Source organism: Apus apus, chromosome 2 (genome assembly GCF_020740795.1).
Source record: "Apus apus isolate bApuApu2 chromosome 2, bApuApu2.pri.cur, whole genome shotgun sequence".
Taxonomy (NCBI): domain Eukaryota; kingdom Metazoa; phylum Chordata; class Aves; order Apodiformes; family Apodidae; genus Apus; species Apus apus.
The window spans coordinates 43693732-43753441 of record NC_067283.1 but is presented as its reverse complement, the minus strand read 5'-3'; the positions used below and the strand labels follow the sequence as shown (position 1 = coordinate 43753441).

Below are 59710 nucleotides of genomic sequence, written 5' to 3'. Positions count from 1 at the left end.
AACATCAACTCTTTGTTATCTTTTCCTGTGGAGCATATTCCTCAATTCTGTTATCACTGAACTGCTGTCAGACAGAAATTTCAGTGAGCCTCAAAACCATAGAACACTTGGATCATTTTTTATTTTTTAGAGAAGATTTTGGTCTTGTTGATATTTGAACAGTTAGGGTGTGGGATCAGAGAAATTGCAGGTTTGTATACTTTTACTGCTTCTCTATGGAATGATAGTATTACTCACGATTACTAAGCCAGTCAGGCATGAGAGAATGGATGTTGCAAGCACAGCATGATGCTCCTCTCAAAATTATAAAAAAAGGCATAAAAATTAAAAGGCATCAGGCAGTTGATCTACCTTCTAAAAGTCCCACTGAACCTGTCCATGCAAAATGAGGGCAAAACTGGGGCCTTTCTTCCCCCTTTTAATTAATTCCTATTTGATTAGTACTTTTGAGAGAGCCTGAGGTGAGAGGAATAACCCACAGTGTGCACAGTGTGGGCCTTAGCCAACCCATGGAAATAAATTGGAAAATATCTTAGGAAGTGGACTGAGCATGGTATTAATCAGAAGCTGCCAAACCTTAAGTAGTTGTCTCCGTGCTAATGTGACCTTGTCTCCCATCAAAGTGCCTGTTCTGATTTAAATCTTTTTCTTCCTGGAAAGGGTAGGCTTGTTTTGTAAAGTGCCAGTGGAATGAGGTTAGCAGAGACTCCCAAGAGTTTGTGAGAAAATGTTTGGGGATGCTTTTTGTCTCTGAATACTGTTTGGTGCTAAGAGAAGGTCACAGCATCTATATGAGTACACAAATACAGTTCTGTATGGATGAGAAGTTGTAAAAATAAACAAGCAAAGATCTACAGAACATTGAGTATGTGTTAGTATTACTGTAATTGCATTAACAATATGTCTAGTCAGTATATATATTTTTTGTTTGTTTGCTGGAACTGAACACTGCTGCTGTGCTATGACAGTTGATCAGGCAGTGGGGAGCTCTCCTGAGGTCCCAGGAGCACACAAGGTTCTAGGTGGAACACATGGCTGATGCAAGGGAGAACTGCCTCTTTCCTGGAGGGGTGCAGGATTTCTCAAAATAAACCTGTGATCCATCTGGGGACAGTTCCTGTGCTGGTCTGAAGTAGCTGAGAGCTCTGCTGCTTATCAACTGAGAATTTTGTCTAAAACTCTAATGAAAAATGTCTTTCAAGGAGGAATTGCTAGGAACTCCATGATAGCTAATAGCTGCCATTCTCTATTAAGCCCTCCCACTGCAAGGAGAGTTACTTCTTTTTTTTCTTCATTCTGTTTTCCAGTTGTGTTTTCTGATTTTTACTCTTTGCCTTCTGTAGCTTCCTTTGCCCTGCTTTTCTTGCAGGTTAAAAAAAAAAGGGATCTTTAAATAGGATCAGTTCTTCTGTTGTGCTAGTTGTAGTTCGAGCTTTTGCATATATTATTCCCAGTACCTGCTGGTATATATACTGGGCAGTGCTCAGTGCTCCCTCAGTTTGTTTTTCCTGACTGCAGTTAGGATGCAAGTTAAATCCCCATAAATGAACTGGCACGCTGGAGTCCCCCCTTCCCTGCCAAGTGCCAGGTAGATGGATGTGGAGGTCAGTTATGGCAACTGGGATCTAAAAAGCACAGAGAGGAAGAACTAGAGTAGAGGAAAAAGAGCATGGGATACTTATCTTTTCCCATGGCCTGCAAGTAAGGATGCAGATAAAGCAGGACTGGTCGTATCCTTCCTCAAATTTTGCTCAGAAGCGAATGACAGTTTCCCTGTCATTCCCTGGGCAGTTTCTCAGTGCATCTGAGAGCATGTTTCACCAGGGGAATTAGAGCCCACCTGTGGTTCAGTGCACAACATGGAAGATCTTTAATGTGGGGAACATATCAAGGAATTATTTTTTAATATTTCCCAAACACCTTAATCTAAATAGCATTAAAAAAAAAAAAAAAAAAAAAGGCAAAAAGCAAGGAAACTACTTGGGAAGAAGCAGAATCTTTATGTTTGTTAGCTGGGCTCACTGTCCTATCTATGTTTGGGTCTTCCTACCTCTTGCCTTGAATGTAGTAACCTTTTTTTCTCTCCTCTCAATCCCCAGCCTGGCAATTCACAATGTAGGCAGTGTTGTGGATAGCTTGGCTGTATTTTAAGCACAGGAGGAGCTGGGGCTACCATTTTAAAACTTTTCATCTGCTTTCCTAATACTATGAAATAAACTAGTCTCCTGGGTGTTCATAGCTGTGTCCTCACTGCATATATTCTTCTACTGAAGATCTAGGTATACAAACAAATGCATTCACAAATAATTTCTGGGAATAAATACTTGTAGTGCAAGTATTTGTTAAAAGATAGAATCTTGTTCACTTATTTAAAAGGAGGTGTTTCTTCCTCTGTGCTCAGAGACCGTGTTATCTTGCTTTCCAAGGTGGGACTGGCTGGCAAAACCAGTCTAACCCAGGAGCCTAGACCAAAAGCCCTGGGAAGCAATTGAGGTTTTGCCATAGCTATTTTCTTACCACCTGTATCCAGAGAGAACATATCATGATGTCAGGCTTTACTGTCCTTGCTCAGTCAGCAGGTAGGGGTAGAAGTCCATACACAGCAGAGAATATAGATATCTGCCACTCATTTGTCTCCTGGTAAATTGCACAGCCATCAGTTAGGCCCATGGCTCTCTAGATTGTGCATGGAGGCAGAGAAGTGCCTTCAAACAGGATTCATTACATCCTCCTCTGAAATGTCAGCCACAGATAATGAAGGAGAAAATATTGGGGAGTGAGTCTTAATTCCAGATTGTTTCTGTAAGGGAAGAGCCTTACTTGGTTTCAAGGAGAAGCACCTTGTTCCACTGAGGATGAGTGGGTTGTCCTTCTTTACTGCAAGTGGGTGTCAAAGTCCTTTTTGGGACCTAGCAGAGGAAAATTATCCTTTTAAGTTAAGCAGATGGCAGGTGTTTTGTCGTTTTTGCCAATTATAAGGTATGTTAAAAGCTCTCTTCCGTGACAGCAGAGACCCAGATCCAGTTCATGACTCCTCCAGTGGGGATTTGCAGACACTTTCCATTTCCCACAACAATGAGGGGACCAACAGGCCATAAACTGTTGTGAAGGCAGGGCTGGGGGAATATGTTCCATCTCTCCTGTTCAGCTCAGCCCATTTTTGCATTTTCATCATTGTGGCTGTGGACTGATTTAACATCATTTGGTGCTGAAATAAGCTAAAATGGAATTTATTTTTTTTAATGAAAATTTGGATGAAAAATACCCATTCCATTGCCAAATTTCATCTTCTAGCAGCAGGCTGATTTTTAAAAACACTTCTAGGTAGGGAGGCTTTTAAAAGTCTCTGCAGAAAGCAGAGTCCTAGTCAATAACTAAATTTTCAAGATATGGAGAGTCTCAACATGCTATTTGTGTTATGAGGGAAGTGAAGAATACATGAGACTCTTCCTTCGTGTCTCATTTCCAGCCTTAGAATGAGATAATGTATCTTGAAGCAACCTTAACTATTATTAAAGAAAAACAGTTGCATGAATTTGTTGCGTGAACTGATCAGTTCACATTGTTAGCTTCGATGTATGAAGAAATTCTGCAAAGAAAGAGTGACTTTTAATTTTGTCCGTGAAGTTTAGCTTTGTAAAATTTATGACTGCAGAATTCAATTGAAGTTAGTGGAGTTGAGCCAATAGAGAATTTGACCTCACAAGAATAAATAACTCTCGTGGTCTCAATAGACCAGTTTGTTAGTGGGCTGTCAGTTCTTAGAATTCAACTGTATATGCTCTGGGGAACAGGAGTAACTGTAAACTACTCTAGCAGAAGCTTTAAAAAAAAATGCTTTCTTTCATGCCTGGATTTTCTGCTTCATTGTGGGGCAAATGTACCCAGTTCTGAATTAGGCAAAATTGCTCTTCTGATTTGGAAAGTGTATTGGAATGTCTCCAGGTAAGAGGGATGAGATGGGTATTACTTGGCAAAAGAGGGGAAAGGGATGAAATAACTGAGTGCAGCAAATTTCTTGTGCGTTTTCTGTCATTTTTATCTTAGAAATATGAGGTCCTTAATGAAAGCTGCTTCACATAATACCATGTTTCCTTGCCTTTGGCAGCAATGCAGACGTCATGTGTTCACACAGAACAATTCTTTCATGACCCCTCTGATGTGCTGAGCACAAACATGCTTTTCTTTGCCCTGGGCACACTGTATTTCTTCTATTCCCACTTGTTTCTTCAATAAACATACATATTGTGTCAGCTATAGATAACTGGCCTTGTTTCTGGAAGCTGCCTCTCTGTCTCAGTATATCTCACTGAGGAGCCTGGCAATTCAGGAGAATACTTTTCATTTGCACAGTCCCTTAATTTCCAGTCTATCACCTTTGGTGACTAGTGGCAGGAATGTGGACAACCTCTGCAGGCAGACATGACCACTGTAGGTCTAATGTTTGTTGATTTTTGACCCTTCCCAGGTGACAGCAGCAAGCCCCTTTTTGAAAGAGACCAGAATGGAATCACTGTGGTTTTGCTTGAATGCTTAAATTTTCTTTAATTTTTTGGTTTGTAATGAGGATAAAGTGGCACTAACAGTTACTTCTCCTGCTAGATTTTTCTTATGACTCTATGCAGGAATGGATGCAATTTCCTCATAAGGTCAAGTTGTTCTAAAAGTTTGTGCAGAGTCATGCACATGTATATAAACTAGTGCAAATGTGAGTTTCCTGTTTCTCAGAATATATAGGCTGGTCTTTAATTCTTCTTGGTTGTTAAATTCTGACCCTGAAAGCCCCTGATTGTTTTCTCATGTATTTGATTGTCCAAAAGCCTTGGAAAGTTATACCTAGTGTGCATTAAAGGTCTGCTAGAAAAATGAAGGAGTGGCCAGAAGAACCTGCAGGAGGTGGCCTGTGGGTCACAGATCAGATCCAAGGCAAGAACTGACATTCAGACTCCTAAAAAAAATATGAAGTTTCAAATTCATGTCTTGGTCAGAAATCTCTGCCAAGGTCTGGCTGTAAAAGGGATACACGTAAACAAGCTGATTAAGAGACAGTTTGGTAGTGGTGAAATTCAGCTTGTGCAGGGAGCCAGTAAAAAGCCTCTGTACCCCATCACACCCCCATTAAGCTCTTCTTGAGACTGCTGTATGCACCCCATGCAAAGACATTGCAACCACAGCAAAAACCATATATACACACTGACATTTTGTCTGTGACGCTGTCAGAGTCCAGTGTTCTCTGATCAGGCTCCTTCGGGTATTCCACAAGGAGGAGCTCATGTTTAATACCAAACTGACTTCTTTGACCTCTTTGGCCTTCCACATGATTTTAATTTAGAAGGGTGATAGTAATGGTCTGCAGGGACAGTATCACACTAGCAATATATAGTGGAATTGCAATACAAAGGGGATTCCTGGCCTCTGGATGCTCCGCTGTCACCATGCTGGGTGTCCCCCCGTCACCCAGCCCGTTTGGTGCTGCACTTCCTGCACCCACAGCTTCGTGCTGCACAGATCTTTTGTGGATAAACTTTGCAGGTGGTTTCTAGGGGAGGAGCCTGCAGGCTATTCCCTCTCGGCATGGGTCCTTAGGTCTCCTGAGCGTCCATGCTGATATCTAGGCATGCAGCAGCAAGTTCTCCTTTGAACATCCTTTCTGTTCGGCAACGGAAATCACGAACAGACTCGTTTCTTGTAAAAAATCCTACAGTATCTCCAATGACCAAAATGAGGGAATACCTCCTCTACAGAATGTGTCTGCCCAACTTGCTGTGCATGGGTCAGAGGCCCTTTTGATGCTACATGACCTGTGATTTCCACCAGTTAATGGGACATGAGATTATCTATACTATGTTCTCCTTATAGAGTTAGCTATAATAGCCAGTATTTTAAATTATACCTTACAGTATGTGTGTGTCTTTTTTACTGTTATCAAGAGGGACCTTCCCCTCCTGGTGCAAAGCAGGATGAAAGGCTGGGTGCCTGCAAAATTAGTAATTGTATTATTACCATTATTACTGCCCAGGCTTTTCTAGTCCTGTTTGGGCTTACACATGGAAACTAAGACATTTGAAGCAGTAACATTAGACCATGTCATGTTTTCAATTTTAATAATTATACTAAAACAACCTAATCATAAGCAATAGTCAAGCATAAATACACCCTTAAAAATCCCTTAACAGTTATAACATAGGATAAATATACCTCAGTTTATAAAAGGCTTAAGCATGTCTCAGATAATTAAAAATATACTTTTTTGGACAAGGTTTCTCCCTGCAAGTCTGGAACTTACTGAGAGAGCCAAGCCAATTAAACCAGACCACTTCTGGCACTCAGGCTGCTGTTTGAATTTTTAACAAACAGATGGGCACCTTGTGGATTTGCCTGCTGCACATGCATGTGCTCAAAAAGCCATCAAATACGTTCAGGGGCAGAGAAGGTCCATCAGGGGCTATTAGAGAGGATATGACATCTGGCTCAAGAAGTCTCTAAGGCCTGAGATGGCAGCAACTAAGAGGGTATTTCAGAGGAATTACCCATGTGTGGTAGCCCAGTCCCAACAGCCTTCTCATAGACATCTGCTCCTACTGCTGTCTAGGGAGGAGACACATTCACCTTCTGCCTGATCCAGTGCATCTGTTAGCTCTTTCCTATTACTCTTGGGAAAGCAGGGCTGAATTACTGTAGTGAAGAAAGAGTAGCAAACTGAAAAATACTGCATTGAAGTATGCATAAACATGCTCCCAAAATACAGTTAGCCTTGCTCAGCACATAGAAAGTCAAAATGAAAATGCCCATCTGGCAGCCTCTCACATGTAAAACTTTGCATACACAGTTTTATGTAAAAAGCTGTATAGATACCGTACAAGATGAAGCCAAATAGGTCTCAGCAAATAGCTTAGAAACCATAGAGAAGTGATGTCTTTTCCTATGGGTGATACTTGTTTGCACTCATGTGAAGCAACCCCAGGGAGGTCAGCTTTTGTGCACGTGGATCTTTAATCAAAGTCAGCTGGACTTCGAGCATGTGCAGCTTCATTGAGCCCCATCTCAGGTTTATGATGATAATTTATTTGGTTTTTTTGGTCACAGTTCTGTCCTGTACCCTGGCCAATGAAAGGCTTCAGAGATAATCCCTTCCTCAGAGAGCTCACACGACAGACCTTGACTGGGGAGAGATCAGAGGACAGTGCCCTGTCTCTTGTCACAGAGTATTCAATGCACACACGTGCTTTTTTAAGGAAAGGGTTTTTTTGTCCTGAATTTATTTAAAGGAAACTGCCACCACTGTAGATGGAAACATTTTGGAGACGTCTTTTATGTGTGAGTCATTTGAGGAGGAAAACCATTTCACCAGAACAGCACAACAAGTGGGAAGGGATGAAGAAGAGTGAGGAGCAAAGCAAGCCAGGTAGGAAGGTGCAGAATGACTCTAATGCTGCAGAGCCAAAAGGTGGATTTGGCTTTGGAGGAGGAACTGTGGGACAGGATACCATTCGGATAACTGACTTGGAGAGACAGAGAAAGAAACTAATACTTGGGCAGGCTGACACCAGCTTTCAAAGTGTTCATATAAAATTAACCCCTCTCTTATTTTGTGCTTATACTGCTGATAACGGCCAAGCAAGTAACTGCAGTGTTTGAAAGAGGCAGAAGTCTTGGGTGTGGCTGGTCCATATATCAGCTGTCTCTAATGTGTCTGGCTTTACTGTGCATGTACAAAAAATGGAGACAAGAGGAATTAACAAAAGGAAAAATCAGTTATACCAAAACATTTTTCACACCAGATGAATTATTTACGATTATCATCATGAACTGGAGAAATGACACTGTGCTTGTGACTGCAAAGGTGAACGAAGATAATGAAACAGCGAAGAGTGTAGAAACATTCCAATGAATATGCATCTCACACCCTCCACCAGACCCAGATTTGCACTGCAGTTAGCAAGAAGTTCTCTTTCCCCATACTGGATAAGAAAAAGCTTTTCAATCTTAGAAGCAAATCCGTAATTTTATTATTTAGTTGGTATTTATTTAGTAAGTATTCAGTTGGTGAACAAAAAAGCTGTTTTGTGCTGTCTGTTTTCAAGCAGGCACTACAGAGGGGTGAGTCTGCAAATTAGATATGGTTGTTATAATCACTATTGCAGGGATCATTCTACTCCTTAGTGTGCTGATTGTTTTCTCCCACAGGCTTCTTGTTCTGTACAATTGACTTCAATGGCTATAATTGCACTTCTGAGGCAATGAACGACCCCAAACAATTGCAAGTTTAATGTCAGCTCATAAAAAGCAACAAGAAGAACTTGTTATATTGACTCAGAGTTAGTGGAGCAAAGCAACAATAACAATACAGGTGGACTTGGAAAGATTTGTAATAGAGCTTTTTTCATCCACAGATCATGTACTCAAGGAGTGTCCTGGTTTGAGGGGCACAATGGTTGGAACATAAGTACGGGGAGACCTGACAAACTGACTGTGTCACACTTTCTCAAACCCACCAGGGTGAGTGCTTCATGCTCTCTTCGTCCATGGCCAGTGTCCTGGGAGAACTCCATCAGTTCTTCTGCCTCTGATCCTGATCTGCTCGTTCTCAAAACTTTGTGTTCCTGAATCCAGTTTCAGTCTACTGCTGACTCTAGGAGCCCAGTCTGAGACCTTCCCAGATCCTGCCCTGCAGCCCCAGTGGTGTGTGAGCACGATGGGGGGGGAGGGTCATAGCGGTTTTGCATATATGTGCACATATTTCATTATTTTATTTTTCATCATTACTGTTTAGTTAAAGCAGCATAGTTTAGTTTCCAACCTGTAAGTCTCTCTTCCTTATTATCTCTCCTTTCCCTTTCTGGGAAGAGAGAGGGGTTAATAAAGAAATCTGTCATTTGTTTAATCACCAGCCCAGTGCTAAACCTTGACAAGGAGATAACCTGACCTGCATGGAATCACAATGGAAAGGATTTTTTTCTAGGAATGTTAGAGTTACTCAGCTAATTTGGTCCATTCCTGGAAGAACACAAAAAGATGACAGGAATGTTGTTACACGGACTACTTCATATTTCTTTGAAAAGGTGGGGGATTAATCTCTTCTCCTGAACTAGCAATTTGTCAGCAATTACTTCCAAACCGTTAAAACTGAAACACTATTTGTTTAGACTTGTCAGCCTCACAGAAATATTCCATGTTGAGCAATTTTTAAAGGATGAAGTCCTAAGGAGTAGTTTCTGGAACTGATCCTCATTCACTGGAGACGATGCATTTCATTGAGCCCAACAGTGAATTCCTTGTAAGAGAATGGTATTTCTTTATCAGATTCCTGTGGTCAGTTTTACAACAACGAAATACATATGTCAGGAAATAAAATATGTTTCTAGGCAGGGCTAAAAAAATGGGAATGAGTTTGCTGTAAGCTCTGTGAGCTTGGCTTGCAGCTTAAGGGCAGGGAGCAAGAGGGATGGGAGCAGTCACTGCTACTTCTGGAGACCTCCTCTCCCTCCAGTGGCAAAGCATGGCTGGCCCTCACCCTCTCCTGCCACAGCAGCTAGTTTGGCTTTCTAAAACTTGGCCATAGCAAAATAGACAAAGGACTCCCTTTTTCTGCTGTCCCAGCAATCTGCTGCCCTAATTACGTGCTTATTTTGCCCATGCCTACATGTCCTGGCTCATAACCATGTGATCAAGGCTGTCCCTGAGGGGTTTTAATTGATTAAAGCAGCTCTTGATTCTTTGGACGAGAGATGCAAGGTATAAAGCTGGATGCCTCTGGAAGGGAAATAAATATATTTGAAAGTATTTTGGTTCAGCTTCAGAATTAGATTCAGAAGATTCAGAAATGGAATCTAAGACACATCTTTAGTGTTGCAGTAAAGGAATAAAAACATAAAGCAACAAACAGCTGTCTGAGGTATTTTGAAGAAGCCATCAGTGAAACTCCAAAAGAGAAAAGGCAATGTCTATATCCAGACATTACTCAAAACAAAGAGGGACAAACTGAATTTCTCATGCCTTAGTTGTGAATTTGCTTTGTGTTTTTTGGTCAGTGATGATAGAAAACTATAAGGCAGTAGATGCTTTTACAGATGATTAAAAATTAGTTTTGCTACTGTGTAAAAGAAACAAAACCCCCCACGTTCTTGATCTCTGAGGAGAGTCACATCTGACATTCTTCAAACTAGATTTCAGATGTGGTTTGTGACTTACTTCCTTCCTAAATTTGGCAATTAAGAAGGTATGCTGCTATAATAATAGAATCATAGAATTATTTAGGTTGGAAAAGACCCTTAAGGTCATCGAGTCCAAGTTCAAACCTAGCACTGCTAAGTCCACCATTAAACCATGGCCCTAAACACCACATCTGCACGTCTTTTAAATACCTCCAGGAGGACAGGGTTGACAACTCAACCATGTCTCTGGGCAGCCTGTTCCAATGCCTGATAACCCTTTCAATGAAGACATTTTTCCTAATATCCAATCTAAACCTCCCCTGATGCAACTTGAGGCCATTTCCTCTTGTCCTATCTTAGAAATATAAGGTTTCATGTTACTTGGTGGAAGAGACTGACACCCACCTCATTACAACCTCCTTTCAAGTTGTTGTACAGGGCAATAAGGTCTGCTTTGAGCCTCCTCTTCTCCAGACTGAAAAACCCCAGTTTCCTCACCTGCTCTTGGTAAGACATGTGCTCTAGACCCCTCACCAGCTTCATTGCTTCTCTTTGGACACATAATATGTACAACATTTGTCTGAAACAAATAGGAAAAACAGCTTTTTGATCAGGAATAAAATGTTAGTTGCACAAATAGCCTATAAAATTGATTTAATTTAAATGTTCTGACTCCTGATGGCCCAGAGAATCCCAATTTCTTTAGACAGCTCTGCTTGCATTGCCAGTTCTCACAATTGATCCTTCTGTAAAGAGATAAAAATGAAGACACAAAGTCTTTGGGAGCAGAAACCTAGTGAATGAAAGGTCTTTGTCAACACTGGTGAAAAATCCTGGGGAGAAAGTGTCCAGGAAGACTGATGGAAATGATTAACCGAGCTGAAGGGCATCACACCTGTCTTGCTGACATTAACACAAATGGTGAAAAAGGCAGTGAAAGCTCAGGAGGAACAGGAACTCTCTGTTTACTGGATCATGGAAAGAAGGCACAGAAACAGGGAACAGATCTCGCTCCTGTAAGCTGGCTCAGTACCATGCAAGAAACCAGGCTAACTGAAGCCACCAGCGTCTTCTTACTTCCATGTTCACGTTAACATTTCTCTTAGTTTTACCCTGTTGCTGTCTTTTCAGAGGATATTTTGAGGGCTCTTAATATTCCAGCATCAAATGCACCTCATGCACCAATATAGGTTAGGGGTAGACCTGTTGGAAAGCAGTTCTGAGGAGAAGGATCTTAGAGTCCTGGTAGACAGTAAATTATCCATGAGCCAGCAGTGTGCCCTTAGTGCCAAAAGGGCCAATGGAATCCTGGGGTGCATAAGGAAGAGTGTGGGCAGTAGGTCAAGAGAGGTCATTCTCCCCCTCTACTCTGCCCTGGTGAGACCACATCTGAAATACTGCATCCAGTTCAGGGCTCACTAGTTCAAGAGAGACAGGGAGCTACTGGAGAGAGTCCAGTGGAGGGCAACAAAGATGACTGGGGGAGTGGAGCATCTGTCTTATGAGGAAAGGCTGAGAGAGCTGGGACTCAGCCTTTATAGAAGGAGATTATATAGAAGGTAGGGTTTACTTTCTTTGCAAGCATTACATGGTAGTCACTGGTCAGCGTTAGTTGTAGGTCTGGTTGAAGTGGGTGTCAATGTTTTATTTCAGAATGTTTGTTTGATGGTAGCAAAAAATAATATGCCTTAGTGTGAGATAAGCAATCCAGCTAACTTGAGTCCACTTTAAATGGACACTTGAGACAGATTCTGCTGCAGCAGAGCAGGCCAATACAATCAGTATACAGGACAAAATGCACTTGGATGGGCGAAGAAAAAGATGCCACACAAATGGAAATGATACAGAAAAAAAGGAAAGGATTTACATGCAACAGAGGGATCAGACAAGATGGGAGGCTTTGTCTTCATGGGTTAGAAATAGCTGAACTGATCCATGAAGATCATCATTAAACAAGCTTTAATAATGTGATGTCATGAAGAAGAGGAAATTACTTTCACTCCCCAAATGAGTAGACTATAGAAGGATGCTCAGAGATGGCTTGTGAGGCTGCAGCTGGTTTCTTAATCTCTTTTCTTTTCTTTCTTTTTTTTTTTTTTTTTAAATGTTATGTGATTTGAATTCTAGAACAATAAGCAAATGGTGGCAAAGTGGCTGAGGTGCCTCACTGTGATTCCCGGGCTCACGGTCTCTGGGAAACCCATCCTGCAGGACGATCCCTGGCTGTAGCTCATCACACAGGTCGGGCAGGTGATGGGGGCAGGATCTCCGTGACTTTGCTTTTTATCTGAGTTTCTGGGTATGCGCTAGCTCCACTGAGCTGTCTAGGTTTGGCAAGAACTCCAGCAGAGTTATGAAACAAGTGGAGCTGGTATGCTCGAACTGGAATGGAAAGGCAGCCCTGAGACTGGGGCTAGCACTAATTTCTGAGGGCCAAGAAAAGCCCTCCTGAGTAAGCATTTGTTCCTTTTAGAAGGGGCAGGGCAATACTTTTCTTTGGCCCACAGTGTCATCTCTAGACAAAGCTCTCCTTGCTTTGGCAGGGAAGGGAGGAATAGGATTTAGGGACAGCCAGCAGGCTCCTGCTGCATCAGCTGCTAGCAAAGCCAGACGGGCGCTTCCGGAAAACGGGGAGCAGCTGCTGGGGGTGGGGGGGGAAAGGAGGGAGACACGGCTGTGTGGCAGGAGTTTTGGAGGGGGTCCCAGCAGGACCTCCCCCCGCGCTGGGTCTGCGCGCCGAGACCCCCCTGCCCGGGCCCTCCTCCAGCATCCAGCCGCACCGCGTTACCTGCCAGCTCTGTGGGTCGTTTGGTTCTGTTTGGTTCGGTTGGTTTGTTTTCCCTTTTAGTTCCCTTCCGAAACGCGGGAGCGGAGGGCGAGGAAGAACCACCGAGTGATTCTCCGCAAAGACCCCCCAACCCCAGGGCGGGAGGCGCCCGCAATTGCCCTCCTGCCGCTCCTCCCCAGCCCGGCGCGGCGCGGCGCGGAGCGGGGATGCTGCGGGGAACGGAGGCGGGCAGGGCGCGGGAGGGAGGCGGGCGCGGGGCCGGGGGGAGGAGGAGCCTCCCTGTCTCTGCGGTATTTCTTTTGGGGAGGGGGGGAATTCCGCCTTTCCTCGCCAGCCGCGATCGTTTTGTGAAGCTCTCTCGCCCGGGACGACAGTGAGCTGAGGGGGGGGGGGGGGGAAGCTCTGAGGTTCAGCTGCTAATTTGGGGTCCCGTGGGCTTGTTTTTTTTTTACTTAATTTCTCCTGCCAAGGAAGGCCTGTGGAACCTCCTCGCGGGTTTTTAATTGCGGGGTTTAAAGGGCTGTGGGTGTGGGGGTTGGGTTGGGTTTTATTTTCAGCATTTGAGAAGCATTCACCACCTGTAGACCCCTTGTGAAATAAATGCTGGCGTGTTTTTTATCTCTCTGGTTAGAGCGAGAAGGAAGATATTGATGGTGCCTTCCTACCCACCTATGAACAGAGAGGTCAGTACCTGAAATAAGTGGGTCTGAAGTTTCAAGCAACCTGGGATAAGGAGTTTCAGCATATAACATGCGCTGTCGTTTGCGCAGATGTGTATTTAACCTTGTTAAACTCAAAATGTTGGTGTCACGAAGAAGTTTTAGTCAATTTTTCTTTTCAGGCAGGAATTCCTTTTACTTTGAGGTAAGATGTAGAAAGTCACCCCTCCAATATGTTCCTGTGTGGCCCCGTGTGCTTAATTGGGTGTGGAAAAATATGTATTTATGCTGTTTCTTGCTTCAGGATGATGTTGTTCTAATAATGGAATGTATCTGCTTTTTGATACTTCATCACAATCTTTGATTTGGCTTGTAGTTGGCCATTAGTATGGAAGAATTAGGAGATGGGAGTCAGGATAGATCACACTAGGCTAACTTGATATTTCTATGACAAAATAACTGAAAATGAGAAAGGCAAGGAAGTTCTCCTTTTTATGTTCCTCTGACTTTTCCAAGGTGGCCATCTCCCACCAGCCATCTCTTTCCTCAACCCCTGTGGAGCACAAGAATTTTTGGTAGGGGGTTTGTCCGTTCTTGGAGGTACTGAAAGGCCTTCTGAGGTGACGAGCTGTCTGGCCAGGGACCTGCAAAAATGAAGGATGAACAGAAGTTACAGGAAGCCTTAAACATATTTGAATTCTAGAAACCCTTTCTAGAGAGTGAGAGCATATAGACAGCCTTATCATGAGTATGCATATTCCATGTCACCTTTGGGTTTGTCTAACATAACTACATGTTAGATTTACTTAGATTTAATAACTTTTCATTGGAAGACTTGCTAGTTAAGCTGTATATTTTGTATTCTATGTGTAGTGCAAAGTGCTAGTAATAGGCTTGGCATTAATGCATACACACATGCACACAAATGTACTTCATGAACACATCAAAACTGGAAGATGCCTACCTTAATGTTCTTAAAACCTCTTTCATGTCTTGCTGAAACAGCCTGTATGTATTAGTGAAGCTGACCTTGCTTCTCTGGCAGAAACATCCAGCAGTACTCCAGCTGCCAGCATTGTGTCCACATGGCTGTGTCTATGTTGTGAGTGTACATGGCATCACGTAGTGGGCACTAGCCCCAGCTTGCCCACTGATCCCATTTCCTGAGGCAGCAGGAGATGGTGAGCATGCATCTGCATGTAGAGGCTCTAGGAAATGAGTGTAGAGGCATCTGAGGGTGAAATCTGCCGTGCGTTTGCATGACAATATAGACACACCCCTTCTAGACAATTAAAAGTTAGTAGCAGCAAAACACTAGGTAGTTCTTGAGGAGAACACAGAATTTTCATGTAGCATAATCTAGTTGATGAGATGAGGAGTCTCAACTGATTTAGGGCTATAGGCCTTAAGAGAGAATCACTGAATCCTTTCACATTCTTTAAGCGTTTCCCTTTTTTTCTTGTTTCAGAATGCTCACCAGAACCCCAAGTGTCGTTGCCCAAGTGTTTCTTTTTCTAAGCGTAGTTCTTGTCATTGCTATTGCAGTGATTCAGGTAAATCAGCAACAGATCCTCTCCCCAGGGTTTAAGGTAAGTTGAACATGTAAAGAAGGAGAGCATTTTTAACTGCTATTTAATATTGTCACTTTATCAATGAATCTTTATTACGTGATTCAAATGAGCATACAGCCATCAATTAGTTTTTAATCACATCTCTCTCATGGGAAAATTGAAGCTAAGATAAAAGAGAACTGGTCAAGATCACAGAGTCGGTGGCAAAGCAGGAAAAGCATTCCTTGAGTCCATGTCTGTGATGCCTATCACACAATGTCTTCTCCAAGACTAAAAGGCCAAGTGAGAAGAAAATGCCACTGCTTTTTAATTTTTGCCAGAGATTGAAAGTAACTTTAAGATAATTTTGAAGTGGGAAATACCTGGAGTTTAAATTCTGCCCCCAAGCACAGCTACGAAGTTTGTTCTGAAGTCTTTGCAAACTGCTGGTGTGTGTCAAAAGCATTTGGGCTGTGCACTTCATGACATGTTGGGACTTGCTGAATATTAACAGAAGCAAAGTAGCTTCATGAGGAAGGCAGAACAATCTGGAAAAGACAAACTGAAATACTCTGTCATTTAGGCTTTGTCTTGGGCTGCTGCACCATGTGCAGATCCTTCAGTAAGGTGTGTACTCAAACTGAGGACAAATCTGTAGAAATTAGCCTTCTAGAGAAACTGCCTAGTCTGGCATTTTGAGTCCTGTGTTTCTTCTGAGGAGAGCTACAAGCATGTAAACCTTGTCAGATGATTTGAAGTCCTTTCTTTCTTTCCCTCTGTGTATATACTTAACTGGATAGTTCACATACTGATAGCTATTGGCTAATGTTCCTGAATGGGACTATAAACACCTTTGGCTATGTCTGAATCATTTGTTGGTGTTCAAGTCAGACGATGGTATAAAACTGTATTCTGATACTAGTTTTGTGTGTTTGTGTGGTGTGGCAGGGTGTGTGTGCTGGGATCTTGCACACGGACATAGTGCCTCAAGTTTACTCCCTGTTGTGTCCCACAAGTTTACTCCCTGTTGTGTCCCACATCTCTGCTTGCAACAGCCTTACATCCTGGCAATTTTCATTCAGGCATGACTGGACTGACATGTGAGCTGAAGCCATTATCTAAATGACAGCCTAAACAACCCTTGTGTTTGTCATTAATTCAGTTTCACATTCAGAATGATGAAACTGCCTTACTCTGAGCAAACATCAGACCCACCATGACCATCTGGAGCTGGTGTAGATGGGGAGGTCTTCCTGAATCACAGCAGCTTCATGGCTGGTCCTGGAGAAAGACTGGTGGTTCCTTTGCTAGGTGCTTTGGCTTTGGGTTTCTTTTTGGGCTGTAAGCCTGCCATTGCATAAAATCCCAGTTGATATAGAAGGTGGTGTGTTTGATTCCTGAGATGCTGAGTAGTCCTCAGTGTATGATTAAACGCCCTAAGGAAGTTATTCTTCAGGAGCAGAGGGAGGACCTTGGTATGCCAGTGCAAAACTCCCCAGTACTTAGCTGATATGATGGAGCCTGGAAGTGGCAGTGTCCTAAACTTAGCAGTTTATTAAAATTAAATATGGCAATAACGTGATGAAACCAAACCTACTGTTTGTAAATGGCCTCATTCTTCTTCTGGCTCCTGTCCACAAAACCAAAACAACTACTGAAGGATAACTAGAGTTCATGTTATCTGTAGCATAAGAGCTCTTTCCCAGGATGCCCATTGAGAGCATTCAGGTTCATTCCTTTATGGCACGAGGGAGAAATGACCTGCCAAGTCACTGATGTTTTAAAGTGTTGTTGCAAAATTAAGTATTTTTGTTTCTGGGTGTTTGGGTTACCTGAAGCCAGTGATTTGAGAAGGAGGGACCTGCCCACGTGCATGAGACTGAGGCACTGAAAGAACTTGTGACTCATTGACACATGGTATGAAGCCAGGATAGTGATGAAGAGGGCACAAACATCCTTAGTGGCATAGTTTTTGAAGAAGCCCAGAATTGTAAATGGTACAAGCTCTGATTGAAATGAGCCTTTGTACCAGTAAAACTTTTTTTTTGCCTACCGATGTTTTCTGAGCCTTGAAGAGGAAAACCCCTCCCTTCTGTATTTTGTTTCTTTAATTTGCCTCTCCAGGTGCTACATTTCTCAGCATCTAAATTTTGCACATCTCTTTTGAGTCTTAGGATATGTTTTGCCTTGTTTGTAGATGTTATACGTGACTAAAAGTAGTACAAACCTATGTAGCTGAACTTCTGAACTCCACTTCTAGCATGGACCCACTTTTGTAGCCTCAGTCTTCCCTGTAACTAGTCCAGCCTGTTAGCTTCCTGTGGCAGTTTTCCAGAGGGATTGGAAGGCAGGTGAGTTGTCATAACTGCTTTAAGGGTTCATGCATCTCTACATCCTCCTGTGGAAAGGGATTCAGGTGATAAACCTGGGGTGGCTTCTTACTTCCATTTTGGGATTACAACACTTCAGGATATAATTACAAAGCTATTTGTAGGAATATCTCTTACCTGTTTGGGCCACAACCAGATTGGTTGTCACACAGGTAGTTCTTGCAAGGGAAGGACAAACACTTTATAGGGGAGGGATAGTTGTCTCCTTAATCAGCCCAGCTGAATGTACCCTGGGCAACAGTAAACCCCAAAAGCATTTTCCTTCAAGTAACTTTTTTTTTCTTCCTTTCTTCCTTCTGCTGGACAAGAAAACAGAACTTGGAAGCTTTTCTGGGTTAATGTCTCCCTGTCTTCTCTGACTAATTAGTCCACTGTCTAGACAGCGCAGTTTTTGGGTATTAGGGAATCACTTGGCCTTTATATCTCGCCATTGGTGGCTGAGTGGAGATGATGGACATCCTCACTGGGAAAGTTGAAGTAGAGAGGAAAGGAGGGAGAAAAAGGTTTTCTGATCTTTAATGGCTGCTAGCCCTGGCTAAGGGTTTTCCTGTGCTCAGTCCCACACAATGCATTGCAAAACAGGAAGGCATTGCTTGTCCTCAAAGGGCGGCCAAAGGTGATTTGACTTGCAACTTGGGCAGAAATGTAACATCATCAGAGAATTTTAATTCAACCAGTTTGTCTTAGCAGCAGTCTGAGACAAGTCATGTAGAATTCTCTCCCCCTCTTAAAATGCTGTATCCTCTGTCACTTTGATTATTTTAAGTAAAGATTAATCTTAGTCCTAACACCTGGCACACTTCTCACGGATCACCGCTTGATGAGGCTGCATGGGCAGCTCTGAGGAGCTTTAAGAATCACCCTGAAATGGGCCCAAGAGCCCTGTTAAAAAACAAGCATCTCTTTGAAAGTAAACAAGAGATGTATAGGAAAAGTAGAAGAAGGAAGAAAATAAAATTGTCAGTCAAGCATTGGTTCACATAAGTGTACTACTAGACTTAGGGATGGAAATCTGTTACTTTCTGGAAGTAGGCTGGGAAATGCAGAAGAGGATGGAAGTAGGTCAAAAAACCCCACAGCTAGCTGAGGTAAAAATACTTCCATTGTCTTCCAGCTCTACTTGGGCAGGATAGTTGGCTCTGTATTTAAAAGCTTATGGTTGGCTCTTAGAGCTGACTGAGACTAGATTCAATTAATAGCCTGTGAGCAGATTGACAGTTACTCTGTTATGTGTCTCCAGAGCACTCGTCTGTCTTTTCAAGGAGAGGAAATCCACTCGGTATCTTTGCTAAAGTAGTAATTTGAATGAAACCTGATGGTACAGTGATTGGGTAGTACGTGTGGAGCCTTACACCTCTTAGTTGATCAGGGTAAATATAATGTGGATAAATATAAGCGGAATTTTCATTATCTACCAGTCCTCTAGGAAACAGACTAGACTGGTGTTTCTGGTAGTTCTTTGGGGGCCAGGAGTTTCTAGGATTGCAGTGGAAGCTGGGAACTGATGAGGTGTGGAAGCTGAATGGTTTGCCACCTGAAGCAGTGATCTTTCTTGGTCAGACTTGAGACTCCCCAGGGAGGCAGTGGGATGAAATTTATTGGCCTGTTGCACGGGCTCTTACTGCTTTGCAGCCAGATGGAGGCTCTCATTTTCCAGTATTGCCAGGGTCCTGTGCATCTGTCTTTTTAAAAATAAAGTTGACAAATTAACCCCACACTGTGTGATTCTTACCAATCAGATGGCTTCAGAAGAGGGGGGCAGCTAAATGTACTTTCAAGGATCATTTAAGAGGATAAGCAAAACTGCAGCTTTCTATCCTTCATGCCATTTGCCTTGCCAGTTACTACAGTTTCAGCTGTTAGAAAAGATGGAGAAGGGGAAAAACTGGTCTGGTGAACAGTAGAATGAGATGGAGAAACCTGTGCTTTAATTCCACAGAGTCCAAGTGAGCTGGGGCAAGTCAATTAAATATTTATAATTTATTTAATAAATAAACATAAGGTGATGTTGATTCTCTTTCCCTCTTTGTTGTCTCACGCTCTGGCAGCCTGTTTTCAGTGGCAAACTCTCAGGTGGACTGCCTAAACCACTCAAAGAGAGAGGTTTATGGGGCAATTAGAAAAGAACCAGATTTGTTTACATCATTCTCACCGTGGATAATTATGTACTTTATCTCTTTGGTCATAGTTTTATGGATCCCTTGGGCTGCCTTGAATCTAATGTCTGTGCTTAGGTATCAAACTCAATTGTCTGGGAGGCTGGGATAATGGGAAATGAACTTGCTGGAAAATCAGGTCCTAATGCAGTGTTATCTATATGTCAGTGTGGATTTTCAACTTGATGGTGATAGGAGATGAACATTCTACATCCCCACTGAATTAATTACTGAAGATACGTAGTATGTTTTTTGTTTTGCAGCCAGATTCATTCTGTGTTTGGCTGTTGGATTCATGCCAAGTGCCTAACACTAGAATTAATCTCTCTTATAAATACACTGTGCATACATGTTCTAAAGTGTTTGATGGTGCAAAGAAGCACAGCTGCATATGGGCCTTTAAGCTGTCACTGCTTGTTTCCTGATCTAATGTATTATTTTTTCTCTCCAGTATGGAATAGTGCTGGATGCTGGATCCTCTCGAACTACAGTCTTTGTCTATGAATGGCCAGCAGAAAAAGAAAATGACACAGGAGTAGTAAGCCAAACCTTCAAATGTAATGTGAAAGGTGAGCTCAAATTGAACTGTCTTGTTTCTTTCAAGACTCCAAGGAGAGATTATCTGGAAGCCTATATTGTTTTTTTTCTACTGTCTTCCCATTTCAGTCCTGGGGAGGAAGAACTGTTAAGGCTATGTCTGTATCTGTCAGCATCAGTCCTGCTGAGCATCCTGCTACACAGGGTGCCCTAACCTGCAAAGGAGAGAAGAAATTTTAACTAAACTTCCATTGCAGTGCATGATTGCTGCAGACAGAATTTGACCTAAAGAATATCAGGCCCTGTTAATGTTTAGTCCTTGTCCCCTGAAATAATGTGTTTTAAAAGGCAAGTATAAAATATATTTTAAAATAGCTTGGAGTAAGAAGTCTTTGAGAAGAATGGGGATGCAGCCTTTGCTAGACGGTTGTCTTTAATTGTGATGGAGACAAAAATGGGTGTTGGCTATGCTACAGGAGTCTGATAAGTTAGTATTTATTTTTCAGAAGTCTTAGTGACATTTAAAGAAAAGCAACTCTGCTGTTTGAGTCAGGTTTCCAAGAGAAACAAGGCAAATGCAGTTCATTAGGAATTGCTCTGTCATTACTTGAAAAGAGGCAACTGAGGGGAAATTACAGAAGAAGAGCTTCTCCATGCTACAGAACTAGGAAGTGTCTAATGAAATTATCAATTAAAATAGCTAAACTGCAGAACTGTGCCAGACAGGATGCCATAGTTTTATCAAATATGCAGGTCTGGCCTTTGTCTCAGGAAGACCTGTAGTTGTGCACTGCTAGAAGATGTCCCACGACAAGTACCATCTGCCTTGTCTTTTGTTTGAGGTTTTGCACTGATTCAGAGAGAGGCTGCTAGACTAGACTGACATTTGCTCACATTCTGATATGGATAAGTATATTTTCTAATAGCTTGTTCTGGATTCCTTCATAAGAGCTTTTGAGTCTCTTGGTCAACATCAGTGACATTTGACTAAGCTTTCAAAGATACCAAAATTCCACACATTTTATGAAGACAGGTGGCCTGGCAGGGGAGAGAAATCCACGTTATTAAACAGTAGCGACTCCATAAGGGATTTCTGCAGGAAGTCAAACTTGGTAAATTCTGCTAGTCTGAGTTAAATGAGCTGTAGATTATCCTCTAAGATACTGACTTCAGCAGTTTGTTTAGTGTACTAGTCTTGGTTTGCAAGTTAGGCACGAGAAGAAGGTGAGACAACTCAGGAAGTCTCGGTGCAGCTTGTGTTGATCTCTGGTAGTAACTGTGGCCTTCAAGGAAGATTTTTCCCTTCTCTCTGTCATGATCACACAAAATCCTGCATCCCTCGTTGTGTCTGGAAATAGATGTTGGAGATGTAGCCATAGAGTCCTTGAGTAACTAGATGAGTAGAGGGCATTAGTTTCTTAACAGCACCAACATTTCTGTCTTCAGCATTAAATATACGTGTGGACATTTTTAGGAATTTTAGAAGAAGGAGAGGAAAGCAAGTGTAATGTGCACAGTAGCAATGCATTGTCATGTGCCTTATGATGTGTCCTTGCAGGCTGTGAGAATGGTGGCCAGCCTGCTCAGATGAGGGGTACACTCTGCTAACTCCTGTCTTGGCTCATTAGGAATATTGCTTTTAGGAATTCTTGTGTGAGAAAAAACAGAGAAACTGTTAATTCTCCTCCTTAAAAAATGACAGAAGAGTACTTTGTGAATTTAATAGGTTTGGGTTTTGTTTTGCCTCCAGGGAAAACAAAAAATCATGAAAGGGAGGAGTTCAAATTGCTGTGAACTGTTCAGGTTCAGAGAGGCCTTAACTGTGGTCAGCCAAAATACTCCTTATCCTCCATTGTACAAAATCAGCAGGGTTCACGGCTCCATTCTTGGTTGACTCTGCACTGGAGGAGACAGAGGGCCCATGGGAGAGGTCCTGTAAGTTGTGGGGGACAGTGGTGAACACATCTGCCAGTGTTTCTCTAATGACCCTCTAACCACATAGGCTTAATCACTTAAACTGGGAGATGGTTCTGGGCATACTGAGGGGCAGACTTTCCAATACTTAGGAACTTGGAAGTCAAATGGTCAACTACTCTGCAAGTTCTGGGGTGGTTTTATTATTTAATTTCTGCCGTTATAAGATACCTCTGCTTCTGTGTGCAGGAGCCAGCCCCAAACCAAAACTCTTTCTATATAGTGCAGTTAGTCTGTCCTGGTCAGGCTCTAAGCATCGGCAAAGCAGGTAATCGTCCGAACAAAATGTTCATCACCTTGTGACCTGCTCAGTCTGAACACTGGGAGACAGAGGTTGCTGCCGCCAAGGGGTGTGTGAGGCAACTGCAGCTGCTGAGGATACAGAGCAGCAGTTGCTGCTGCTCTGTTTTCCTCCGGTAAGAACTTTACTGCCAGCTTCATGCCCACCTATGCTAGCCTTAAGACTTTTGGAAGTCTTATTCCAAACTAGGGCTGTGAACGTCTAATGGTGACATGGTAATGTTTGTTTAAATTCATAGTGTGGAAATGGGAGTGGTGGAATGAGGAGTCTGTAAAGTCTTACATATTTTTTCTTCTGGTTTTATCAGTTCAGTGTGGCTGAACACAAATGGTTAATCATTTTAACTCTGCGAGAGAGACTTTTTGGTTAGGTTGGGATCAGGTTGTGAGAGATATGGCTGTTACAGGAGAACTAGATGGAGTTCTGGTGGAGCTGTTTTCTGTGGGGCAGTGGCTTCATGGGAATGCCTGGATTTGTCCTTGTGCAAGTTCCTCAGCTAGGAAATGTTAGTAAGGAATGGTTTTGGTCATGCCCAAGGTGAGCCTGAACAAATTGAGGTCCTGCTGGTGCTTGGATTGTTGAGCAAGGGAAGTAAGACCTTAATGTTAATTATTCCAATAGTTGTGCCTTATGCAGAATGTTGTAACTTGCATTCCTGTTTCAAGGCTTTGGAAGTTTGGAAAGCTGTGAAACACTTAGTAGTTCGTGTACCAGCCTAGTCTTGGACCTGTATGAATTCAAGAGCCATTTGTGTACATCTTAACATTTTGCCTGTAATTCCTTGCAGAAGCTTATTATTTTACTATCAGTTGAAAGTAGTGAGTTGTAGTGGGGCCATGATGTGCTCAACAGTTGTGACAAACCAGAGTAGGAAGTCTTTGTCTTAGGTTGTGGAAGGATGGGTTTCCCGTTCTTTCGCATACCAGAGAAATTGTGCATCCATTAGACATAGTACTTTCTACAGCATCTGCCATGAATAAACCTCTTATCATTAATATAGCACCGCTGTCATTGTGTTGTTACATGGTTATACTCTATATCTCACTCTACATATGGTGCTATAGGTTTATATGTTTACACTCAGAAATGCAGACAAACAGTTTGCAGGTATCTTCTCTGTCTCGCATAGCTGGGAGTGTCACTACATTGTTTATTCCTTAAGCACTCATCATTTTCAACCATCCTGTCCTTGTTTGGAGTTACAGGAGGGAAGGGGGAAATCTCTTTCTCTCATTACCTGTTTGCTAATAGGGCTCATTTGTAGTTGGCAAAGCAGAATTAAATGAATCTGCTTGTTCTCTTTTAGGCCCTGGTATATCCAGCTATGAGAGTGACCCTGGAGCTCTTGCCAAACCCTTTGACGAGTGTCTGAATGAAGTCAAGGAGAGAATACCAGTTCACTTGCATAAAACCACTTCTGTTTATCTGGGGGCTACAGCTGGTATGAGACTACTGAGGTATGGCAGAAACTTGAACTCCTCTCTATGCATACTAGCATAGCAGTCTGTGAAAACAGAATGTGAAAAATGTACTGGACACATTTTTATCCATTGGAAATTGGCCATCTCAGAAGGAAATGGAGCCCAGCCAATTTAATTTAATTAACTTTTTCTGCAGGGAAAGTGGGGCTGTATAAAAATCCTTTATTATGCCATATTGAAAAGAAATGCTTGCTTTATTCTGGAGAAGACAAAGAGTCTACTTTTCTCTTCCAAATCTGTCTTAAAATTCAGTGTTAGGTAAACAGATAATGTTTGTGCATAGCTGTGGGCAGAAAAGGCAGGTTAAAGCAAAACACTGCAGAGTTTTCTGAGTGTGAATGTGGTGTAATGTGGCTTTTGGGGTCTGTCTGTGGCTTTAGCCCTGGCACAAACTGGCTTTTTATGTTTGTTCTGTGGCTAAACAGAGTGGGAAGAAAGTCTCTGGGCCTGTTTTAACCAGTGGCTGTCATATAAGCAATCAGTTTACGGAAAAGAAAAGTATATATAAAAAAAAAACCACCCATGGACTTGTATGATAAAGAGTGAAGTTTGTACATCATGAGGGAGTTGCTTGCTGAAACGGTGCTGGATACTTGGCTGTTCCCTAAAATAAGCTTTGCTTTTAGGGAAACAATGTCTGTTTTTTTATTAGGTGATTGTAGTTTTCTTGAATTGCTAGCCAGTGAACAATACACATGTAATTGCCTTTCCAGATGCTCAGTGTCTCATGTTTTGTGAATTGCTTAGGTTGCAAAATGAATCGGCAGCCAATGAAGTCCTTGCAACCATTCAAAACTACTTCAGAACACAACCTTTTGAATTTAGGGGTGCACAAATCATAACTGGGCCAGAGGAAGGGGTGTATGGATGGATAACAGCCAACTATTTAATGGGCAATTTCTTAGAGGTGTGTGGAAAAAACTGCATGTTTGTTGTTTTTTTGTCCCCCCCACTGTTTCTTGTAAATGAGAAGTTTGAGGGGATATGCCTGTTAACACATCATAGCTATAACTTCCATTTTTCACTGAAATATATGACAGGGTCTTTTTGTGGCAGTAATAGAACAAAGCAAACATTAATCAAAGAATATGATGCTACAGGAATGCATTAAGGCACAGGTAAAATTGTTGATCCACAAAAACAGGGCTCTTCCCTAAATGGCATCGGATGCCTTACCTAGAAACAGGAGTTCCATTGCTCTTAAATGCATTGGTATGTTGTGTGACAGGTGTTGATTGTCTTGTCAGTGGTGCCAACTGCAGATGTTTGCTGTCACTTCCTCAGGTGGTTGCTGTCCCTGCAGCTCTACTGGTGAAGGATCTGCACAGCTTAGGAGTCTCCAACTTGTTTTGCAGTGTTGGCTCACTTGTCCTAAGCGGACAAGACTGTTTGAAGCAGTGAAGGTGATTAAGTTGCTGTGGCCAAATGTGCCTCGGCTGAGCCAGAAATCACTCAGACACAATTCATTCCAATAGTGCTGAAAAGCTGAGGGCTGTGAGGAGTGGGCCGTGATACCAACTGTCTTGTGCAGACAAAGTGGTGCCAATATAAAGACACCTATGCTGTCCTTGAACCCAGAATACAGTCAGGCGGGAGCCTCATAGCAGAGAAGGAGTCAAATGTGTTGGGAGATCCCTTTTTAGATATATATCCTGTATAATTTAATTCCCAGTAAAAGCTGTGCCAAGCTGATCAGCAACTGTTCCTGTTCATCTGCATTCATGGCATCAGTGTGCTGCCCTTAGCATTAACTGAACTTCTTCCAGATAGTCTCACTAGGTTGAAAGAAATTTTCAACCAAACCCCTGGGTATTGTTAGCTGTCGTGGTTGAACAGTTCCTGTTAGATCATGGTGATCAATTAGTAGGAATTAGTTGCTGATGATTTCACTGATAGGTCATGGTGAATGTGTTGCAAAGTTACGAAAAATGGTGTTGAAATCACACGTTCTGGAAGAGTTTTTCTCATTGTGTGCATTTCTTGCAACAAAACTGACGTAATGTCCTTCAGGGTGATGTCAGTGTTCTACACATTAATTTTAATCATCCAAAGATCAAGTCCCACATGGCAGATTTAAAAGGACTACTGAAGGGACTGCAAGTCCATGTGGAGCCGTTTTAGTATAGAGTCGTGTGAAATATCACTAGCAGGAGAGAGAAACTTTTCACCATTCTTGTGACAATTGACTGAGTCAAATTCTGTTAGGGGCTGTTAATACGAATCTTTCATTGTAGAATTTTCTTGTATATTTCCTAGTCCATAAAGTTTCTTTTACCTTCTTGTGTTTACATTCATGTGGTCATGTTCAGTACATAATACTACAGTTAATACTGAAATGAATAATAATACAAAAGCTATATTCTCCACTGTGACTATGTAGGTGAAATACAGAATTTTGAAGGATGTTTTGGGTAATAGGGAAAAATGCCAGTTGAATGGATCAGATTTATTGTCACTGCAGTTTCAGTGAAGGAAATGTGCAGATTAGGGATCTTTTTTTACTGTGATGGAGCTTTCATTTGACTTGTGTCTTCCAGTCTGTTTTCACTCTTTTTCTGTGTGATTTCTTAGTATGCTATCCCTTTAATAATCCATCTTGACTTGAAACAAGCGAATCTTCATAATGTTTTAATCCAGATTTCTTCAAGATCTCATGGATATCTGGACTTCAGTTCCCTGTATTCTAGTACAGATATTGATCTGGATAGTCCTGTGTTTTGATCATTGTGCTGCCTCTGAGTCAAAAGCTATGCTGCATTTCTTTTGCCATCTTTCAATATCATTTCACTCTGTGAAAGTACATCCCTCTTATGTAAAAAACATCTCCATGTTTTCCTGAGAACTAAGATTTTTTTTTTAACGGGTGCAGGACACAGTTGGGGGGAGGAGGGTGATCTCAAAAAGTTAAGTAAACGGTAGGAAAGCTTGAAGAGGGAGAACAAGCAGATGATATTTCTAATTAGCCTTGTTTTTATTTTTACATGTAGAGAAACCTTTGGAGGATGTGGGTCCATCCTTACAGAAAAGAAACTGTGGGTGCACTGGATCTTGGAGGAGCTTCTGCTCAAATTTCGTTTATTCCAGAGGCCTCTCAGGATAATTTCAACAGCACCTTGCAAGTGAAGTTGTATGGTTACAACTACAATGTCTACACTCACAGCTTCCAGTGCTATGGGAGAGATGAAGCTGAGAAAAGGCTTTTAGCATTGCTGTTCCAGGTGTGTTTAGGACCCTTTGTGATGTTGCTTTTGCAGGTGTTCAGTAATTGTCTGAGCAGGTTCTTAGGCTTGTGTTGGCTTCCCTTTGGTGGGGCTTGGAGACCCTGGCAAGACCTATGTTGCGATTAGTTGTGGGCAAATGCACTTAGGTTTCATAGTTCTTTGTATTTCTTAAAAAGTAGTGAGAGTTTTGTACCATCTGACAAAGAAGCCAAACTAGCCCTGGTAGTGTTTTAATGATCTTGCCGATGTTTTTTTGAGGAAGAAGTTTCTGTGAATTCAAATTAGGTCTGTCTTTCTTTTGGGTGGCCTTTATTGCTAGGAGGGTTCTATTTATTTATTTATTTTCTTCCAGAAATCAAACAGCAGTTCTAATGTGGATAATCCATGTTACCCTCAGAATTACAGTACTGCATTAACAATGAAGTACTTCTCTGGAAGCCTTTGTACACAGTCTGTGAGACCAGCAAATTATTACCCAAACCGGCGTGTGAACTTCCATGGAACAGGAGACCCAAGTCTGTGCCAGGAGATGGTTTCTTTATTGTTTAACTTCACTGCTTGCAGAGACAGAGAATACTGTCTGTTTAATGAAATCCATCAGCCCAAAGTTAAAGGGAATTTTGTGGTAGGTTTGCAAACGCAGCATTTCTTTGTGAGCTTGCTTGCTTTTGATTCCTGTAGTTCTGAAAGTAACTGGCCTGTCATCTACTCCTCTTCTGTAGGCTTTCTCAGGATTCTACTATACAATGAATGCTTTGAATTTATCTGGGCACTTCTCCCTAGCTGACTTCAATTCAAGTGTGTGGTTTTTCTGTTCACGGAGCTGGGCACAGGTAAGTGGGTTGCTTGCAGTTTTTTTTCTAATTTTTTCTATTTTCTCCTGTATCTGTAAAAGGGACAAAAAGATTGGACAAGTATTCAGAGCTTTTCAGAAGGTCTGTATCAACCTCAACGTTTGTTTTCCCACTGAGCTTCAAACCATGTAGTAATTCTAGCATGCTTAAAACTCAGACTAAGTTTGGAATTTTCATTCCGCTTGATTCTAAGATGAGTTTCTGGCCTATATTGAAATGTGGCCAAGCAGTGTGTGCATTTCCCTCTTTTTATCTTTGAGCTTTCTACAGCTGATGTCACAGAGGTAGTAAGGGCTGTTGCAACTGAATATATGTGAATATGAATTTATGCATTTCAGGGAACTAGAGATTGCCCTGGTGGAATTTTTTTAGAAGGCTGATAGGGTAGATCAGTTTAGGTTTTAAAACAAAACTCAGCTGGACTGACATTCATTAAAACCACACTTCAATCTCACATTATCAGCAATATTACTATGTATTCAAAGCAGTTAGTACTCATCAGTTGTGTCTTACATTATCTGTGAGCACACAGTAGCACAGAGCTGATGCAGTGCAGTTGGAGCTGATCAGATGGAATTAGCACTTGTCACATCCCACCAAGTGGGCACAGCTCCCCAGAGGTGGGGGCCCAAGTTAAATATCTCATCCCACAAGGTGGGTACAGTGATATGTTCCACAGAGTAGGCAGGGGTAGAGTTCCCTAGAAGGAGGGGTCAACCCAGGGAGATTCGGATCGAATCCTCCTCTCTTAATCTCTTTTAGCAACTCGTTTGGTGAGATTAATCTCTGGAATTCTTTGTGTGGTATTCTAAGAGTAAGACCATTACCCAGGAGGCTTATACAAAACATTGCTTTACTTAAAATTGAGTAAGATTATAAAGCTTGTAAAGAAACCAAACAACCCCCACAACAATATCACTCTCAAAGCAACAGATTACAGCCAGCAGAACTTAGCAAAATGGTACTTTCAAAACAATAGGTTACAACTGGAAAAACTTAGCAAAAATAGAAATTATATTACACGTATGTGCCGAGAAAAAGGTTAGAAACAGAGAGAGAGATTAGGAGAGACACAGAGAGAGATTAAGAGGGGCAGACAGAGATGAAGAAAGAGGGGATAGGAAAGATATCACCACCAAACAATCTCGGCATCACGTTGTGGTCCTTGGATGGCGGCTGCGCACCCTGGACATTTTGAGTCTGCCTCTTTGATGGCATCTGGCCCACCTCTCCTGGTGAGACTCAGCCTACTTTGTGCAGACTCAGTTGCATTCAGGAATGTTCTGAAAATGAGCTGGTGGGGCATGGGGGTCCAGCTGATCACTTGCCTCTCCCACCCCCCACTTCCCCCCCAGTCAGGTTGACCAAGCAATGACCTTTGTTTTCACATGTGCTGTGTCCTTAAACAGGGAATTGGTCTTTTGCAAGACAGCACTGTGCCTCCATGGGACTTCTCTTGCTGGCCACTGTTCCTTATCAAGTAAGGACAGTGTCCAGTTTATCAGGGTGGTTACCAAACAAGGGGTTCTCCTTGCAAGAACAGGGTCAAGGTGGCTTATTGAATGAGGTTGCCATCCAAGCACAATGTCTGGTTTGTCAGGGCGGCTGTTTTGAGACAATTACTTATTTTGAGACTCTACAGCACTGCTGTCTGAGGAACTTTTACTGGTGGAAGGCAATTTTTTAAATTTAATTATTGTCCTCACAGAGTTAATCTGAGGGAAAGGCATAGTCTCATTTTTTGCTATTACTTACGCTAAGAAAAGCAAATTGTTCCCAGCTGGCAATCCATGACCTTTTCTGAACATCTTTCACCCAGCAGTTCTTCATTTTCTGGCTTTCTTGATCTGTCTCTCTGTGTATTGCTGTGACATTCAGGTCCTGATCTTCTTGTAAACACTGGGACTTGCAACAGCACTTCCAGATCAGACTGGGAGATCAAAGCACTTTTCTTGGGTCTATCATGATCCAAACGGGCACCCCAGGTCGCAGCTGACAAACAAAGAGCAGTCGTGTGATACAACATGTTCTGTGTAACTTGCAGGGATCTTTATTTAATGGAGGTTTAGCTCTGTATTTTTCTAGTCCTACAATATTCCTTATGCCCTGTTCTGGTCTCAGCTCTGTTAGTGTGAACCTAGAGTAAATTGACAGATCTATTTTAAATTTGCAAGGAGGTACCTCAGATCATCAAGCTGGCTCCCTGTTCGCATTCATTTTGTTGCTAGCGTTTCCTATTGTAACTTACCATCATCACTACCACATACCAGGTTGACTCTGTCTGTGGTCCTCTTTTAGAGATTTGAGGCCATGGTTTACTACCACAGTTTTAACCATGCTGTAAACATGACATGGAAAAACTCAAGATCCATAACAGCTTCAGTCTTTTCTGTGCAGTTTTATGTTTATTTTCATTTTTTTACCACAGAAGCTATATAACTGTCAGGGTCTTTCTTTTTCTAAATTTCCGTATCTAATTGTCCACAGCTCTACTTGGTGTTTCTGAAAAATGCTAATAAAGTCTAATTAGAATCCAAAGTATTCTCTAGTTATAGAAAGCAAAAGCACTTGTTTTTCATAATTGACATGCTTTTTAAAAACCTTTTGCTTTCAGCTCCAGTTTATGCTGCCTGAATTTGAAGAAACACATGCTAGATCCTATTGTTTTTTAGCCAATTTCATTTATTACTTGCTTTTACATGGTTATCACTTTGATGCAGAAACTTGGCCACAGATACATTTTCAAAAGGAGGTGAGTAATAATAATTTCCTCTTACTGTTATTTTAATCCAAAGAAGTTGAGAAGGAGACAGGAGGTGCAGCAGCCTACGAAAATACAACAGTTGTAAAATGTTTGGCCTAAGAAAAAGCCACTTTTCAAGTCTCAGTAGCAAGTTCAGCCTGGTTCCAGAGATTGCAGCATTACTTGGAGATGTTGCCTAGATTATTTTAAAAAGCTTTAAGATAGGGTCAAATACTTGTGTTTTAAGCCTTTTCCCAGTTGTTGAAGTAGTGACTTGCTCTAGGTGCCTGAAACACCTCACCAGTCAAAGTCTGTTTGAGCTAACCCTGCTGAGCTGGTCAGGAGAACTCCTGCTTTTCTGTCTGCTGGCAGAGCCCTGGGGGAACCAGCAGAGCTGGTAGTAGTCAGTGAGTGATGATGAAACAACTAGGGCAGTTTTTATCCTCAGCTGGCACATCCATCTGTGCTGTAATCTGGTTCTCTGGGATAAGAATGTATGGTGACAGGGTATTGGCTTTCATTTGGCAGAGAGAAAAGGCTCACAACAGTTCCTGGGTAATAGCTGTGTTTCTCTCTCTCTGACCTCCATTTTTTCCCCAAAAACAGAGTACTTGGGATGAACTTGTATATATCCATTCTAAAGCTACAGCTAAGAAAACTTTGCTTCCAAATTAGAAGGCATGGCCACTATGTAAACTTAGCTGGTTACAACACGAAGTGCTGTCCCCCTCAGTAACTCCATCTTTTCTTCTCTGCTGTTCTGTAGAGCCTTTATTCTAAAACTCTATCCCAGACTGACCTTCCTTGGCCCTTCACATTAGGAGGAAATTCACTATGGGGGTGGTGAGACAACTGGGAGAGGTTGCCCAGAGAAGTTGTGGAGGCCCCATTCCTGGAAGTGTTCAAGGCCAGGTTGGATGGGGCTCTGAGCAATGAACGTGGTCTAGTGGGAGGTGTCCCTGCTCATACACGGGGGTTGGGTCTAGATGGTCTTTAAGGTCCCTTCCAACCCAAACCGTTCTATGGTTCTGTGATATAGTTTGGAAATGCTTCAGCACTTGCATGCAAAACCAACAAACAAAAACGTTGTAGATCTTTATGCAGTGTCTTTAAGTGCAGGGTATGCTGGCAAGTTGTCGGTGAGAAATTGTGAGCCTTTATCTCACTTCTTAATGCCAGTGACCAGTTTTATTAGCATCCTCTGGAACTACAAAAAAGGGTAATTTAAAATGGTCCTGTATCATCTTTGTATACTGCACTGAAGTTTTCTCCTTGCTAACTTAAAGGGCTGTTGCCAACATCATGATACCACTGTTTTCTGAGCAGTCATATCTATTACTAGTGGACTAGGGAACCAAATAAGATTTTCTTGCCTTATTTTGTCTTGTAGTGGACAGCCATTAGCAGCTCTGGAGGAGTGTCCATAGTTAGCCCTTCTACTGGGAAATGAACACAGAGCTTACTTTGGGCTCTTAATCTGGACCTGTTGGGGTGGATTTGTCTTGGTATATACATATACCTTGTATTGTCCCCAGCAGACAGGAGCAGCCATGTGCAGGAATGTTTTTCTACATTTAGCTAAGACTATGAAAATACTGAGCAAAATGAAAACCCAAAAGGCTTATTTAAAATTACTACCTTGTTACCTAGATTTTGCACTAGGAAAATAATGAAACTCCAAAAGGAAAGACTGCATTCACTTAATTAGATCTGCCCCAGGAAGAACAACAATACTAATATCTAATGTAACTGGTCAGCTAAGCTACCCCAGAGATAACACCACAGTTTCTCCCAAGAGCGGAGGGTGGGTTTTCTTTGCCTATGCTAGAAGAATAATGTAATTATTAAACATAACCAATGAGAAGAACCTTAACCAAATGCTATCTGGGCAGTATCTGGAGCTAGATGACTTGCAAAAGTTTTCAACCTCATAATGAGAGCTTTTCCCCCCTCCTAGCAATGAAAAAGCACATTCATCCATCTTGCCTCTTTGCTTATGTGACCTACTCCAGTTCCTGCTGCTGTAGCTTTCTTTTTATGAGTTAAACAAAAGGTATTAGGATATAGATAGGTACAAAAAGAACCAAATATTATAGGCCTTTATGATCTCCTACAACCAGTAGCTGACTGCTTGAAACTGTTCACTAAAGACATTAAATAATTTGTTAAAAGTTCATCCCTCAACTTCATCATGACACTTTTTATACAAGAATAACCAAAGAAGTTTGATTTCCTAAGTGAGCTTTCCCAAATTTAAGCAAACTATTTAGGGGCAGCCATTCAGAGAAACTCTGTAGTAGCACAGTAGGGCAACCTGTAATAGAGATGGAAAGCCAAATGAGTTTGGGAGAGCTTGTTGGTTGCAGAAGAACACAACTTCAGCTATATGACTGCCTTGTAGCACACCCTAGAACTACCTGGAATGATTTGAAAGTAGTGCAAGCCCTTTGAAAAAGAAAACCTATGATAAAGTGTAAGCCAAATATGTATCTTGTAGCTGGCTCTCAAGGCTACCCTCTTTTAATAAGTTTCACTGGTTCTCTTGAAATGCTTGCCCTTATTTTTTCACTATATTTAACAATAGATATATTTTTTTAGGAGTAGAAATTTAATTTGTAGGAGGAAATTGTTTGTTTATATGTTTTACATAAATAGACAAATCATTATTGGAGTCTGGGAACATGGGAGGAGGACAAGGGTCACTATCTTCACCCTCTGATCCTGTACTTACCAAGTGGCAGGATGATGATTTAATGAAAAAAGCAGTGGAAAATTGATAAACACTTGCTCAAATTAGCAATGCAGGAGGACCATGGAACAAATACAAATGTAACCTTTTTGCTTTTGTTAAATAATTTTCCACTTATGTTTATTTTTTAAATAAAAGAGCCTTGTGCTGATTCATTTCCAGGCGCAAAACCAACCACAAAATAAAAGATTTCCTGCTTTTGGAACTTTACCCTGGCCTCCTCTTTATCCATATCTGTGGCACTCTTTGTGGGGTTTTTTGCTTGCCTGAACTAAATAACATCCTAGGATTTGGCTAAGATGAGAGGCTAATTCTAGGAATTAGGACAGTAGTGCTTACTTTTTTTTTTTATTAAATCTTTCTTGCACAGAAAATCCCATAACTGGCTGTCTGCATGGATACCACACATGTCCTTGTACCTGTCCATCTAATACATGTCTCACTTCTTTAGCCCAGTGACCAGTTGTATTAGCATCCTCTGGAACTACAAAAAAAGAGTAATTTTAAATGGTTCTGTATCTTTGAAAACTACACTAAAGTTTCATCCTTGCTAGCTTAAAGGGCAGTTGCCAGCAACAGCAATTGAGCTTTTGGAACCTCTTTCCTTTGACTGAAACGTCTATGGGAATAGGACTCTTCTGTCTTTATTGCAGGTTGGTAACAGCAGTATTGGATGGTCACTCGGTTACATGCTAAGCCTCACCAACATGATTCCAGCAGAAGGCAAGCTGATCCAGTTACCTCTGAAGCCTTCTCTGTTTGCTGGGCTCCTCATCTTCCTCACAGCGACAGCATTGATGTGTTTTCTCTTCCTTATTTACCTGTGTGTTGTCTCACGTAGTCGGAAGAACATCAGTCATGTTGAACATGTATTTATTCCAGAATGAACTTCACTGAAGACCAAACAAAAAATGTTGCAGTACTGTTAAGTAGGAGTTTATTTTTGAAAGATGGAGGGCAGATTAAAGACAGGCAAAAAAACTTCAGGACCAGAAGCATAAAAAGAGATGAGACACAAACGAATCTAAGTTATGGTGGAGGGCTTTTGAAATATTTTTACAGCTCTTTCTGTAAAACTAGCTTGTCCAGCATGGAGCAGAGAAAATGCAGACAGTCACTTTACTTGGTAAGGATTTAATAGCCTTTTCCTGTCAGGTACGTATTATTATATTTTTTCATTAACTCTGTGCTCACTGGTGAACTGAAGTGGTGATGGATTTGATCCTGGTGATGGTTGTTTCACTTAAAATGAAACAAGTTGGTAGGATTTGTGGGAGGCAGGAACATGTTAGCTGTTCTTGTGTGCAGTGCCAATGTTAAAAGCCCCCCCAAAATCTAATTTCTTGAACTGGAACAAGTACTGGGCAATGACAGGAACTGAAAGGTTACACATAAAGGTATAATAAACTGCCAACACCTCTGGACATTGAAGTCTATTTTGAAACTGAGCTATGTGTTTCAGTACCATGGAGATCAATCTCAGAATGCCTCTTCTGTGCTATAGATGTGCTTTGAAGGTGGAACAAAACGCTTTGACGATTTAGTAACTGAGCCTAAATTTAAATGTGTCACAGTCACCTCCAGAAGCCACTAGAGTTTTCAGTGTCCTTTTCTCAGTCTTTCACGTAAATACTTTTTGTAAGTTCTCATACTGAAACACTGAGCTGTATTCCCCAAGTCTGGTTGATCTCAGACAGTCACAGTCAGTACTGACTTGTTATGTGCGTATTATTTCAACTGTCTGTGTCAAGTCTCAGACCTAGAACCTTCTGAAGCACTAACATGTTAAGCCCTTCATCCAAGGCCGAGAGGAATAGGAGCCAGCCTGCAGGCCAGCAGAACACCCTTTCTGTAGCGGGTTTGGGAACACATGGCTGGAGTTGCAGTCATGGCAGTAGTGCCTTGTTCAGCCTTTCCAGTGTCCTGGCCTCAGGGTTCCTTCAGCAGCACTGGGAGCTGGAACGGGACCACTTTACATGACCAGCTCTCTGCAGGTTGGCAGGTGCTGGTCAGTCCTCCCGGGTGCACAGTGCCACGGCAGTCCTCCTTGGCGCATGGAGCCGCACCATGTTGGATTCCAATGGCACATAATGTGTTTTACATCCCAACTTTTCACCTATTCCCCAATTAGGTTGTGAGCTAGGAGAGCCATGGGCAGTATCCTTACCCGTGAATAGTGTTTTCAACTTCTGCCTTTTGTTTGTATACCACCTTCTTACTTTCAGGTTTCATTGCGGTTGGGCTTCTGTTTTGTTTTGTTTTTCACAGCTGATAGATAATTTGAAAGGAATTATATTTTTAAATGGAAAAAAAAAAAGTTAGTGATTTTTTCAAGAGGATGAGCAGTGAGGGCTCAGTCCCTTTTGTTGGTCAACTGCTACATCCTTTCAGTTGTACTGGAGTAGCAGTACTTAAAATAAGGCAGAAGGTATTACAAGATGATCAAGTTTTATGTGGCACTCAAGTTACATCTCAGAAAACTTAAAATTTACTTCAGAATGCATGGACATTACATAGGTAAGATAAAAGCTTTATCTTTTGTGTGATGGAGCTGGAACTGCAGTTAAGGGTAAAAAAAAAAAAAAAGGGCAGTTGGATGAGAGCATTAAAAGTGTTTCCTTCAGTTGCCAAATTTCTGTGGAAAACGGTCTTCTGGAATATTTAGTTGTTGTTTGTGAATGGCAGGGCCATTCAGACTTTTTTGCACAAATGGAACATGCTTAGAGGTTGGTCTCTGTAGAGATGGCAGCTAAAGAACATGTGACTGAAAGTAATTTATACTTCCAGATGTACTTGGATAGAGCCAGTATCTGTTCAAAGATGCCTTCCCTCCATGAATCACCTTCCATTATCTTTTTTCAGTAGTTCCCTCTTCTCCCTGTGTGTATAATATCCCTCCATTATCACCAGGATACCCACCTGCGTAGTCTTGTGTCTCCTGTCAGTTTCATCTGGGAGAGCTGAAACTCCTGGACTGCCAGCCAGGCACAGCCTTAGCTACTTCCAAGGCAGCACCATGGCTGTGGCTCAGTGTCACAGTAAAAAAAACACTGCTTGGACATGCATTCAGCTTGACTTCCCTTGGCTGTAGTGGGTACTTCTGGAGGGGAGGCTGTGGGGATGGTGATTGTTTCAGTAACCCTATCCAGATCCTCTTCCAAGTGTGAGTCACAACCAGGTCAACTGGTGTACTGTCATCAGCTGGCTATCCTGTCACCTAGAACTGAACAGATCTCTGGGAGGGCCAGTGAAGAGAACAGCATTTGGGAATGTGTACAAACTAGGTTATTTATCTTTCTATACTCCTTACTGCCTGCTTATGAAGATTAATAAAATCAAGTTGTGAAAAGCTAAGTATCTGTTTCTGTGTGTGTGTTTCCATGTGTTTCCTTGTTTCCTTTCTTTCCCAATACATTGTTTTCATCCTGGTAATAGTTTATTCTTACCAGAGGGACAGGAAATCTCTGAAATGCCTTCCTGGTGGATGGAACTTTGCATGGTGTGAAACTGATCCTGTGAGATTCTGGAACAGACAATTGCTGCTTATCTCCAGAATCTGTGTTCTTAGCAAGGAAACTCTAGTGGTTAAAATCAAGCCACTCTCTGTTATGTTTGTTGGGTTTTTTTTTAATATATACACAGCACACATAAACAACTTTTAAACACTGTTGGCATTTCAGTCGGGGACACTGACACTTTCTAGGGCTTCTTGAAGTGTCACCAGTATAATGTCAAACTGAAAGCTTATATCCCAAAGAGAAGCAGCAATTCCCAGTTATCAAAGACAGTAGGTTGAGATACAGGTATTTTAGAAAAAGAACTGTCAAACATTTGGAGTAGGGATGGGATTATGCAACATGAAAAAACCCTGTATGTGGTGAAGCAGCAGGAAATAAATCCATCAGTAGAAAGAAGAGAGAAATGAAATGGATATGGACAATTCCGGGGGGGGGGGGATTGGGGGGGGTGGGTGGGGAAGTGATAACTTCTAAAGCAGACTTGGCAGAAGAAAGCAGTAACTTGTACTGTAATTCAGCATTGATAAGATCAGTTAGGAGGGCAGAGAAGTAAACAACACTGAGTATGACAGTCAATCATACCCCAATTTAGGGAGATTTTTATTCAATTTTTAAATTGAATGATTATTTCAGGAACAATGTATGTTCACTTAGATGGCAATGCAGACTGTCACAAAAAGGGCTCGCCTATACTTAAGAGTGGGGTTTTCTTGTGTAATAAGAGGAAGGCAGTTGCCTACTTACGTGCTCAGCAACACTTGTGCAGGCCTAGTGTACGTTTTCAGAAGAGTATTCACGGGAGGAAACGTTTTTGAGCTTTAAGCCTTGAATTGTTTTCAGTGTTTGATGTTACTGCACAGCCCACGTCTGGGTGCCTCTTCCAGTTGTTTATCATCTTACCAGCTGCAGAAAGGCAGGCAGGCAAGTCATGCAGAGCAGGTGTTGCCCTCTGATGTTCAGGGAGCCACCAGCGCAGTCACTGCTGATGTTTGAGCACGTCTGCTATGAACCATGCAAGGGTCACTAAAAAAACACCAAGATTTAAGTAGTACTGGAGAGTAATGTTAGCGTAAATGGGGAAAGTCGAAAGCACTGGTTTTGCAGATCCCTGCAAGATGGAAGAATCCGGAAGCCAGCACCTTCCACTGACTTGGCCTCGACCGTGTTTAAAAATAACTGGTTTAACAGAAGTATCAACGTATCGCTGCTGCAAACCGCAGCACGATGCTGTTCTGTAACGCCGCTCCGGCCGGGGCCTCCAGCAGCGCCCGAGGGAGCCGAGGCCTCGCTGCCACCTTCACGACCCCTCAGCCCCTACACGACACGTCCGCACCGTCTAAAACTGCTCCAGTGCCTTTTTTTTTCTTTTCACTTGCTGTCCTTCGTGCCAGCAAGGAAGACTCTCGGGAGGGCTGGGAGCGGGGTGTTTCCCCCCACCGCCCCCAGAAGGAAGGACAGACCCTCCGCCATGGCCGCCCCTCCGCCCGCCACTGCGCATGCGCACCGCTGCACCCCCAGCGGCGGGGGGCGGGGGGAGGAGCGCAGCGCATGCGCACAGCGCCGGCAGCGCCCCGCCTCCGCGCATGCGCGCTGCATCTGGCGGGCGGCTTCCGGCCGCCGCCGGGGCGGCCCCTCCCTTTCTGCTCGGCGGCCGCGGCCATCATGGTGCGTGCGGCCGGGCCGGGCCGGCGCGTCCCGTCCCGGGGGGCGGCCTGCGGGGCTCCCCGCGTCCCGTCCCGCCGCCCCTGCCCCTGCCTGCCTGCCTGCGCCCGGCCCGGCCGCGGCGCCGCCGGGAGGCGGGCGGCAGGGGGACAGCCGCGGTCGCCTCGCCCGTGCTGGGCCGGCCGGGCCCCGCGTGCGGCAGCGGGGCGGGCGCGGAGGGGTCGGGCCGGGCCGGTTTGGGGGCCAGGGCCTTGTTGCGGGGCCAGGGCCGTGTTGCGGGGCCAGGGCCGTGTTGCGGGGTCAGGGCCGTGTTGCGGGGTCAGGGCCGTGTTGCGGGGTCAGGGCCGTGTTGCGGTGCCAGGGCCGTGCTGCGGGGCAGGGCCGGGGCCGGCGTGGCTGCTGGCGGCCCTCGGCGGCCCCCGGGGCTCGGTGCTTCTCCCCAGCGCCTCTTCCTCGACCCGCCCGCCACATCCGCGCGGGGCCGGGGCTGGGGAGGAGGGTTTCAGGGCCCTCCTGCGGGCTCTTCCCCCTGGTGCGAGGGGTGCGGGGAGGGACTTGAAGCTGGCCACGGCCTCGGGTGTATTTTCGCCTCATTCCTGTCACTGCTCGCTGCTCCCAGGTCTTCAAACGCTTCGTCGAGATCGGCAGAGTTGCCTTCATCTCCTTCGGGCCCCACGCTGGCAAGCTGGTGGCCATTGTGGATGTTATTGACCAAAACAGGGTAAGCTGCGAGTGCTGTGCCTTGGTTTTCTCCTTCCTGCCTCAGGAGAAGCTGGTCTGCTGAGAGTGCATCGATTTTAAAGGAAATTCTTTTGTTCATAGATATTTTTTTTTTAAGAAATAAGCAATTGACAAAAAGATTGACAGCTGTTGCATTTTAAACTTCCAGTAGCAAGCTTTTCTTTGCTGGCAAGTGATATATTCCCCCCTGCTGTGTTGCCTAGGAGCAGAAGTGGACAAGTGATGTCAGTTGGAGTCTAAAATTTACAAACAGAATGGCATTAATGTATGTTTAAAGAAATGTTTGGGCTAGGGGACTGTTTTTGTGTAGTATTCCTGAAAAAGATGCAGTGTATCATCTTAGTTCTGCATGCTTTTTAGTTATTTGTTTTTTTCCCCCAAGGACAATGGTGAGACTTTAAAATTCTTTCTGTAAAGCTTAGGTTGTTTGCACGTGACTTAACAGTCTCAGGTTATGTCTGCATAATGTTTTATTTCAATTTTGGACCACTGTTGTCAATATACTGTTCATTGTTAGGAAGCTGCTGGCTAAATCAAATATGCAAGTATGGAGTGTTGTGTCCAGTTTTGGGCACCTCAAGTCAAGAGAGATATCGAGGTGCTGGAGTGAGTACAGAGGAGGGCAACAAAGCTGGTGAAGGGCCTAGAGAATAAATCTTATGAAGAACTCTTGAAGGAGCTGGGAATGTTTAGTTTGAGGAAGAGGAGGCTGAGTGGAGACCTCATCAGTCTCTACATCTACCTGAAAGGTCACTGTAGAGAGGTCGGTGCTGGTCTCTTTTCACAGGTAATTAGTGACAGAACAAGAGGGAATGGCTTCAAGCTGCAACAGGGCAGGTTTAGACTGGACATCAGGAAATTTTTTTTTCACAGAAAGAGTGGTTAGATACTGGAATAGGCTGCCCAGGGAGGTGGTTGAGTCACTGTCCCTGGATGTGTTTAAGGGTCCTTTGGATGTGTTGGTGGTGGATATGGTTTGGGGGAGAACTTTGTAGAGTAGGGATGATAGTTGGACTCAGTGATCCCAAGGGTCCTTTCCAACATGAATAGTTCTATGATTCTATGAAATAGTGATGGGAAAACTGCCACAAAGTGCTCACATTGTTTTCTTTTTTTCAGGCACTGGTTGATGGCCCCTGCAGCGGTGTCAGAAGGCAGGCAATGCCCTTCAAGTGCATGCAGCTGACTGACTTTGTCCTCAAGTTCCCACACAGGTGAGTTGTTGGCAGGTTTTGTTTTACCTGTGTGAAAACAGGCTTCTACTTGGTGACTTTGTGATCTGATGCTTGCTGAATATAAAGTTCATACAACATTAAGTCAGTGAATGAGCATGTGTGCCCAGTAAAAGCTTGGCTGACCCTGTTAACATAGTTGAATACATTGAAGTTTTCATTACCATTACTGGCTGGTAATACACTGGCTGAGGCAACTTGAAGAGAGTTGTGGGGTGGATGGTGTGGGGGAAGCAGTTGCAGTACATTCCGTGCAGCCTTTTGCTACTGATTAGGTCTCCTTCAGACATTAAATATCTGCTCTGCGTGCAGAACTGCACTGGAATTGTAGGAGGCTGAACTCACTCTGTTCTCTTTAGCTTAGTATATGAGTTTTGGTAATTTAGAAACAAAAGTTACTGCCTTTCTGATTCTGAAGCAGTGCTAGGAATAGCATGTGAGTATGTCTTCTGGGTCACCCATTGTTCTGTCCTAGGAAACCATTTGCAAGGAAAATGTTAATTTGGCCACAGATGTTTGTGGCATTGACTTTATGTAAGTGCGTGAAGTAATGTAGAAAGATAATAATCCCTTGTTTGGAATCCAGTGGGCCAGCATCAGAGAGAACCTTTTTTTGTAAAGACTGTGACTGTATTTTGGTGACTCTTCTAACGCAGTGCTCGTCAGAAGTGTGTGCGACTTGCCTGGGAGAAGGAAAATATCAATGAAAAATGGGCAGCAACAAGATGGGCAAAGAAGATTGAAGCCCGGGAAAAGGTGCAGTTTTTCACTGGATAAATAATACACGTTGTACTGCTTCTGCCTACTAAAATGAGGTGAAATCTAATAAACTGGGTGTTTTCAATTGCAGATTAAAGAAAGAAAGGGCATAGATTTTTAAAAGTTACTTTCGATCAGCTTCAACTTACTATATATGTTTTAACAGCATAATTTTGTGCAGTCATCTCTATAACTACCTTTTCCCTGCACCATCGCTTCCCAGCAAAGGCATTATATAGTGAACTAGTTCCAGATGTGCAGCTAAACCTAGTTTGGAGATGACCAGAATTACTTGTTCACGTATTGTGGAATGCTTTGAAATACTGAGTTTTCCTGCTTGCGTATGTATTTACCAGAGCTTCATAATTTATTCTTTTCAAACAGAAAGCCAAAATGACTGACTTCGATCGCTACAAGGTTATGAAAGCAAAGAGAATGGTAAGTGTTTAAGAGTTTTGGTGGTTTTTTTTGGGGGGTGTGCGTGATTAATGCTTGTAGCTTTCACTTTCAGATCACATAGAGTTGTTAGTAGCCTTACTTTTGTAGCTTGCTTGGGTTATGAAGTGACACAAAGTGTGTGAATGCCTTGAATTTTTCATGCTGCTTTGGCTGCCACTTCCTTTTCAGTAGTGGGTCAGACTGACACACACGAGCTGTGGGTCAGTCCTCCCAAGTTACAGCTGAGGAAGGAATTCCCTGCTGATGAACCCAGATGCTCTTGGTGGGTTGCTGTTAGTGTTTCATTCTATAGCGAAAAGTCATTATACGTGAAGTACGGCATTACCAGCCAGAATGGTGATGGTCCACTTGGTAGATCAGAACAGTTTTAGGTGGAATTTGGCACTTCAAATGTAGTGCATGGTAAGTCTTTTGACTGTGTAGTATAAACACAGTAGTTTAGCAAAGGGTGATTATCAAAAAGGGCGGAATCTGAAAGCTTGGAATTGAAGTTAAGGCGTAATATTTGAGCAGTTGCTGGTTTCGTTCTGATGAATGGTAAACATTTTCCTTTTATACAGAGAAACAGGATTATCAAGCATGAAATGAAGAAGCTCCAGAAGTTGGCTTCCAAGAAAGGCAAGAAGCCGGAGAAGTCAGAGAAGCCGGAGAAGTCAGAGAAGCCGAAGTCAGAGAAGCGAGAGAAGGCGCCAAAGTCGGAGAAGGCGCCGAAGGCACAGAAGGCACAGAAATAAAAAGAACTTCTGGTCATGTATGACTTCGTGTCCTTGTTCTGATTCTTTAACAAATGGTTAAACATCTGATTTAAATTGTAAACATAAGTTCATTTTTGCTTCTAACCAAGAATTGTTGTCTGTCTCATTTATTAATGTCCCAGTGTTGGGTTGTAGCGTTTCCCTGCAACACGCAGAAGTGTTCTTGTCATGTTCTGTGAGGTTGACTGTACAGACTGTGCTGGGTACTCTGTACCCAATGCCAGCTGAAGTATCTGCACACCCAGTTATTTCAAGTAGGGAGGATCCTGACTTTTTTAAAAATAGTCTGCTATTTAAGTGGTTGGGAATGAGCAAAATTACTTGAGCAGTCTTGGCTGTGAAAGATGAGAAAGACTTGATTGCACCACTTTTCTGTGTAACTTATGGCACAAACTGAAAGTATGTATTCTGGTTAGAAAAGTATGTCAGAGTTTGAAAAACTAACATGGCTGTGCAAAAGCTTTAAATTACTGCATATTCTCTAAAAAACTTCCTGTATTCTTTTAAGTAGTGACCTGGAATATTTCCAATGTCTTAACACCACTGTTGTTCTGCAAGTGCAGTTACAGTAACGAGTGACTTACTAACAAGATGGGAATGTTTGACTTTGTTTGCTTTTCAGAATTTTTAAAGTTAACAGTTTGTCAAGACTTTGACAAGTTCCTTAACCTATGCAGCATATAATTCTCACTTTCTGATCAAAACCATTAAGTAAAAGGGGACATGGCCTAAAAGTTGTTTGATCTGTCTGAAACTGAAGTCCTCAGTTTAGTCTTTCCCATATAATATGTTTACATGCATCTGAATGTCAGCATCCAGCTTTTTCTGTGTTTTCTGCAGTGTAGTTTGTTGGAAGGGTTTTTTTTTTTTCTTCATATTGAATGAAGAAATTGTGGAAGTCTGAGATCTCTTGTAATTGAAAAGTGAATTATTTTTAGTCAAAATGGAGGAGGGAGAACAGGTATATTTTTAAATGAAGGTTATAAGACCTTTAAAGTTATTGTCAAGTATATATTGAAGTACATTGTTCAATGCACTGATAAGCATGTGCTTTAAAGTAGTTACATGGCTAGTGGTGCTTATTTCAGCTAGAATTTGGCATCTGAATGTTCAGACACTTAAAACTAGTGTTTTCAGCTGTTTATATGCCCATGGAAATTGAGTTAAAGCATGTGGTTGATACAAATGAATGTAACTTGGGGGAAAAAAAAATCAGAAATTATGCAAATTTGGATTAAAATCCATGTTGCAAGTACAGGGAGATCTGGATTTTAAATTGGATTTTAAAGGGATTAAATCCACCTACTCTGTTTCTAACTTGAAAGTAACTTGAAAGATACATCAACCTGGAAGTCCTTTAAGGTGACAGTTGTTCTTCAGGGTTCTTTTCTGTTTTTTATGTGCTACTGTTAAGATGAATTATGTAAGTCAGGGAAAAAGGTGCTTGTAAAGAAAATAGACGTGCCTTCAATCCTAATGACCTCACAAATGCTTTTTCTACATTTGCTCATTTGTAAAGTATTTGCTTCCAAGGTATAACTTTGTCTGTGACGGCAGCAATTGGTCCAGTGTTTTCTTTCCTACCCATGTACCCTCGGCAGCTACTGAGCTTATCTGGGAGGTTTTGGGGATACAAAGTGAGCTGTAGCCTGACAGCTGCTCAGCCGCTTTGCTGAACAGACTCCTTACGACATGCCTGGAGGGAGGGCTGCCGACTTCTGCTGGTGTTTGCCCCAGTCCCTGCACCGTGGAAAGGGATGTGCTGGGGGACAGGGACACTAAGATACAGGCACTGTTGGCACTGGAGAGCCTCATGTGCCTTAAAAGAAAAGTCAGTTCTGTAGTGGCATGTCTGACATCAAGTGCTCCTGTGAAAATACCCTTTGTTTTCAGTAGGGAGCATCTGACAGCGTGTTCCACGTGAGCAGCGTTTGGAGCTCCTTTTACCAGCTCTTGAAGCCTCTCTGAAGCCTTCTGCAGCTGTGTGTTGTTGGTAGTCCACCTCCCTTTCAATCCACGAGTGTCGTGCCAGCTGTGCTGGTTTGCCCTTGTTTTAAAGGTCCGGGGACACAGAAAAGTACGGAGGTGCAGCTTTGCGTCTGCAGGTTGCCACACGATGGCAACATGAGCTCTTCGCGAGGTTGTTCCTAAGGCTCGACCCAGGCTAGGCTGCTGAGCTGCCTTTCCTTGATGGGGACAGCGCCAAACAAAGGGGGTGGCACAAACATTTGAGAGCAACCGACGTGCTTTTCCAACTCTTTATTTTGCCTTTGTCGCTAAGATGTACTTTGCTGGACTAAGAATATACTTCTTTACTTTGTGAAGCTGAGTGTGAAGAAATAGGATCTGCTGTTCAGAAAAAGCTTAAAGTGAAACCCTGGTGTTTATTTTCTCAGTTTTTTTTCACGCAGAACATGTAGGGACCCTACTGGGGGCAGAGGGGGGAATGTATCCTATCCCAGTTTACTCCTGAGATCAGCAGATAATTGCTGCGCTTCCTAAATTGCTGCCAAGAGTTGGCAAACTCAGTCCTCATCTCTGTGCTGCAAAGTCTGGGAGACATGGGCAGCCACAGGAGTAGGACTGGACCCCTGGGCATCGTTTGTTGTAAAAAGCTGCAATATCTACTGTTCCTACAGGCCAACTGTAGTTCTCGGCTGTGTGGTTTGCTGATGATGCATATTTCATTTTGTTCTTAGTAAAAGGCTGTATTTAAGTGCTTTTGACTCTTGGATGTCTGTTGCTGTGTTTGGCATCTGAATGTGTTTCGGGTCTTTTGTGGTTTTTTTTGAGATGTAATAGACCTGAAAGAGAAATCTCTGGATTGACTGATCTTCCTGTTTTTTTAAATAGTAGTATTCAGACTAGTCCTTCAGTCAAGGTTTGCTTGGTGGCCATGACATTTTCAAATAATTTGATCCTATAGTTACCAATATATTAATAGTAGGTAATACTGTCTCCTCTGAACTGCTTCTGCATCACTTCTGTTGACTATGGACTCATGGCAAATCTGGTCCAGTTTACAGCTGGATTCTCTCTGTTATTTTGTCTTGCTTCACTTGCAGTGCCCTTTAAAGGTTTCCAGCCCTGTATGTTTCTCTCCTTTCCCCCTGCCCATGTTGATAAGGTGTCTCTGAAAATTCCACCTGCCTGCCTTTCATCGGGATGAAAAGGTGCTAATTTCTATTCACAACATTATTGGCATCTGAGCGAGTGCAGCTTACAAGTAAGAAGTGGTAAGTGGAGCAAACTATGGGGATGGCTGTGTGATTTCAGGTCTTCAGCTTTTGATTCTTCCTTTCTGCAATTTGGTGGGGGGTTTTGTGTTATGGTTTGTTTTTTTAGTTTTTTGTTTTTTAAATTTGGAAATAGTTTTAGTGTTTTGATCTTGAAGTTGCATATAGTGTTGTCACGCTGCGGTACTTCTGAGCTGAAATTTCCTTCTCTGAAGCAGAAAGATCTGCTTTTACCTGTTTAATTGGCTTTTTTTAAGCACTGCATCCCTCCTGGTGCTGAAGTACTGCGGTCCATGTCCATGCCTTGTTGCAGCCAGTGTCCTGTGGATGCTGATTGTCTACCCAGACCCTTCTCCTTTTCCCTGAACTCACAACGGACTTCATTCTTGGATACTGTGCAACCTACAGTATCCTGAAGTGGGAATTTAGACCATCCAAACGTTTGTGCAGCTGACTCCTGTATCATATTCTTGTTTTAAACAAATGAAGAGTTGGTAACTTGTGTCCTCACCTCACTTGTCAGTGATCAGAAGCCAGCCCGAGCCGTCTCCATGTAACGCCTTTGTAGCAAACTCTCCCCCATGCCCCCAGAAAGCTTTCAGGCCACCATGTGCATCTGAATTAGAGAAATCTTCCACCTGCAGTCAGGTCTTTGTGTCAATCACCAGCCTAAAAATGGTTCAATTGCCACCAGCACAGAGCAGACACCTCCCCCTCCATGCGATGCGTTGACCTAGTTCTTATTGTAGAGGAAACGCTTTTTGACATTTCCCCAGTGGTCTCCTGATATGAGGACGTTTTCCAGGATATTTTATTCTGTAATTGTTTGGGAGCATCACTCCTTGCATATTGTGAAGGGAAGCCCTGACCTGCTCATCATGACTCTTCCCTTGTACCCATTCACTTTGGACTGGTGATGTTTCAGGACGCTGTGCCACTCATACAGGTTTTTATGGCCGGATCTCATCAGGAAGCTCTGCTTTGATAAAGTGGATAGATGCTTTGAAAAAGTAATAGTATTCATATTTAAGTAGCATGAAAGGATATCTTTGAGATCAGCTGGAGCTTTAGCTAAGGACACACAGTGGGAGGGCACAACATCTGAATATTTTTTTTCACAATAATTCAGCAGCCAAGACCCTTTAGAGTCACTCTTTTAACCTCATATTGACAAAAGCCATCAAACAAAAGAAGGGGTCATTGCTAGCTGTGTTATTGCAGTCAGGTGCTGTATAAAGTTGATCTAAAGAAAGGACGGGAAATAGGCTTGTGGGCTTCTTCCTCCCTTAGTCCCTGAATAGCTTTAACGGGGGTTAGTTTAGGTTTTTTAAGCTTATTTATCTTTTATTTCTACTGCTTGTTTCATTAGCATTGCACATGTGAGTCTTAGCTCATCCCATAAGTCTCTGTGGATAATGGAAAAAAATCAGTGTGTTTACGGCATAATGAAGTAAATTAAGTCTGACTAGCTGAAAGTGGCATAATTTTTTGCTCTGGTTGCTTGAAGCATTTTTAAAGGTCCAGGGGGAGACTGGCAAGCTGCTGCTGTTGGGGATGCATGCAGGTCCTCATCCCAGGTGTGAGCAGGGTGCCTCAGCTCCCAGCCACCTGAACATGTCCTTGGGAGGAAAGATGTTGGTGCAGTGGAGGTGCCTGGGTGGGTGGCAGGTGTCAGGGCACCATGGATAGAGAGCAGAAGATGTGGAGGTTGATGTGCTCCTCCAGCCCATAGCTTCATAAGAATTGGAGCACAGTCCCTTCCGTAAGCAGTGATATAGTCCTCTGGCTCCCTTAGCTCTGCCCAGTCCCTCCTTCTCCCAGGGTGGTTTTGGATTGGTCTTTAGAAGGCAAAAATGTGCATAAATCAGTTGACAGGCAGGAATGACCACTGTGGTGTGGCTGCACTAACCTTTCTCACTGGCACTGAGCTGTGCAAGGCTTTGCCAGCAGCCGTCTTGGGAGTATAAGTAGTGCTCTGCTGGGCCAGACCAGTGGTCCATATAATCCCAGCCTGGGTCTCTGACACTGCCGAAGGGAGATGCTGTGCTTGGAGAGGGCGTGACTTTAGTCCCTCCTCTTGTAGTTCGCCAGCATCTCCAGTAGCAGGATTAGGGAGGCTGGAGGATACACTCTTGCCTATTCCTCTTATTATCTATTTTAGATCTGCTATCCATGAATTTGTTCAGTCTGCTCACACTACCTCCCTCCACAATCCTATAGTAATGTATTCCAGAAATGAACTGCTATTGTGTAGAAAACTGGTCTATTTAGTGTTTTAAATCCATTGCCTATTATGAGGACTAACCAGTGCTTGAGACAGTGCAGCCCCATGGCACCGTGTGACATCGTTACCAGCTGTAAGATGGAGGTGAAGGTGAGAAAATGTTATTTCCCAGAGGAGTCCGTGGAAAGGAGGTGAGTTACAAGGAGCTGTCATTCAGAGTGCCATGACTTGGTATTTGAAGGACCATCAGAGTTGCAACTAAATGTTAGTGTGGGCAGTTGTGTCATAGGACAATTATTCCAGTGGGAGACTTAAAATCTGTATGGTGAAAAACTCCTTCTAGCATAGAATCACTTAAATTGGAAACAGCCTTTAAGATCATCAAGTCTGGCCATTAACCCTACTTCACCAAGTTCAGCATTAGCCGTATTCCAAAGCACCGTGTCTAGATGACTTTCAAATGCATCCAGGGTTGGTGACTCAACCACCTCCCTGGGCAGCCTGTTCCAATGTCTGACAACCCTTTCAGAGAAAAAGTTTTTCCTAATGTCTAGTCTAAACCTCCCCTGGTGCAGCTTGAGGCCGTTTCCTCTTGTCCTGTCACCAGTTACTTGTGAGAAGAGACCAGTGCCTACTTCTTTACAACGTCCTTTCAGGTAGTCGTAGAGAGCGATGAGGTTTACCCTCAGCCTCTTTTTCTCCAGACTAAATAGCCCCAGTTCCCTCAGCTGCTCCTCATAAGACTTGTTCTCAAAGCCCTTCACCAGCTTCACTGCATTTCTTTGGACATGCTCCAGCACCTCAAGGTCCTTCTTTTACTGAGGTGACCAAAACTGGACACAGTACTCGAGGCGTGGGCTCACCAATGCTGAGTACAGAGGGATGATCACCTCTCTGGTCCTGCTTGCCACATTATTTCTAATACAGGCCAAGATGCCATTGGCCTTCTTGGCCACCTGGGCACCCTGCTGGCTTATATTCAGCTGCCTATTCTGTAGTGAATTTGAGATGGTGGAGGGAAGAAGGCCCTAAAGCCATGCCCTGGGATGAGAGTGCCTAGGGTCACAGGTACTGCCACAGCCCTGGGTCACTGTTCAGGCAGGAATTCGGTGTCCTTATGGTCTTTGGAAGGGGGCCTACAGCTTGGAGCAAGGTAGCTCCTGACAATCTGACCAACCTTTCTGATCATTCTACTGAAAGCCTGTGAGAAGCTCAGCTGCAGGGCTATGGCTGAAGATAAAAAGCAGTTCCTGGGAGCATGGGCAGGACAAATGCTCCAAGCCTTCAAGATCCCCTCCTCTCCTCTCCTACACCACTCTATGTGGGTGTGACTGAGGTTCCCAGCCCACTCCCTCTCCTGCCTGAAAGTTCCCAGAACTTAGTTCCTCTAGTTATTAGAAACTTTCTAACTGGCAACCCAAATTTATTCATGACCAATTTATAACCAGGAGGCTCCACTGCTTGCTTCTGTAACTGCAGGGCTGTCAGGAAAGATTCATGAGCCCATATGTTGGTCAGGCCCTATTTTCAGCAGCCACAATTCAAAGCTGTTGGATTAAATACTGCCTGGTGACTCCACGCATTAATGCATACATTTTCTCTTGTCCTTCTGTCATGGTGACAGAGGACTTACCCTCCTGCAATGGTATATAAAGAGCTAATACAGTGTCTTTGTGGACCCAACTCAAACACAGGCCAATAACTCCTTCCAAGAAAAGAAACAAATTGCTTTTGTCTGTTTTCTCTCCTTTTTTTTTTTTGTTTTTTTTTTTTTTTTGAGGGGTGAAATGTTCTGTACATCAGCTTGTGTTCATTTTTTCTTTGTTTCTGTCCAATCCCACAGGTTAGAGCTGGAGGTTGGCTGAGATTTTCCAAGGGAAATGAAGTCACGTCCTGGGGCTTGGGACACCAGCACATCTGCAATGGATCTAGGAGAGCTGGCGCTGCCCCCAGCATCTGGCCTGTTCATGTTGCAGAGGTAGGAAGAGACTTTTCTGAACCTGAAAAGGTCTAGGAGAGGGCCACAGTCACACTTGGTGGGGAACCAGGGCACACGGTGCCCAAGCAACCCGCAGCAGTCGCCTGCTCTGTGCTCCTGCTGGCACCATCCCTGCTCCCTTCCAGGCTTCCTAAAGGTTGTCCAACTGCAGTTTAAAGCCATGCATGGAGCTGTGGATGGTGCAGGAGAGCCTGCGTTCACCCTGACCCTGCTGCAAGGTGAGAGAGCAGGCAAGGAGGAGCCAGGTCGTTCCCTGCAGAGCCCCACTGTGTTTCCTTGCCTCTGCCAAAGCACCTCCTGAGTAGGATGAGCTTGGACAACTGCTGAAGAGCCCAAGGAAATGAGCCGAGTAGCTCTCTGAACCATCAACACTAATTTTTAGCTCTTCTAAGCCCAAATAATTTAAGCAGTGATTTTGCAACTGTTCAGAATATTTTTTTCTGTGATGCTAAACAGTTTCCTGTGGAGTTTTCCCAGACGTGTCTGTGGACTTGCCCAGTCACTTTTGATGAATGTTGTAGCACAATTGGATGGCCAAACAAAGTCTTTGTCAGGAAGAAGTGAGGAGCAAAGAGTTTAACTCTGGTCAGCTAACACGGTTTTGTGGTCAGGCCAACTCATTGCCTTTCTGAGGAGACCAGAGCACTCATACTGGCAAGGTACATTTGGGTGTCTCCAAGGCAATGGGTGCAGCACCATATGCCTTTCTGATTTTGAAAATGGTATCATTTAGAAGTGCTGCTTTACATACTAGATGAGAAACTGTCTCAACAAGAGATCTTAAAATGAGACGTCACTGCTAAAGATTTTCTACACCGTGGGGTGGAATTATTCTTAATCCAAAATCCGGTACTTTTAAACAGTGGCCAGGCACACACATGCATTTATTTGCTAGTAAAGTTTGCAGGTGGTGCAAGATTAGTGGAATAGTAAATAACAGAGATCTGAATTGCTTCATTTACATGGTGATAGTCCAAGAAAACACTGCTCCTGATTCATCTGAGTGCTGGGGTTTGTGTCTTGAAAGGAGAAAGAGAGAGGGAGAAAAGATGAGGTTTGTTTTGAGGAAGGGGGGCGGAGCTCTCTGACTCAGGAAGGATGGACTCTGGAGAGGACAGAGGTGTCTAGGGTGAGATACAGGTATAAACCTGGTGCTGAAGTTCAAGTGGCAACGCCAGCCGCATGGACCAAGGGAACCCAGAAGGACTGGTGTCCTATGGGGCACCTGTGTTCTGCTGCCCTGGCTGTTCCACCTTTTCCTGTGGGCTCAGGTTGCCATGACATGGGCAGGCTGTCAGCAACTGCCTTCTTTCACATGGGGCTGAAGTTCAGTTGTTTCTAAAAGCTGGTGGAGGCAGATGGACCATCAGCAGTGCTGAGTGATCACTGAAGCTGCCCTTTCTGGAGAGGGCAGGGAAGGAAACAGTTCCTTCTCTAATAAGGCAGTACATGTCTTGGATGTGGGACATGGGTGGTAAGAACTGTTTCTGGCTGAAGGTGAGAGAGCTTGTAAAAATAGTCCTGAGAAATTAAAAAAATTAAAAGAAAACCCTCTCATTTGAATCATCACAAATCATGTCCTGCAAAAAAATTAAAAAGCTGCAGTCTGGCAAGCCATCCAGAGTTTCTAACGTTTATCTAAAATGTAAACTAGGGGAATGAGTAATCACCTCCGAAGGACTTAATAACTCTTTGTCTCTTTTTCCATAGACTTGCATTTGAATCATGATAGCAAGGAAGATACAATAGGTGTTTGTGGGAGGCATAAAGCCTGTGTGATCAGGGAACGTGTAGTTCATCTGCAGATGTTACTGTTTTCTCTGGCATCTTAAACAATGTTTTTTTAAAGGATTTCTTTTGCTTCAGGATGTGACCCCCTGCCTTTTGTCTTGAGTCACACAAATGGTGACAAAAGCATCCTGGCAGCATTAATTTACTTTAATTATTGGATTGAGGATGTGCAGCTTCTTCAGCATATTTATGAAAATTCAGTGCATTCTCTAAGTGACCTGGGTGGGCTTATTTCCATGAGAACAATGAGTAAAACCTGAGACACAAGAGTCTGTTCCCACACAGAATGCATTGAAATAAATCATCCACGTCTGGCATTTTCTCTGTGTTGGGGACTCGGGGCTTGTCCCCTTTGGGGACTGTGGCTGGGGAAGTGGTACACATCACGCTCCAAAACCAGATGCAAAACTCAATTTTGCAGCTCATCTGCTTTTCAGCATCTTCTAGGTCCCAGCACCAGACCCAGATCCACAGCACTGAGCAGGAGCCCAGCTCTTTTCCCTATCTGCTTTGATTCCTATGGCCTTAATTTCCCATCTCTTTCACAGCTGCTGCAAAGGAAGGCTGAAGTATCAGAGCCTATTCCTTAGTAAGAGGCCCATTATCAAAAGATATAAGAGATAGTGTGGGGTAGAGGGAAAATAAATTTGAAGGCTTTCTGAATGGCTCATTTGTAATCAGTGGTTGATAGGCAGTGATTTATCTGGGTAGGGTTTGGGTCTTAGAAATCCACTCAAGCTTATAATTATCTTGGTATATGTGGAAAGTCATATTCATAGTCCCTCAAACCCATTAGAGCCTCACACTTTTCTGAAAGGAAGAAAGAAAACCTTTCCACTTTGCTTTCTTTGTGGCAGAACAACTTTCTGTTCCTTGTCAGCTCTTGAAATCTGTCTCCTCTCGGCTGCCTTTCTTTAGCTCCCAAGAGAGAAAGGAATGCAGGTCCACTGGGGCAGAAAAGCAAAGAAAAAATAATTCCATGGGAAAAATAAATTAAAAATCAGCTTATTTCCATCCTTCTGCAGCAGGTATTTCTTTATGAGGACAAGCAAGTGCTGCTGTGGATGCACCAGTGCCCATGGCTGCCTTTGCTCTCTGTTGGGTTTCTTGGGCTCTGCCCTGCTACTGCTTTTCCCTGAAGGAAATGCCTCAGCTGCCCTGCTTCAAAGCACTTGCTCTTGGCTAAGCTGGATCTGTCTGGTGATACCAGCAGATACCAGACCTATCCATATGGTCTAGCATGAACCTCAGGGGAGCCCTCCTTGCTGCTGCTCTGAGTGTTGCAAAAGGGGCAAAACTGCTTTTCCTCTTGCCTAAGTGCAAGGTGAGAGGGAGCAAGCTCAGGAGATCTTTGGTATTGGAAGTCATAGGTCATCTGGCCTGAGACCCTAGTATGAGATGTGACTGCTTCGGAGGCTTTTATTTTGCTGGTGCAGTCCCACCTCCCTGCCCTCCTCTGCCTCCTTTGCTGCCTACACTCCGTGGGAGTTTCTTGGAGAAGGGGCCATCCCTCGTCCTGCAGAGGGGGCATTGGTCTGATCGAAGGACCAGCCCCAGCAAAAATCAGGGAAGTCTCGGGGAAAACTGTGTGAGTGACCAAGTGGGTTCTGTTTCAAGCAGTAGGCAGGGCTGTGAGGACTTGAACAGTGGTGGGAAAGGGACAGAAAAGGAAAAAGAGGGGGAAAAAAGTGTTTTCCACTATTCTTGCAATAGGACAAAGGTTAATATTTTTTAGCTAAGAGAGGGTGGATTTAGACTAACTATAAGGAAGATTCTTTTTACAATGGGGTTTGTGAAACACTGGAACAGGTTGTTCAGAGAGGTGGTGGTTAACCCATCCCTGGAAATATTCAAGGCCAGGTTGGATTAGCTCTGAGCAACCTGATCTAGTTGAAGATGTCCCCGCTCACTGCAGGGGGGTTGGAGTAGATGACCTTTAAAGGTTCCTTCCAACCCAAACTATTCTATGATTCTATTCAGGCAATCACTGTTCCTCCAGAATGAAGTAGCAGGGATGCTGCCAATGGGGGCTAAGGTTGCACTCATGTGCTAGGGACCACTCAGGTACAATGTAGGCATGGCCCTGTGGATTTAGGGGGACCTCCTGGGCGTCCTCAGGGAACGGGCTCATAATGCACTTGGTTTGCAGGTCCTGCTGCCTTTTCAATCTGATTTTTTGCACTGCCAGCGTCATTAAAAACTTCTCCAGGGGAAGGAGGGGAGAAATGAAATGGAAATTTCGAAATGCCAAGATGGGAGAATTTGTTTCGAGGCTTGATGGATTTATCATACTGGTTTGGCCACTGATCCCTTAAGCCTGCCTCCCATGACAGCCATCCATGTCTGCTTCCGATGGCAAATTCCTCAAATGTCAGGCGTGCATTTTAAACAGTTATTTGTATGGAGAGGCAACCCAGAGAGACCAGCCTGAGTGCTTGGCCTGTCAGTCAAGGCTCGCAACGCTGCTGCACCCACAGGAATCATTTTGACAGAAAATTGCATGTAAATGGAATCATTTCAACATTAAGAAAGGGAGATGAAAGCGAATGCTTCTGAAATGAAGTGCCACTGACGTTGCAGGGTTGAGCCTTGGGAGCCCTGCAGGTCCCTCCTCCAGTGCCAGCTGCCACCTACCCATCCACCACCAGCTCCATCCGTGTCTGTGAGGAAGCTTATTGCTAATTACTTAATACTACTAGTTGTATGAGAAGTATTAGGTTATTAGCTGCTCTGGGGAACAGGCCTCAAGGAGAATGTTTTAACATGTCCAGCGCTGCAGTGCCCAGGACAGCCACGGGGTCAGTGATCTCAGTGGCAGCAATGGGGGAACAGGAGAGATACAGGGCTTGGTTCCCACAGTCTTTCCTCACGGCAAGGGTGGCATGATGTTGCTGAAGCCAAAATCAGACTCACTGCTTTTGTGTGTAACCCTCAAGCCCCTTTTCTTCTTAGCTATAGTGTTGAATAGCAATGAAAGGAGAGATAGGAGATGTACCATAGTAAAAACACACTTGATGAACCAAGGGGGTGTGAAAGAACTGGGGCTCTGGGACTAGCAGAAGTCCATACTGGGCACAGCATCATGTTGCCATTGTTGCTTATGCCCAACGCTTTGCAATGTCTCAGTGAAATGTCACTGTGGGACTGTGCAGGGTCAGTGAGCTAGGATGGTGTTCAGGGACACAGGAGTGTCCTCTCAGGCTCTGCCACTGCCCTCCCATGCTACCTTGGTCAAATCACGTGGCCAATTTTCCCTATGCTTGATCCTCTTTTTAGACCATCATGTGTTCAGTGTCGGTCACAATAGTTTGTACTGTGATTTTGTTAGACTTTTACAAATGTAAATATTGGTAAAGAATAATGCTGATCAACCCTGTCTGATTTACAGTTTCCTGGCTGAGGCAGTTGGACAGGTTGGAGATCTGGAAGCCTATCAAGCCTGAGAAGGAGGGTTTCCTCCTGTCCCCAGGGCAGGCTGTCAGGGGGCAGAGCTAGCACAGGGCCGGGGCAGGTGACAGCATTTGGGGGATGGATGAGTTTTGCTTGGCCATAGCCCAGGGCTGGAAGGGGAAAATTGGAAAATTGTATGAAGGGAAAAAAAAAAAAAAAAAAAAGCAGCTTTGCAGTCTGGTAGCTGCCTGCACACCCTGCCTGGCCATGGAGGAGTGGTGAAACACATTGCTTTCTGAAGCCATGCCTCCAGCCCCTCTTCTCCCAGAGGTCTGAAGAAATGGCATTTCAGATGCTCCCTACACCCACGTGCCAGGGGGAAGCTGCAGTGTCCAGGCACCTCGAGGCTCATTGTGCCACAGGCATGGTATGTGGAACTAGGGGTGTGGAGGGTCTCCTTCCCCCAGCCCCTGGGAGTCACCCCTCTCCTGGCTTCCTGTGAAGACCGTGTGCCCTGGGTATCTCAGAAAAGCAGGCACCTGAGCACTCTAAAAATGGTTGTAGCACATTAGTGTCTTTTAAGTGGCTAACAAACCTCCCAGGGCTGCAGCTGCCCTGGATGCTGGTGTGGCCCAGCTCTCTGCTGGGCTTTTACTGAAAGGCAAACCAATGTAAAGGGCATTTCCTCAGGCACCTGTGAACAGCCCTGAGGTGGCTTTTCCCAGCTCCAGGGCTGACGTGGTTCCCAGGGCTCTGTCTGTCCCTCTGCTTGCCTGGCACTAGGGTCGCCGGGAGCAAACGAGCTTTGGAGGAGCATGTGGTGTCTTCAGCCTTTTTTCACCTGTGCCTCCTTGCTTCGTTTTACCCTTGGCGTTAAGAAGAAGAAGGAAAAAGAGCAGCAAGAAGGGCTTTTATTGTGAAAAAGTGACTCTTCAAATGCCCGTTCCCCCCTTCCCAGCCTCCCCGCTCCCCTCCCCACAGGGAGGTGGGTCTGGGATGAAGCAGAGTTTGAAAACTCGCAGCTGAAAAGTTTGAAGGGTGTCCTCCCGCCCAGGGGGGAGCGGGGGGCACCGCTGGCGGGTTGTGGCGGGGACCTGGCATCCAGCGGCAGCACGGGCTGCGGAGAGAGCCTGGCGGGGGGCACCCCTGGACTGCCCCCAGCCGCCGCTAGTGACTAGAGGATTTTGGTCTTGATCCTTGCTGTTTTTAACAATCTCGTGCTTGGCCCGGGTTCCTGGTGTTGCGTGGAAGGGCAGCGGGCAGCGGGCACCCCGCCCGGGAGGTGACCGCGGGTGCCGGAGCACGCCAGGAGGAGCTGCTGCTGCTGCTGCTGCAGGACATGGTAGGACCGAAGGGTTTTCCTGGCTGAGCTGGAGGTTTGGAAGCGACGCTGGGTCTGCTTAGGGACAGCAGCCCCGTGGGGTGAGATGCGAGGCTGTGTTGCAGCGGTCTCCATCGCGGGGACAAGCGGAGCGGGACCCCTCGAAGGGCTGGGGTGCGCTGAGGCAAGCGAGGCAGGGACCCGCTCCGGCACGGCTGTCGGTAGCACCCGGGGTGGACAAGCAGAGCGTTAGGATGCCCATAAGGGCAGTGCCTAGGGCTGCTGTAGCTAAAGGCACTGCTGTCAGCCAGGGAGGTGGTTTCTATTCTGCAGCCAAAACCCACCTTTCTTAAGAGCCCAGGGGACGTGAATTCAGGCAGGTGAAGAGGGTGGAGTGAAGGCAGCTAGTGCAGATGGACTTGGAGGGCACAGACCCCCTCCATGCCGTCTGTCTGGTTCCCACAAAGTACAGCACTTTCATCAAAAAGCCACAAACCCAGCCAGTTTGGCAGGGGAAAACTTCCCCCCTCCTCCCCAAAAAATGTGTTTCCCCAGCATGAGCAGATTTCCCCACATCTGCAGCACGTTCCAAGCCTTAGGGTGGCTTTTTCATGTTGTCTAGTTTTAGTGCTCAAGCTTGGGACATTCCTTGGCAACCAATTTCTAGACCCATCTGAGCAAGTTCAAGCCAGCTAAGCTGGGACAGGGGCCCACCACTGCTTGTCACTGCTGTCCTGCAGGGGGACAACTGGGATGTCACACTGGGGGTTTACAACAGGGTGGGGGGCTCCATCTCTGCTCTGTCACCTCAGCCCTTGCAAAGGTCCTGTTGGGCAGGGATTGCAAACATATGTGATGGATGAGCTGGAGGCGCCTGGTGCTGCTGCCAGAAACTGGTGCTTTGGTGTCACTTGTGTTGCTGAAATGTTTTTATGTCCTCCAGAGTGTGATGATGACTCAGAGCACCTCTAGGAACAGAGGGGCCACCTACCTTCACTAGAGCATGTGAGAGTGTGTGTGTGGGGTGTCGGGATGGGACACTCATATCATGCTTTGTACTTCCCATCCTCCAGATTGCATAGGCTGTTTTGAGTTTCTTAATTAATGAACTTAGCAGGAAAAACAGATAAGACTGGGGTTGTGTCAACCATCTGGGGGCTGCAGGTAACTCCTCCCTGTCAAAGAAGGAAGCAAGCCAGCTCTCTCTGTACCAGCCTTTCATTCACAGTAACACTTTCCTGTATGAGCCTTCACTGTGAAGCCTTTCAAGGAGTATATAGCCTGTGCCAGGTACCTGGTGCAGTCTCCTCTCTGACAGCAGGGTATTCAGTTTTTGCCAGAATTTCCATTTTGCCTTGGCAAGGGAAGGTCTGCTTCTGCAGCCCTTTCCCCTTTGTGAGCTCCTGTATTGATTGCTTTGCTTTCACTCCTAACCTGAGTTTGCTCTGGGCACCTGTAGGGAGGGCAGTGATGGGTCATGAGGAAATTTAGGCTGTGCCTTATGACAATCGTTGCTTCATTTGTAGCACAACCCTGAGCAAAATGCTCAAGCCAGTTTTTTATTTCTTTCAAAATCACCGGGAGAGTAACCACTTGCAAAAAAACCCAGAGAGATCCCAGCTATGAGCTTTGCTGCTAGTTTGGGGTGCACGCTTGTAGCTGGCTGCTCCTTGGATCTGAACCTGCTGCAGCAGTGAGGGCTGGGGGATGACTGCTTTACAGAAACATCTCCCTTCTTCTGGTTTCAAAATCTGCCAGTGAGTAATTTCCAGCTGCTCTGTCATTCGCCTAGTATGAGGCAGTCTAAATAAGAGGGACTGATTGCACTTTATTAATCCTCTGGCATAGATTAATTACCCCTTCTATTTCAAACACTCAATAACTCTGGTCCACATGCAGTTCTTTTGCCTTCGCCTGAAGGAAAAGCCCTGTGTTGGGGATGCAGGCTGCTACTAGTGTCCATACTGTGTTAGCTCTGCTCAGTTGTCCTGTGGCGTTCACTGGGAGAAGCAGAAATGGGCCAGAGGGTGGCTTCCAACAGGCTTTGCCCTGGGGGGGGGGGAGTTCTGCAGAACACAGGCAGCATGCAGAGCCAAGCTGCAAGTAGCCTTATTCACTATTTTTTCTCTTCAAGAAGTAACAGCTTAAACGGAGGAAAACAGGGTTGCCTTTCTACAACCGAGGCCAGGGCTTGTATGAACAATTCTGTTCTGAAGAAAGCCTGCAGGGCTGAAAGGCCCCTGCTCTCCTCCTCCTCCTCCCCTGCCTTTGGAATCTCACGAATGCGCTTTCTTGCTCTCCAGGAAGGGGAAAAAACCTGACAGCCAACTGAGGGAAACCCAACCAGCCAGCTTGGGCAACCTCTTTGCAACAGGACGAGGGAATCCAGCTCTGCCCCTTGCCAGCACCCTGAAGCAGGTCTTGCGGGCCCTCACTGGGCACTGAGCAAGCATTTCTGTTCCCTGGTGCTGGGTCACAGGTTAGAAATGAAAACTGAAATTAAATGGATCAAAATTCCCCCTCCACAAAATATAGAAAAACCATGACCCTCAGTAAAATAAATAAAATAGGACTGAGTGCCAAAATGTGTAAGAGACTTTTAGCATTTTTTCAGGCATTCATCAGCAGAATTGGTAAACTCATCAAGAATAAGAACGTAATAAAATTTGGTTTTATTTTCATGTGTTCTTTCCCATATTACACACAGCTCAGGACACAAAAAAAAAAAAAAAGCAAAAAAAAAGCAAAAAAAAAAGCTGTGGCTTTCTGGTACTTCTGCTCTTCCCTGCTGCTGTGCAAAGAGGAGCTGAAGCAACCCTGCAACCCTGCTGGGAATGCCAAGTCCAAGCTGGTGAGTGGTCCAGAGGTACAGCAAGAGAAGCTGTTTGGGGTGAGAGAGATTGTGAGGAAAGGGATCACTGGTGGCTCCCAGGTTCCTACTGTTACTTCCCTGGGTTTGGGATTCCCGCAGGTATCATTAGTGTGAGCCACTTGCTCTGGCTGGAACTGAAGTGCCAAGGAGCTGGACTGTCGATTCCCAAATGTCATGGGGAGCAAAGCACATTG

General features: G+C 44.0%; 2 protein-coding genes across 2 annotated transcripts; both read left to right on the top strand.

Moving 5' to 3' along the window:
* Nucleotides 1–13244: 13244 nt before the first annotated feature.
* Nucleotides 13245–34444, top strand: ENTPD3 (ectonucleoside triphosphate diphosphohydrolase 3). The gene is made up of 11 exons (XM_051610605.1): nucleotides 13245–13315; nucleotides 13574–13625; nucleotides 15070–15190; nucleotides 20149–20266; nucleotides 23816–23966; nucleotides 24738–24897; nucleotides 26978–27208; nucleotides 27564–27836; nucleotides 27934–28044; nucleotides 30680–30817; nucleotides 34211–34444. The coding sequence occupies exons 3-11, from the start codon at nucleotides 15071–15073 to the stop codon at nucleotides 34442–34444; spliced, it is 1536 nt and encodes a 511-aa protein (XP_051466565.1). The 5' UTR covers nucleotides 13245–13315; nucleotides 13574–13625; nucleotide 15070.
* A 4237-nt stretch (nucleotides 34445–38681) lies between these two features.
* On the top strand, nucleotides 38682–42682 carry RPL14 (ribosomal protein L14). Its single transcript, XM_051610616.1, has 6 exons — nucleotides 38682–38740; nucleotides 39357–39458; nucleotides 40598–40692; nucleotides 41367–41466; nucleotides 41854–41907; nucleotides 42489–42682. Exons 1-6 carry the CDS (start codon nucleotides 38738–38740, stop codon nucleotides 42660–42662), a joined length of 528 nt encoding a protein of 175 aa, XP_051466576.1. The 5' UTR covers nucleotides 38682–38737; the 3' UTR covers nucleotides 42663–42682.
* The last annotated feature ends 17028 nt before the right edge of the window (nucleotides 42683–59710 follow it).

What these genes read in the sequence shown, in the direction of transcription:
- RPL14 (XM_051610616.1), top strand. An exon ending in ATGTTATTGACCAAAACAGG is followed by an intron (nt 39,459 to 40,597) that starts GTAAGCTGCGAG and finishes TCTTTTTTTCAG; the next exon opens with GCACTGGTTGATGGCCCCTG. An exon ending in TTATGAAAGCAAAGAGAATG is followed by an intron (nt 41,908 to 42,488) that starts GTAAGTGTTTAA and finishes CCTTTTATACAG; the next exon opens with AGAAACAGGATTATCAAGCA.
- ENTPD3 (XM_051610605.1), top strand. Translation starts at nt 15,071, where the DNA reads ATGCTCACCAGAACCCCAAGTGTCGTTGCCCAAGTGTTTCTTTTTCTA. An exon ending in TAATGGGCAATTTCTTAGAG is followed by an intron (nt 24,898 to 26,977) that starts GTGTGTGGAAAA and finishes TTTTACATGTAG; the next exon opens with AGAAACCTTTGGAGGATGTG. An exon ending in AAGTTAAAGGGAATTTTGTG is followed by an intron (nt 27,837 to 27,933) that starts GTAGGTTTGCAA and finishes CCTCTTCTGTAG; the next exon opens with GCTTTCTCAGGATTCTACTA.